This window comes from Leiobunum rupestre, chromosome 1 (genome assembly GCF_980474605.1).
Source record: "Leiobunum rupestre chromosome 1, qqLeiRupe1.1.hap1, whole genome shotgun sequence".
In the NCBI taxonomy this organism is placed as follows: domain Eukaryota; kingdom Metazoa; phylum Arthropoda; class Arachnida; order Opiliones; family Sclerosomatidae; genus Leiobunum; species Leiobunum rupestre.
Window position 1 is genome coordinate 79319563 of NC_143384.1, and position 72089 is coordinate 79391651.

The window sequence follows — 72089 nt, forward strand, 5'->3', positions numbered from 1 at the left end:
TTCTGAGAATTTATTTCAACGCTCCAGTTTAAACGGCATATTAACAATTCATCCCGTCAATAGCTTTCAGCATTATGAAGTTGAACGTACACCTGAGCGTCTAAGGATAATATACTATTTCATTATTATTGTCCATTGTAATGTTTTCAACAGCTTCATTAATGAAAGGTGATATATAACTCGATTGTCATGACACTTTATTGTAAGTTCGTTTGTTAGGCTATCATTAATTATATAGGAAGTCCGTGGCTTATAAGTAGAGGGCAGAATATCATACGTGTCCAGTTGCGGTTGAAAGCGGTGTATATTTATCAGGAACCAAATAGGCCATTTTTACGCGGATAGCCGTTTGCTACGTTATTCCCTGGACGTCTTTTATCTTGAGTAGTAAATATTTATACATTTACAATAACTTCATTTGATTACAATTTTTTAGAATTTTTTTTAAGACATCTGTAGTAAAAGTGTAATATACATTAGCAAATTATATGATATAGTTTTTTAAGTGAAAAGGAACCACGGCTATGAACTGCATTGCAAAGGATGATAAAATTAGCGAATAAATAGATTAGTCCATTATGAAAAGGGATAAAAAAAAGCTAAACCCTAAATTCGCTAATTTTATCATAAATTTGAAATCAATTTGCGAGACTATTTTTAAAAATACCTTTTTTTTGACAGAAAATGATGATAAAAGTTATTTTTGGTCTGTTATTCGTTCAGTTTTTGTTTCTGAATACCCAGGGAAACGAGATCAAATTGGAAGATGGTAAGACAGCGTGTTTTGTCAAAGTCTTGCCACTACTATGAATTATCTCACTCTTATATAAACATCAGTGTGTGTGGACATATTTCAATAAATATATCCTTGAATCGAAAGACAATTCAGTGGCTCACCCGTGACATTCCAAAACCACGCGAGTCACATTTTTTTAATGAAAACTGATTTACAGCAAATGTTGTTCACGTTATTTTCTAATAGCGTCAACTCAGACATGGTCGCCCACAGGGGGGGGGGGGGGGCAAACGGTGTTATAAATGTACTAATAAAGGTATGAAGTTCCTTCCCCCTTTTAACTAGATATGAAGAAAACTTGGAACTCAAAATAAAGAGACTTGTTTTTAAGATGCTGAAGTAATTGAGTGAGCTCGAAAAGCGAGCGACCCTCATTTGGAAGTTTTTGACCTCAAATCCGCGTGCCACGACGACTGACGTAGGTCAATGCTAATCAGTAACCTCGCACGACCTTATAGTTGCGTCGGTTACTTAACTACATCTTAGGTTTATTTTTCACCGGGATATTTAGTAACTTGCTGGGTTAAGAATATTTTCAAGTTACTGAAAGCCCAATATTTCACGTAAAAACTTGTCTAATTCAGCATAAAACCACTTAAAGACTTGAAACACCAATGTTTTGTATATAAAAATAAATGAGATCATGTCAAGTTAATTTAAAAAAAATAGAGTGAGCCCGAAACGACCCACTCTGATCACGGACAGAAATTAAGAAAACGCGACGTGATAAATACGGGCTTTTTAAATGTTCACACAAATCTTTTTTCTTTTGATTTTCCAGAATGTCCAAAAGGAATTAAGCAATGTCAACACTTAAATTGCCCAGAAAATATGGAAATTGGATGCAGAAAAATTACTAATTGTTTTCTTCGTAAAATGAATAAAGCTTGCGCAGAGCGTTGCTTGTGCAAGTATACGGACGATTTCGTAATAAGCTGCGTCGAGCGTGTAGAAGATTGCCCTAAAGAGTGTGGTCATGTCTATCAGGTACTTGACAATGAAGGAAATTGGTATAATTCCTTCCGTGATCTTTGTTAAATTGGGATGTAATCAATTTAAATATGACACCTCAATAAATTAAATGATGTACAGATTTTCTTACCATCTATACTTCCTCCTATCACAAACTTTAATCAGATCCGGGAACTTTTTCTATTTCAGTTTCTATAGCTAAAGAAGGTACTATTCGACCCGGAATTTCTGATATTGCATAAATATCCACGATCCATTATCTTCGCCAGTGAAAAATTTCGATAGTAGTTGGAGAAGACAAATTGTTTTGGTCGGAATCGAAATTTGTCAGTGCGGCTTTCTATGTTCGTCCACTTTTGGAGATTAATAATTATAATCAGCTAGGCTAATACCCAAGGTACCACCTTAGGCCTAAGTCATCGAGCCTTTAATTCAGATGGCCGGTTTGCAATGCGTAGGAGGGTGGTGGAAAGCCCTGCAAGCAACGCGAGCCAAAAGCGCCCTACACTAAGGTCGCTTTGGCGAAATACGTTTCGATATCATACGATTTTATAAAAATTAAAAAATTATAAATAATGTTTATGGTTTCGTAAATTTGTTACAAATAACGCTTCATCTATTTAACAGAAACGTGGTAAGACCTATGTCAATTATACTTTGGAGTTAACATAAAAGAAACGCCACTTTTTCGAGTTGCGGTCACATGTGTACGTTACAACGTTTTATTGAAGCTGCGCCATCGAAAACCCCTTGGCGGGAAACTCATTTTGGGATAAAAAATCATAACGTTCTCTCCGCACTGGTTTAAGGGGTTTTACCCTTCCATAAAAACTTTTTGAGGTTAACGGTAATAGTTAGTGTATCGATCTGTTGGCTCGCGTGGCATGAAGGGCTTGCCACCACCCTCCTACGCATTGTAACCCGGCCACCTGAATTAATGGCTTTAGAAAAGTAGCTTGATGACTTGGGCCTAAGGTGGTGCCAAGGGTATTACCCTAGCTGATTATTTAAAAGAAGTTTACGGAAGTAATTTTTTTAATGAGACCGGAATTTTTTAAACGTTTTACATCCAAAATAATTTTTCTCAATATATTTTGTGCATATGAAAATTAGTTGTGCCTATTAATTAATGTTTGTGCACGTGCGATACCCAGAACACATGTAATATTTAAGAAACTTAAAAAGTGAACGAAAGTAAATTTTCATGGTTTGACTAGGGATTTTGATCTGTAAAATAAGTCTCTCTCGACACAAAAATTTGGTTTCGTGAAAACAATGTCTCATGTCACGCTCCATGATCGGTGAGTCTTCGGAAGTTGGCTAGTCTCACCATGGACGAATTTCTGAAGGACACTACTCGGGCTGACTTCTACCACGCTATCCCCAAAGTTTGACTTCTGTATCAAGGCCGATTTAACTCACTGGGGGGAAGACACGAGTTCGGGGGATAAAACGAACTTTTCAGGTTCAAGAGCAATGATCACTCTCGAAACACTGTTGCCCTCTTTTGGCGAGTTTCGGAACTATTCTAAATAAAATACTGTTTTATTAATACTTTTATTTTATGTTTTTAATTAAAGTATGAAGTGTTTTTTTAATTACTTACCGCTTGTTAAATCGCCAATAGACAGTGGTGTACTCGGGCCAGGGCGTCACCCGGTGCTTTTTTCTAAGGCAGGGCTCCACCCCGCCTTGGTTTTTCCATTTTTTCCCGGGCGCGCCCTGACTCTTCTTTCAACTTGACAGTTCGCGCCTTGTTATATCTCTGGGGATAGCTATTTGATTTTTTTTCAATTTACACTAAAGCTAAGTCCTATATTTTTATTTTTGTTAACTATTTAAATATTAGTTTCCGATCGCGTCTAAGTGCTGAATTATCAAAATTTTCTATCTTACAAGAAAAACACTGTTTACGATTAAGAATAATATCATTTATTGCTTTGAACTTCCAATTTGACCATAAGGGTCTATCCAAGAGAAAGGTTTTTTCAATTCTGCCCTTCTTCGCTCTCCGGGGTATCGAAGAAAACTCCGCATCACAATGAAAAGGAGAGGGGCCGATGACCAATATCCGTTGCAAGGGTGACCACTATAGGAGTTGAAATTTTGTTGACGTACTTGGGCTTTTCTGGGTTTTATCCAGAGAGCGTGGAAGATTTACAAATACAATACAATAAAATAAAATAATACAAGGATTTTGGAAAAATTTGGACTACATTTTAAGGCTTACGATTGTTTAAAATGATTAAGTATTTCATATTTAGATTTATATATTTTTAATTAATGAGTGCGATTTAATATTTCACACGCCTTGCTTCTATTTCGTAAATCATTTTTTTCGAATAAAGGGTAAGTGAATTTACTGTAAATTTTGCCCGCAGGAAAATACCATAACAATTTCAAATCGTTACCTAGGTACGGAAACTGGCGGCCCAACCTTCCAGTGGAGACTGGAGTCCAAAGGTGTTGGCGAGCATACATCGGTGGCTCCGGCCTCCAGTCTCAGTCTCCGAGACCAAAAGTGTTGCCGCCCTATGATTTCGCCTCTCACTATTTTGCTTCCAACTCGAATTACGCATGATCAGAGAGCAAAGGTCCCGGTTTCAAGCGAATAACCTAGGCATCGCTATACTTCTCTCCAGGAGGATTCAATCGAGAGATAACTATGGGAGGTTGTCTCTGTTCCAGCAACGTGCGTTTTAGTAATCGTAAATACTGGTTGCATTTGAAATGTTTATGCTAATTTTAGGTGAAATCGGAGACATATTTACAGTCATGGGCAAAATCGCTTGTGATTTTTAGAGACTCACTCTCACTCAAAAGTGAGAGTTCAACCAAATGAAAATCTTCACTCTTTCCCACCCTCGCTTTTTGTCACTCACTGAGTTCACTTTTGGCCAAAGAGTGACATTAGTCAAGGTCACTGCTTTCACACTTGTTCTTGGCGGGAAATTTCAATTCGGTCCAAAAATATTTATACTTTAAAAGGGAAAAATATTCTGGTCTTTACTTTCCTTGGTGATCAATGGCGTAATAAAAGATGTGGGGGTTAACACGTGTTAACTACCCCCACCCGAAATGATTATTCTATTGGCCAACTAATTTTGGCGTACAGGAACCACTTTCCACACTCGCTTCAAAATGTCTTGACAATTAGGATATGAGATATATAAATACTCCAAGTAGAATTTAAATTGACAAATACTCTGCAATGACGACCTTATCATTGGGCTGTTTTAAATTTTAAGTTCCATTACCGCTAATAGGTGGTACCACGCCCTCCATTAAAGTCATTAAATTTAAATTCAGTTTTCCGATCATCTTCGAATAAGAGTGAAAGAGGACCTTGACTAGCCGTTGCCTACGTTATTATCAAGGCTCTGAAATCGTAAAATAAGCGGTCTTCTCTAAATTTCGAAAATTATATAAATAAGTTATGGTGTTTAAAAATCTGGCTGTACTAAAATTAGGAAATATTTTTAAGAGAAAATATACAGCTGAAACAAACTTAATTACACAAATTTAGTAAATTGACAGCTATTTTAGTGTACTTTTAATTTTTTATATTAAATCAATTTAAAACCAAAAATTTAAGCATTACGATCCTGGAGGAGGAAAGGAGCCGCAGAACCGCCTCTGGGCCTTAAAGGCCAGCCCCATTTTCATGCTCGCTGGTGGCTGGTCAAAATCGTCCACATACGCTTCAGCTACGCAGTTTTTCACTTTCCGCGTCGATCTGTTTCAAAGAGATATTTTAGGTTTATTTGCACGCTTGCGAGTGGACGATTTTTATCCGCTACTGGCGAGCGTGAGAATGGGGCTTAAGATCTCGATGGCGCTTCTTAGTGATTATTTTTAAGGAAATCCAAATTAAATTTAAGGGGTTTTCCATGCAGATATATAAAAACATATCCATTTTTTTGCCCTCTCTTACAGAGCGTATAGGTATTTCGCTTGCAGGCGATATATTCGATGGGTTTTGCCAAGAGTTAAGCCCATAACAAGTTGCGTGCTGAATCGAATTAGAAGGGAATTTCCGTCCGACGAATGCTGTGGTTTTATTAGTTAAATCCAAGATTTGTAGAATTAAATTTACAATTTTAACCAAGGAAAGTAAAGACCAGACTATTTTTCCCTTTTAAAGTATAAATATTTTTGGACCGAATTGAAATTTCCCGCCAAGAACAAGTGTAAAAGCAGTGACCTTGACTAATGTCACTCTTTGGCCAAAAGTGAACTCGGTGAGTGACAAAAAGCGAGAGTGGGAAAGAGTGAAGATTTTCATTTGGTTGAACTCTCACTTTTGAGTGAGAGTGAATCTCGAAAAATAACAAGCGATTTTGCCCATGACTGTAAATATGTCTCCGATTTCACCTAAAATTAGTATAAGCATTTCAAATGAAACCAGTATTTACGATTGCTAAACGCACGTTGCTGGAAAAGAGACAACCTCCTATAGTTATCTCTCGATTGAATCCTCCTAGAGAGAAGTATAGCGATGCCTAGGTTATTCGCTTGAAACCGGGACCTTCGCTTTCTGATCATGCGTAATTCGAGTTGGAAGCAAAATAGTGAGAGGCGAAATCATAGGTCGCCAACACTTTTGGTCTCGGAGACTGAGACTGGGGGCCGGAGCCACCGATGTATGGTCGGCAACACTTTTGGACTCCAGTCTCCACTGGATAGATGGGCCGCCAATTTCCGTATCTCGGTAACGATTGGAAATTGTTATGGTATTTTCCTGCGGGCAAAATTTGTAGTAAACTCACACACCCTTTATTCTAGAAAAATGATTTACGAAATAGCAGCAAGTCGTGTGAAATATTAAATCGCACTCATTAATTAAAAACATAAATTAAAGCTTAAAATTTAAATATAAAAACTAAATCATTTTAAACAATTGTAAACCTTAAAATGTTGTCCAAATCTTTCCAACATTTTTTAAAATCCTTGTATATTTCCAATGTATTATTGTATTTTATTTTATTTTATTTTATTTTATTTTATTGTATTTGTAAATCTTCCACGCTCTCTGGATAAAACCCAGAAAAGCCCAAAGGATATTGGTCATCGGCGGCCCCTCTCCTTTTCATTGTGACGCGGAGTTTTCTTCGATACCCCGGAGACCGAGGAAGGGCAGAACTGCATAAACCTTTCTCTTGGATAGACCCTAATGGTCAAATTGGAAGTTCAAAGCAATAAATGATTTTATTCTTAATCGTAAACAGTGTTTTTCTTGTAAGATAGAAAATTTTGATAATTCAGCACTTAGACGCGATCGGAAACTAATATTTAAATAGTTAATAAAAATAAAAATATAGGACTTAGCTTTAGTGTAAATTTAAAAAAATCAAATAGCTATCCCCAGAGATATAACAAGGCGCGAACTGTCAAGTTGAAAGAAGAGTCAGGGCGCGCCCGGGAAAAAAATGGAAAAACCAAGGCGGGTTGGAGCCCTGCCTTAGAAAAAAGCACCGGGTGACGCCCTGACCCGCCCTGGCCCGAGTACACCACTGTCTATTGGCGATTTAACAAGCGGTAAGTAATTAAAAAAACACTTCATACTTTAATTAAAAACGTAAAATAAAAGTGTTAATAAAACAGTATTTTATTTAGAATAGTTCCGAAACTCGCCAAAAGAGGGCAACAGTGTTTCGAGAGTGATCCCTTCTCTTGAGCCTGAAAAGTTCGTTTTTACCCCCCGAACACGTGTCTTCCCCCCAGTGAGTTAAATCGGCCTTGATACAGAAGTCAAACTTTGGGGATAGCGTGGTAGAAGTCAGCCCGAGTAGTGTCCTTCAGAAATTCGTCCATGGTGAGACTAGCCAACTTTCGAAGACTCACCGATCATGGAGCGTGACATGAAACACCAAATTTTTGTGTCGAGAGAGACTAATTTTACAGATCAAAATCCCTAGTCAAACCATGAAAATTTACTTTCGTTCACTTTTTAAGTTTCTTAAATATTACATGTGTTCTGGGTATCGCACGTGCACAAACATTAATTAATAGGGACAACTAATTTTCATATGCACAAAATATATTGAATGTAAAACGTTTAAAAAATTCCGGTCTCATTAAAAAAATTACTTCCGTAAACTTCTTTTAAATAATCAGCTAGGGTAATACCCTTGGCACCACCTTAGGCCCAAGTCATCAAGCTACTTTTCTAAAGCCATTAATTCAGGTGGCCGGGTTACAATGCGTAGGAGGGTGGTGGCAAGCCCTTCATGCCACGCGAGCCAACAGATCGATACACTAACTATTACCGTTAACCTCAAAAAGTTTTTATGGAAGGGTAAAACCCCTTAAACCAGTGCGGAGAGAACGTTATGATTTTTTATCCCAAAATGAGTTTCCCGCAAAGGAGTTTTCGATGGCGCAGCTTCAATAAAACGTTGTAACGTACACATGTTACCGCAACTCGAAAAAGTGGCGTTTCTTTTATGTTGACTCCAAAGTATAAGTGACATGTGTCTAACCAAGTTTCTGTTAAATAGATGAAACATTATTTGTAACAAATTTACGAAACCATAAACATTATTTATAATTTTTTAATTTTCATAAAATCGTATGATATCGAAACGTATTTCGCCAAAGCGACCTTAGTGTAGGGCGCTTTTGGCTCGCGTTGCTTGCAGGGCTTTCCACCACCCTCCTACGCATTGCAAACCGGCCATCTGAATTAAAGGCTCGATGACTTAGGCCTAAGGTGGTGCCTTGGGTATTAGCCTAGCTGATTATAATTATTAATCTCAAAAAGTGGACGAACATAGAAAGCCGCACTGACAAATTTCGATTCCGACCAAAACAATTTGTCTTCTCCAACTACTATCTTAAATAATGAGTCGGTTTTTAAACCGAGAAATATTTTAATTATATGCAATATCAGAAATTCCGGGTCGAATAGTACCTTCTTTAGCTATAGAAACTGAAATAGAAAAAGTTCCCGGATCTGATTAAAGTTTGTGATAGGAGTAAGAAAAACTGTACATCATTTAATTTATTGAAGTGTCATATTTAAATTCATAACACCCTCATTTATTGCTATGATAACAATGATTAAATGAGGCATTATAGCTAGGCATTTGCTTTACACGCAAATGATAGAAAGGAAGACACTCTTGTGGGCATTTTTTTATACGAACAAGGCAGCGTATTACGAAATCGCCATTATAATTGCACAAGCAACGCTTTGAGCAAGCATGATTAATTTTACGACGAAAACAATCCAGAAATTTTCTGCATCCAATTTCCATATTTTCTGGGCAATTTAAGTGTTGACATTGCTTAATTCCTTTGGGACATTCTGTAAAATCAAAAGAAAAAAGATTTGTGTGAACATTTAAAAAGCCCGTATTTATCACGTCGCGTTTTCTGAATTTCTGTCCGTGATCAGAGTGGGTCGTTTCGGGCTCACTCTATTTTTTTTACAATTATCTTGACATGATCTCATTTATTTTTATATACAAAACATTGGTGTTTTAAGTCTTTAAGTGGTTTTATGCTGAATTAGACAAGTTTTTACGTGAAATATTGCGCCGTCAGTAACTTTAATATATTCTTAACCCAGAAAGTTACTAAATATCCCGGTCAAAAATAAACCTAAGATGTAGTTAAATACGTGATGCAACTATAAGGCCGTGCGAGGTTACTGATTAGCATTGACCTACGAGTGTCGTCGTGGCACGCGGATTTGAGGTCATAATCTTCCAAATGAGGGTCGGTCGCTTTTCGAGCTCAGTCAATTATTTCAGCGTCTTAAAAACAAGTCTCTTTATTTGGAGTTCAAAGTTTTCTTCAAACCTAGTTAAAAGGGGGAAGGAACTTCATACCTTTATTAGTACATTTATAACACCGTTTGCCCCCCCCCCCCCTGTGGGCGACCATGTTTGAGTTGACGCTATTAGAAAATAACGTGAACAACATTTGCTGTAAATCAGTTTTCATAAAAAATGTGGCGTTTTGAATATCACGGGTGAGCCACTGAATTGTCTTTCGATAAATTTATTAAAACATGTCCAATACTGATGTTTATATAAGAGTGAGATAATTCATAGTAGTGGTACGACTTTGACAAAACACGCTGTCTTACCATCTTCCAATTTGATCTCGTTTCCCTGGGTATTCAGAAACAAAAACTGGACGAATAAAAGACCAAAAAACACTTTTAACATCATTTTCTGCCTAAAGAAAAAAGGTATTTTTAAAATTGTCTCGCAAATTAATTTAAAAATTATGATAAAATTAGCGAATTTAGGGTTTAGCTTTTTTATCCCTTTTCATAATGGACTAATCTATTTATTCGCTAATTTTATCATCCTTTGCAATGCAGTTCATAGCCGTGGTTCCTTTTAACTTAAAAAAACTATATCATATAATTTGCTAATGTAAATTACACTTTTACTATTAATAATATCAATAAATTGTAATCAAATGAAGTTATTTGAAATGTTTTCATATTTACAACTTAAAATAAAAGACGTCCAGGGAATAACGCAGCAAATGCTATCCGCGTAAAAATGACCTATTTGGTTCTTGATAAATATACACCGCTTTCAACCGCAACTGGACACGTATGATATTCTGCCCTCTACTTCCTATATAATTAATGGTAGCCTAACAAACGAACTTACAATAAAGTGTCATGACAATCGAGTTATATATCACCTTTCATTAATGAAGCTGTTGAAAACATTACAATGGACAATAATAATGAAATAGTATATTATCCTTAGACGCTCAGGTGTACGTTAAACTTAATGATTCTGAAAGCTATTGACGGGATGAATTGTTAATACGCCGTTTAAACAGGAGCATTGAAATAAATTCTCGGAAAATCTCGATGTTCAATAACGCGAACTTGAAAAATTAAATTAACGATCGACCTAAATAATATTATTTATTAGTTGGTTTGAGCGCGATAGTGCACTTAAAAGCACTTTTTATGTTATAGCGAAATTGCAAACGATGCAGACCACGTGCAAGGAATTTTATTTCATTACCCAATTTTTAACGAAAATTATTGCGTTTACCCAATTTTTGTCACTTTACTTAATTTTTATATTTTTACCCAATTTTGTTTTTTAGACAATTTTTGTCGATTTCAAACAATTTTATTTACCTTTACCCAATTTAACTTAAAATTATCTCCATATTATTTTATTAATGTAATTTATGGAAATTTAACCAAAACGTAACCAATCTTTTTAAAAATTTACCCTTATTTGAGAAATTTTACCCAAAATAGGTTAAATTTATAATTTTGGGTAAGTTTCGAAAATTTTAATTTTTTAGAACATTCACAGGTGGAGATTTTTTATTATGAAAGGTCAAAAACATTTTTGGTTGGGAATTTTCATACTACTATAAGGTCTACCCACAGACCTACAGACCAGGTCTACCTAACCTCCCTAGTTTCAACAAAATCGGTGATAACAACCACGGGTGCTCTCCTTGTAAATAGGTGGTATTCACGAGAAGATGGCGGTCATTGCACTAAGGTAAATAGTCATGGGCGAAAGGGGGATGACACTAGCCTTCCACTACAGCGATGATGACGTCACGAGAATACACCCTATATAATTGAAGCATGTTTTATTAAAAAATCGAGACCTTGGACCCGAAGTAGACTACATAAATAACTGGAATAAATTATTTCTTTTTAAAACACTGTTAATAACATTGATCTAAAAAACTAAGAACGTAGGTTATATATAGATCTGTGAATTTTATAAACGGGTTATACCGCTGATGACGGAGCAATAAAGACTCCGAAACTATACACTCTTTTCGCACTCTTTACGACCACTCTTTTTGGCCGCCTGCTAGTCGGCCATTACCTGGAACCACCGGTGGGGGGTCTAGGCTCCGGTCTTTGGTCCCAGGATATGGAGAATGGGGGTTAAGGGGGTAAACTCAACATGAACGCGCCCAATAAAATTCCCAAAAAAAGAGTGTATAAGTAGGATTTCTTATTATGGTTAAACAAAATCTCTTTTTTATTGCAAATAGTTTCGTGCCAGTAATCTAATTTTTCATGTTCATTTTTAGAAATCACAATATTGGTACTAATCTTTATGCATGTTAAGTAATTGAACGCGTAATTTTGGGAACAGCTTTTTTAACTGTCATAGAAACGATTAAAATATTTATTAATTAAAAAATTAATTATTTTCCAATGTTAGGTAGCTCTTTCTTGCAGTCAGTCGTGAAAGTTGTCTTATTATAATAATTATAAATGGTTCACTGACGACGTTATTAGAGAGGTTAAGCTAGCACCAGAAAATGTCCAGAAAACGTGGCTCAATTTGTCTATTGTTTCGCTATTTTGAATTTTAGCTTTCTGAGCCATATATAGATGGTACCACTACTAAGGTCATTTTTTTTTCTCTTCCATAAACTGCAACCTTGTACCTCTTCGTGGTGGAAGGGAGTAACAGGTGGAGGGGAAACCCTTCATGCTGGCCAACTAAGGCTCTGCTTCGTCCTTAAGGTAAGGTGTGAGGTATCGTGATGAGGGCTGGGTGGTACCGGGGAAGCGTAAATACGGTATCGTGAACGATCCCCTCGGGGCACCAGGCGACACCCCGTTGTATTTTAGCCTTCCGCCCGGACAGAGGATTCAGGGCGGTGACCTTCTACTTTCCTCTTTTCTCGTGGGACCAAAATGGAAACACAAAAAAACAAACAAAAAAACCAAAAACCGGGCAAGGGTTCGAAAGAACCCGGCCTTAAGCAAGGGGAGGGTTCGAAAGGACCCAACCCAAAGCAAGGGGAGGGTTCGAAAGAACCCGACCCTAAGCAAGGGGCGGGTTCATCTTCGGATGTTACCCCCCCGGTTTCTAACCTGGAGGGGGGACTTTCCCCTACAAGAACCCGGCCTAGCCTTCAAGGGTCTGCCTCTGGCAAGACCCAGTCGGTGAAGCAAGGGTTCAAGGGGGAGAAACCCCTCAGTAAAACTCAAAAGCGGAATCGACGCCGCAGGGAAAGATTGATGCAGGAGGAGGTCTCTGGTAAGGACGACCCCCCGCCATCACTTTCAAAACGTTCCAGGGAAAATGACTCCCTCGATTCCCAGTCTCAGGTTTCCAAAAAGGTGAAGTCTCACGACCAAACCTATAGCGAAACCTTAAGCTCCACAAAGATGGCCATCGTTAAAGAAGGCTATCCTATGAAAACCATCTCCGCAGAGGAAATGGGCACCATCCAGCGTGAGGTCCTGAAGCGGATAGATGGGTCACCTTCGGGAGACCCTCTACCTCGTTTTGGGAACTTTCAGCTGGTTGGGGGCGCCATTCACTACCTCTGTAAGGATGCGTTTACAGCGTATTGGTTGGTGGGAGGATTTAATCAGAAGGAATTGGTCTCCGGGGGGTCACGGCTTTCAGTAATGAAGGCCGTCGACCTACCGAAACCTTTCAAGGTAGCCTTCCGCACCAAGGACGTCTACACCAAGGATGGAAATGTCCTCCTTCGTAGACTCAGGACCTACAACAACGCGCTAAATACGCAATGTTGGAAGGTCGTAAATAAAGCCGATGAGCCGACTGCCATCCGCTGGATCTTCCAGGTGGATGGAGAGTCGGTTAAGGCTATCAAGGAGGCAGGACACCGAGCCTTAACGGGTCTGGACAGTGGTATCTTTAAGATACTTCATGAACCTGACCCGACAGCTCCGGTGGATCCTGTAAAGGAGGGTGGTTCAGTCGATCCCTCTGCCTTGGAGATCTCAAGGATGGAAGATGAGGCTCTGGCTGGCGGGGACTCCGGAGAGGACATTCCAATGGAAGATAGTATCTTGGAGGAGCTAAAGGCCTTTGCTTTGTCGGACACCGATGAGATCAAGGAGATTGTACCACTGGAGGGTGCAACAGGGGGGCAGGCTAGGGATGTAAGTCAGACCGGTGGGTGTGTTGGCGTTTCCACAAACACAACCACCACTGTGTCTGAATAGACATCTAAGGCCTGCAACCGAGCTCACCTTAAACCAAGATGAGTGTAAAGGTGCTGCAAATTAATTTGCACCACTGCAAGGCAGCCACTGCAGTTCTCTGCAGGAGGTTCGCAAAGGAGAGCTTCGACGTCGCTCTCATACAGGAGCCATGGACTGCCAATGGAAAGATACTTGGTCTCCAAAATGCAGGTAATATATTCTATGATTATAACTCTGCTACACCGAGGGCTTGTACACTGACACGCAAGGGCATCCATGCCCTTCCGGTCTCAGTGCACACCTCCAGGGATATTGCCACGGTAAAGCTCATCACGGAAGGTGGGGAGGTTACTATGGCATCGGCATACCTACCATACGACGATGCTCTCCCCCCTCCCTCGCAGGGGGTGACCAGATTGGTCAGCTACTGTGAGGGTAAGGGGAAGAGGCTAGTCATCGGTTGCGATGCTAATGCGCACCACGAAATCTGGGGCAGCTCAGACTGCAACCAGCGCGGTAACGACTTAATGGAATATCTGGTTAGTACCAGACTTCACATTTTGAATAAGAACAATGTACCAACTTTTGTTACTTCTAACAGAAGTGAGGTCATTGATCTCACACTGTGTACAGTAAATGTCGCAGATAAAATCAAGAACTGGCATGTGTCTAACGAACCGTCTTTGTCGGATCACAGACACATTTGCTTCAATATTCTGGTCAAACCTGTATGGGCTTGTACCACTATTCGTAACCCTAGGGGCACAGATTGGTCCGGTTACAGGGAAGACTTAAATTTCTTCCTAAAGGGTGATAAGCCACGGCTGTCATCGGTGTTGGATTTTGATTTGGCTGTTGAACGCGTTCAACAGTCCATTATCGACTCCTATCACCGCAACTGTCCGGCAAAGCCTGCCAACCGGCCAAGGCTAGTGCCTTGGTGGAACAACGAGATTGGCAGGCTGCGCAAGGAAACTCGTAGGCTCTTTAATAGCGCAAAGAAGGGGGGTGATTGGGATGCCTATAAACGCACCCTCACCACCTACCACAAGTCTATCCGCGATGCCAAGAAGGCTTCATGGAGAGACTTCTGTGAGAACATAGCGGATGTTCCCAGTACGGCCAAATTAATGAAAATTTTGGCACACGATAATACTAAGCATCTTGACACCATTAAGTTGAAAGATGGTAGTTTTTCCACGTCCGGTAAGGACACTCTGACACATATGTTAGATGTACACTTTCCGGACTCTAAGCTCACTAGCAATGGTAACACTGACAATCGCCCTTTGAGGATCAATCGAACCAAAAGGGAAGATTGGGCAGTGGCGAATAAGGTCGCCACGCATTCCAGACTTATATGGGCTGTAAAGTCATTTAAACCCTATAAGTCCCCGGGACCGGATGGGATTTTTCCTATCCTCTTACAGGAGGGCATTGATATTCTATGCCCTATGCTGCTGAGAATCTACAGGGCTTATATTGCTCTAGGGCATTTACCTAGCACCTGGAAGCTTTCTCAAGCGATCTTCATACCTAAGCCTGGTAAATCTGATTACCTGGAAGCTAAGGCATTTAGGCCAATTAGTCTTACCTCTTTTCTCCTAAAAATTCTGGAGAAAATGGTGGACAACTACATTAGGGAGGAGGTTCTTTGCAACTCTCCTCTGTCGACTGCGCAGCATGCTTACCAGAAGGGCAGGTCTACTGAGACCGCCCTGCATGGTATCAGCAGCTACCTGGAAAAAGCAATTGAGCACAAGGAAATTGCGTTAGGAGTTTTTCTTGATATTGAGGGAGCCTTTGATAAGGTCTCCAGCGCAGTTATACTTAAGGCTGCGAAAAGGTTTGGTATCAATGACACATTGTGCCTTTGGATCAAATCTATGTTAACTGACCGAAAAGTGGTTGCCCACAGGGGGGCGTTCTTTCTCCCCTTCTGTGGTGCCTGGTGGTGGATGAACTCGTTCGGAGGTTGAACAGGGGAGGATGCCGCTGTTTCGGTTACGCCGATGATATTGCTATCATCATTACTGGGAAATTCCCGGCAACAGTGAAGGACGTAATGAGGAGGGCCCTAGCATCAGTTGAGAGCTGGTGCAGGGAGGTCAACCTCATGGTTAATCCTAATAAAACTGTCTTGGTTCCTTTTACTCGTAGAAGGATAAAAGGTATGTTTGAGGGTATTTCCTTATTTGGAAAGGACCTAGTGGAGAGCACCGAGGAGAAGTACCTCGGGGTCATCCTGGATAGCAAACTAACATGGAAACCACACCTTGACTACATAGTCAAGAGGGGCAAAAGGTTATTTTGGAGAACTAGAAGTGCAGTTAGCAAGACCTGGGGTTTAAGCCCCAGGACTGTGTACTGGCTGTACACCGTGATCATCAGACCTATCCTGTCTTATGCAGCTGTGGTCTGGTGGCCAAGGGTTACTTTAAGGACTGTGCAGTTTGATCTGCGCACTCTGCAAAGGCTGGCTTGTGTCGGCATTACAGGAGCCATGAGAACAGCCCCAAGCGCTTCTCTGGAAATACTCCTGAATATGCTTCCTCTCCACCTTTTTATTGAGGAAGCTGCCCTTTTAGGTGCCTATAGGCTTAACCAAAATGGCTGGTGGAAGGCTAATAATTGGGAGCATAGCCACACCAAGCTCTTCCGAGATATGTCCAATCAGATGCCGATTTTAACAATGGGCTCTGATCTGATGGTTACTAAACTCCACTTTAGTAAACCTTTTGAGGTCAACTTCCCTAGCCGTGCGGAGTGGAGTCACTTGACCCTCGGTACCAGAGGAGAGATCGTCTGGTTCACTGATGGGTCTAAGACACACTATGGCACTGGTGCGGGGATGTATTGCCTTACTAATAATTTTGGCTTTTATGAAAGTCTAGGGATACACACTAGTGTATTCCAGGCTGAAATTTTTGCCATTTGCTCCTGTGTTGCTCACTGTTTACATCAGGGGTATCATGGGAAGGTTATCCAGATTTATTCAGATAGCCAGGCTGCTCTTAGAGCTCTCAGCCAGTATAGTATTCTTTCTAAACTGGTTTTTAGCTGCTTAGATCTCCTCTGCACTCTTGGGTTGCACAATAAAGTTCAACTTTGTTGGGTACCTGGGCATAAGGGGCATCTTGGGAATGAAAGGGCCGACGCCTTGGCCAAGGAAGGTGCGAGGGCTGGGTTCATTGGTCCAGAACCTGCTCTCCCCATCTCCCGAGGACTTGTACGCGGCTTAATCTCCAAGTTTATGTCGGATCGTCAACTCAGACAATGGTCTGAAATTGAGGGTCAAAGGCAGGCCAAAGAGTTCACTCTTGGCCCATCTAGGGAGAGAGCTAGAGAATTACTCTCGCTCTCTAGGTCCAGTATTAGGATTGTTACTGGCCTACTAACAGGTCACTGCCATCTTAACAGACATTTAACGCTTATCGGGGTCAGTGATGACCCGATTTGCAGATCTTGTCTAGCTGAGGAGGAAACTGCCTCACATGTACTCTGTAGCTGCGATTACTATGCAGCCCAGAGGTTTGAGCATTTGGGTATGCATCGGTTGGAGACGTATGACGTCTCTAATATCACGGCCGGGCAGATTTTAAGCTTTATGTCGGCAATAGGACTTATTTAAGTCAACCAGTTTGGGGATGCACAATGGACCTTAGGTCGAAGTGTTTGGCTTGCCACCCCACTCAATAATAATAAGGTCATTTTTTCGAAGAATCGGATAGATTCACTGCCATCTCTAATAACAAGAGCCTTATCATAATACAGGTGGGTCATTCCACGTGTAATCATCTAGTGATGCCACCAAGGGTCAAACGATTTTAATGCAATTTTACACAGGTGTTAACGGTCCCATTTTAACAACTTTCACAAATTTTAAGCCAATTATATTGAGTAGTTATGTTTTTACGGTACTGTGAAAAAACCTCTGATTTTTAGGATTTGTCTTGACCCTTTTTGGTAGTGTTTAGGAAAAATATGTTACTGAACGTTTGGCTTTATCTACGCTTTTGACATTTCGCGGGGTATTAGAAATATATCGTTCGCATAAAATGGCGGTGTTCCCACGAGTCTACAATAAGTACCTGTCTCCCAATTAGCCCCGAAACACGAAATTTAATATTTTGGGGGGTGTCACACTGAGACCCCTAGGGAAAAAGGTCCAACTTCGATTGTTTTTAAAGAAGTATTTTCTTAAAGATTTCAGCGAGGGCTTTCAGAAAATACTTATTGTGATATGTATATGTTTTTCCTAAGGTACGATCTCAAGTTATATATAAATTGCGAATTTTGACAAAAAGTCTAAGTTCAATTTTAGGTGGGGTGTCATTCATTAACCCATAGTAAATCAAATACAAAACCAATTTCTTAATACCAAGTATTTCTGGAAAGCTTACGTTTAGGAGCCGTTCAGAAAATATATATATTATATTTTTATCCTAAAGTAAGTTTTTGAGAAAGGTATATTTTGCGAAATTGGCGCAATTTCAGAAATTCAGTTGGGGGAGGGGGTGTACTATGTTGAACCCTAGAGAAAACGGTGCAATTCGAAATTTTTAAATATTAACATTTTTGGATAGCTTACGTCGAGGGCTTTCAGAAAATATACATTTCCATTTTTATATTTGAATTTAAACGAAATATTTGTTAAACGAAATCTGTTAAGATCTTTTAAAAATATTTATGATTTTGTTATTACGAAAAACACATTAATTTCTGATAAAAAAAAAGATAAATTATAGCTTCGAGTAAAGGTAATTAATTTTCTTTACATCGTTTGAGTGGATTTTAAAATATTTCTGCCTTTTGCCATCTTTTAACAAAGGCTCTGCTACTTTGCATAAAATGCAGCTTAAAGGCACATAGCACTGATCTATCTTTCTTGGCCAATTCAATCTAGTGTTTTGGTCTTTCTTCATGAAATTGATTTGACAATCCATTTGTTCTTGACATTTTTCGCTTATTACGCCGATGAACCAGTCTTTGTCATAGACTGCAGCAACATATTGTCCTAAGGATTGTCAAATCAACTTCATGAAGAAAGACCAAAACACTAGATTGAATTGGCCAAGAAAATAGATGGCAAAAGACAGAAATATTTTGACATCGCCCTAAGTGGCATTGTACCTAATCTGGTACTGAAATATGGTGTGTATTGAGAGGGGAGTTTTGCTTTTCAGCCTATATATAACGGCCTTTACATACTAAGTAGGCAAACTTTACCCGTATTTCAAAATTAAATTTTAGTTAGTACACTCCTATTTTGAATTAGGATTGAAAATAATTTATAATATAATAAAAACGTTGATTCGTGGGCCAGTGCGCGCTGGATGACGTAAGGAGTAAATTTCAAAAGCCTTACCATTTTCCAATTAAGGTATGGCACGTCGGCACTCTAGAGTTCCCAAGATAATCTTACGGTGACGTTACCATTTTACTCTACCACTGAGAAATAATTTTTCATAAAAATTTTATGCACTAATAAAGCTATTGTGATGACGCCAGGCAATGTTGAAAATGTCACTACTAGTGGGACTATATATTTTTAACGTTATAATATAGAATTCTCGATTTATTTTATGGGGATATATTTTGTATTTAAATGAAACATGTAAATAGTAATAACACTACCATAACTAAAATTTAATTTTGAAAACTGGTAAAGTTTGCCTACTTAGTATGTAAAGGCCGTTGTATATAGGCTGAAAAGCAAAACTCCCCTCTCAATACACACCAGATTTCAGTACCAGATTAGGTACAATGCCACTTAGGGCGATGTCACTAGGTACTATACCATTTAGGGCGATGCCACTAGGTACGATTCTACTTAGGACAATGTCCCTTGGTACGATGCCACTTAATTAGATGTCATTAGGTGGGATGCCAGTTAGGGCGTTTTCAATTGATACTATCTTCTCTAATACCTGTCCCTTCTTAGCCGCAGTAAAATGCCCAGGGTTACCTATATATCTCCTTTTTCCTCAGCGTAGCTGAGCTTTTTCTTATAATATTTGTCCCTTCTTCTAAACTGAGAAATAAAATGAAAAAAGTTTCAGGACCATTGTACTAGATTATAATGTAAAAAATAATGAACAGGGTTTCCATCTACATTATAAAACTCTAAGCCCCTTTCGTCGCGTTATTTTCTGACTTGCATTCGCGACGCTAACGTGGCATCGGCGCGGGTCCACGGAGGTACACACAGAAGGTATGCCTAGCGCTTCGCCTTAATACTAGGTCAACGTCGCATTTTTTTCTGACTATCATTCGCGACTCTAACGTGGCATCGCCGCAGGTACCCGGAGGTACAGATCGAAGTTATGCCTAGCGCTTCGCCCTAATACTAGGTCAAGTATATTTTGGTCATTAAGTTTGTTTGTGGAATTTCGGATCGGATTTCGCGCTGGCTCGAATTTCGCACTGTAAATCGTATTTTTATTTGTTCGTCATGAGAGTAAATCAGCCATTCGGTACAGGGGGTTTCAAGCAGTTCAGAGGGGTTTGGGACGCTTGCGAGTTCTTGAGTTATTTTTGCCGGGAAAAGGATACCACGGAAATTCTCGCTTGGGAAAAGGGAAGGGGAGTACCACGGTAATTATCACATGGGAAAAGGGGGGAGGGGATACCACGGTAATTATCGCATGGGACAAAGAGGGAGGGGATACCGCGGTTATTATCACATGGGCAAAGGGGCAAGGGTTATTACGGTAGTTATCACATGGGAAAAGGGGGGAGGGAGTACCAAGGTAATTATCACATGGGAAAAGGGGGGAGGGAGTACCAAGGTAATTATCACATGGGAAAAGGGGGAGGGGTACCACGGTAGTTATCACATGGGAAAAGGGGGGCGAGCGTACCACGGTAATTATCACATGGGGAAAAGGGGGGCGAGCGTACCACGGTAATTATCACATGGGGAAAAGGGCGGAAGGGCCTTACTGGGGTGGTTCTACTATGGGGAAAAGAGTAAAACGGAAATTATCGCGTGGAAAAAAGGGTCGGGGTCCTTACTGCGGTGGTTCGACTATGGGGTAAAGGGTGGCACGGTAATTCTCGCATGGGAAAAAGGGAGGGAGTACCACGGTAACTATCACATGGGACAAAGAGTGAGGGGGTACCGTGGTTAGTATCACATGGGTAAAGGGGGAGGGAGTACCAAGGTAATTATCACATGGGAAAAGGGGGGAGGGAGTACCAAGGTAACTTTCACATGGGAAAAGGGGGGAGGGGTTACCACGGTAATTATCGCATGGGACAAAGAGGGAGGGGATACCGCGGTTATTATCACATGGGAAAAGGGGCAAGGGTTATTACGGTAGTTATCACATGGGAAAAGGGGGGAGGGAGTACCAAGGTAATTATCACATGGGAAAAGGGGGGAGGGAGTACCAAGGTAATTATCACATGGGAAAAGGGGGAGGGGTACCACGGTAACTTTCACATGGGAAAAGGGGGGATGGGGTACCACGGTAATTATCGCATGGGTCAAAGAGGGAGGGGGTACCGCGGTTATTATCACTTGGGAAAAGGGGAGGGGGTACCACGGTAGTTATCACATGGGAAAAAGGGGGCGGGGGTACCAAGGTAATTATCACATGGGAAAAGGGGGGAGGGAGTACCAAGGTAATTATCACATGGGAAAAGGGGGAGGGGTACCACGGTAGTTATCACATGGGAAAAGGGCGGAAGGGCCTTACTGGGGTGGTTCTACTATGGGGAAAAGAGTAAAACGGAAATTATCGCGTGGAAAAAAGGGTCGGGGGCCTTACTGCGGTGGTTCGACTATGGGGTAAAGGGTGGCACGGTAATTCTCGCATTGGAAAAAGGGACGGGAGTACCACGGTAACTATCACATGGGACAAAGAGGTAGGGGATACCGTGGTTAGTATCACATGGGTAAAGGGGGGAGGGAGTACCAAGGTAATTATCACATGGGAAAAGGGGGAGGGGTACCAAGGTAACTTTCAAATGGGAAAAGGGGGGAGGGGGTACCACGGTAATTATCGCATGGGACCAAGAGGGAGGGGGTACCGCGGTTATTATCACATGGGAAAAGGGGGAGGGGGTACCACGGTAGTTATCACATGGGGAAAAGGGGGCGGGGGTACCATGGTAATTATCACATGGGGAAAAGGGGCGGAAGGGCCTTACTGGGGTGGATCTACTATGGGGAAAAAGTACCATGGAATTTATCCCCTGGGAAAAAGGGGGAGGTGGCCTTACTGCGGTGGTTGGTATATGGGGAAAAGGGTGCTTCGAAACACACCACTAGCTGAGTTTTAAGATAAACAAGTTGGCAAGCCAAAATTTACCTCTCCTCGGAAGAATGGTCCCTAGTGGTTTTAATTTCTCGACACGACCCCCAAAGATATCTCCGCAATTCAGAGTTATTTACGAAAAACGTATTCTCGGTTCAAACCCTGCCCGGTATAAAATTTTAATTTTAATTTAAATAATTGAGACGTAACAATCGAGTTTAATTTATTCAGAATATTATAAATTAAGTAGTTACAACAGGGAGTTAGACTTACTAAAACAATGCACAATTGAATTTAACCCTTCTTACAGTACATGTTTATCAGTTGAATATAATAGTAAGCAAATTTTAATGAAAGAAATATCTACAGATGGTATTTGTATTTTTCTCGCTAACGAAATACTTGCCGCATCTTTAACGCTCATTTCATTTCAACTTCCAGTTGACGTTGTGACACATACCGCATGAAAAAGACCAATGCCGTCCAATTTCCAATATCATATAATGACTCGCACACCCAGGAAATCATTGACTGCGTTAGAAATCGTATATATCCAAATATCCACACCAAATATATTTACAAGAAGCAAAAACCTTACCATCAACAAAGCACAGAGAGCCACTTGACTAACCGCCAGCTCTTACAGCAATTAACGTTAAATTATCTCCTTTGAATTAACACAACTATATATAGGTCGTTAAGAATACCCGTAAATAAATAACAAAAAAACTAACAAAGTGGACCACCCACAGGGTCTACCCTTTAACCCTCTTATCTCGGCTGACTGCGCTAAAACAAGATTTAACCTTTAAAATTTCATTCGTAAAAAAACCAGATTAGGCCTTCATAAATTCATTAATAAAAAAAAGACTTTATTACCTATTATGCTTACGATGCGTGTCTTAATTTCAGTGAAACTAAGCAGCTATCGGTGGTTCTGTGGTAGAGCGCTCGACTGCCAAGCCGAATGGTCTGGGTTCGAAACCTGGGTGGCGCATTTGTTTTTAATCAATAGAGAAACGCTAAATTAGAATTTCGATGCAATAATTTCAATTTCAATTCTATTTCAATTAAACCAAAATTTCGTACTCTATTAAATACGCTTCCGATAAAGCTGAAGGTCTAATTTTCAATAAGGCGTAACAAGTGTCGGTGGTTCTGTGGTAGAACGTCCGCCTGTCAATCAGGAGGTCTCGGGTTTAAATCCCGCCCGATGCGATCGCAAATTGATACTAAGACGAATACCGTGTACAACTGGTGGAAACCCTGCCATTGGACGTTGAGAGGTAGCATTACACTCAGCACTCGGTCCGTCCCAAAGTCATTAAGAAGAAGTTGGAGAGAAAACGCCCATATCAACACAACAGACTCAACATGCACAACCATCAGAACACAAACACAACAAATTCAACACTCACAACCTACGCATAAACATTACAAAAACGTAATACACCAAACCGTCACGACGGTGAGCGAGAAAACACCATCCAAACCAAACCGCAAATGAATCCGTTAACGCTCACCGTCACACGGTGGTTTTGCCAACCCTTCGAGAAACTGCGAACGCAGAGATCTCGAGAAACTGCGTACGCACTGATTACACTTTGCACCGAAAATGCGAACGCGTTCGCAGGCCTGACAGACAGACCCACAGACACACAGACCCACAGACAGACACGGTGGTTGTATAACCCCTCCTAGGGGACTTTGTCCCCTTGGAGAGGTAAAAATATCTCCTCATAAAAGGTTATATTTTGTTACGAGTTATTTATTTTGTGTCCAAGTAACATCAAATAGCTCATGTACTGTTATATAAACTGTAGTAAATTGAATTTCAAATACGTACATTAAGATAATAATGTCATTGTTTATAAAATTATAACATAAACAGATGACAAAAGTTCTATTAAGTAAAAATCCTCAAACTATGAAATATAAAACATTTAAAATAATCTCTTTCAGAGATAACTTTTTTCATGTTTATACTTACAAATCAAAACAGTTCCTGATTCAATATTGAAATATATATATTTTTTTTGATAAATTTTGTCATTCCAAAAATAAAATAAGTTTTCAAAATTAGTACAATCGCACTTTCCATATCAAACCATAAATACATTTTGGGTGAAATTATGAAGTTATTTAGCAACTTGCATATAGTAACTTATTTCTCCATTTTATTAAATTCTATTCTATCTATAAATTAAAATGATTTTAAACGTAATTAACATTGTACCATATTTAATAAATATTTTGGTGCCACCTCGTTATTCAACAAACCCACTGACTTTCAGCCAGCATTAAAAGAAAATCCTGCATTTATACACTAAGACCAGGCACTTGGCTTTATAATTCGCTAGTTGACATAAAGCATTAGTTAAGCTTATTTTTATTTTTATTACTTTACTTAAAATATTGTCTTGAACTGGATTTTTTCATTAGAACATTTTTTAGAAATGAAACGAAAGGCACCTTGGAATTATTAATATAACCAAAGGAAGGCGTGTAACATTTTAAACGAATACTAAAATACCGTATTTTCACGCATATAGCCCGCCTAATAAGTGGGGTGGCGGAATGGTTAGCACTTTCGCCACGCAGCAAGAGGAGCTGGGTTCGATCCCAACTTGTGGCGTTGAGTTTGCAAGTTCTCTCCCCACTGGTTTAAGGGGTTTTCCACCGAGATGCTCGGTTTCCCCTTCCATAAAAACTTGTTGAGGTTAACGGTAATAGTTAGTGTAGGGAGCTGTTGGCTCACGTGGCTTGCAGGGCTTGCCACTACCCTCCTACGCATTGTAACCCGGCCACCTGAATTAAAAGGCTTTAAAAGTCGCTCGATGACTTAGGCCTACGGTGGTGCCTTGGGTATTAGCCTAGCTGATTAATATTATTTATTATTATTATAGCCCGCATACGAATGTAACCCGCTGCTTCCCCGTTTCCTGTAAAAAAGAACTTAAATAAACCGCTTACGCATATAGCCCGCCTACTCAGATAACCCGCATACGAATATAACCCGCTGCTTCCCCGTTTCCTGTAAAAAAGAACTTAAAGAAATCGCTTACGCATATAGCCCGCCTACTCAGATAGCCCGCATACGAATATAACCCGCTGCTTCCCCGTTTCATGTAAAAGAGAACTTAAATAAACCGCTTACGCATATAGCCCGCCTACTCAGATAGCCCGCATACGAATATAACCCGCTGCTTCCCCGTTTCCTGTAAAAAAGATCTTAAATAAACCGCTTACGCATATAGCCCGCCTACTCAGATAACCCGCATACGAATATAACCCGCTGCTTCCCCGTTTCATGTAAAAGAGAACTTAAATAAACCGCTTACGCATATAGCCCGCCTACTCAGATAGCCCGCATACGAATATAACCCGCTGCTTCCCCGTTTCATGTAAAAGAGAACTTAAATAAACCGCTTACGCATATAGCCCGCCTACTCAGATAACCCGCATACGAATATAACCCGCTGCTTCCCCGTTTCCTGTAAAAAAGAACTTAAAGAAATCGCTTACGCATATAGCCCGCCTACTCAGATAGCCCGCATACGAATATAACCCGCTGCTTCCCCGTTTCATGTAAAAGAGAACTTAAATAAACCGCTTACGCATATAGCCCGCCTACTCAGATAGCCCGCATACGAATATAACCCGCTGCTTCCCCGTTTCCTGTAAAAAAGATCTTAAATAAACCGCTTACGCATATAGCCCGCCTACTCAGATAACCCGCATACGAATATAACCCGCTGCTTCCCCGTTTCCTGTAAAAAAGATCTTAAATAAACCGCTTACGCATATAGCCCGCCTACTCAGATAACCCGCATACGAATATAACCCGCTGCTTCCCCGTTTCATGTAAAAAAGATCTTAAATAAACCGCTTACGTATATAGCCCGCCTACTCAGATAACCCGCATACGAATATAACCCGCTGCTTCCCCGTTTCATGTAAAAGATAACTTAAATAAACCGCTTACGCATATAGCCCGCCTACTCAGATAACCCGCATACGAATATAACCCGCTGCTTCCCCGTTTCCTGTAAAAAAGAACTTAAAGAAATCGCTTACGCATATAGCCCGCCTACTCAGATAGCCCGCATACGAATATAACCCGCTGCTTCCCCGTTTCCTGTAAAAAAGATCTTAAATAAACCGCTTACGCATATAGCCCGCCTACTCAGATAACCCGCATACGAATATAACCCGCTGCTTCCCCGTTTCCTGTAAAAAAGATCTTAAATAAACCGCTTACGCATATAGCCCGCCTACTCAGATAACCCGCATACGAATATAACCCGCTGCTTCCCCGTTTCATGTAAAAGAGAACTTAAATAAACCGCTTACGCATATAGCCCGCCTACTCAGATAGCCCGCATACGAATATAACCCGCTGCTTCCCCGTTTCATGTAAAAGAGAACTTAAATAAACCGCTTACGCATATAGCCCGCCTACTCAGATAACCCGCATACGAATATAACCCGCTGCTTCCCCGTTTCCTGTAAAAAAGAACTTAAAGAAATCGCTTACGCATATAGCCCGCCTACTCAGATAGCCCGCATACGAATATAACCCGCTGCTTCCCCGTTTCCTGTAAAAAAGATCTTAAATAAACCGCTTACGCATATAGCCCGCCTACTCAGATAACCCGCATACGAATATAACCCGCTGCTTCCCCGTTTCCTGTAAAAAAGATCTTAAATAAACCGCTTACGCATATAGCCCGCCTACTCAGATAACCCGCATACGAATATAACCCGCTGCTTCCCCGTTTCATGTAAAAGAGAACTTAAATAAACCGCTTACGCATATAGCCCGCCTACTCAGATAGCCCGCATACGAATATAACCCGCTGCTTCCCCGTTTCATGTAAAAGAGAACTTAAATAAACCGCTTACGCATATAGCCCGCCTACTCAGATAACCCGCATACGAATATAACCCGCTGCTTCCCCGTTTCCTGTAAAAAAGAACTTAAAGAAATCGCTTACGCATATAGCCCGCCTACTCAGATAGCCCGCATACGAATATAACCCGCTGCTTCCCCGTTTCATGTAAAAGAGAACTTAAATAAACCGCTTACGCATATAGCCCGCCTACTCAGATAGCCCGCATACGAATATAACCCGCTGCTTCCCCGTTTCCTGTAAAAAAGATCTTAAATAAACCGCTTACGCATATAGCCCGCCTACTCAGATAACCCGCATACGAATATAACCCGCTGCTTCCCCGTTTCCTGTAAAAAAGATCTTAAATAAACCGCTTACGCATATAGCCCGCCTACTCAGATAACCCGCATACGAATATAACCCGCTGCTTCCCCGTTTCATGTAAAAAAGATCTTAAATAAACCGCTTACGCATATAGCCCGCCTACTCAGATAACCCGCATACGAATATAACCCGCTGCTTCCCCGTTTCATGTAAAAGAGAACTTAAATAAACCGCTTACGCATATAGCCCGCCTACTCAGATAACCCGCATACGAATATAAAACGCTGCTTCCCCGTTTCCTGTAAAAAAGAACTTAAAGAAATCGCTTACGCATATAGCCCGCCTACTCAGATAGCCCGCATACGAATATAACCCGCTGCTTCCCCGTTTCATGTAAAAGAGAACTTAAATAAACCGCTTACGCATATAGCCCGCCTACTCAGATAGCCCGCATACGAATATAACCCGCTGCTTCCCCGTTTGCTGTAAAAAAGATCTTAAATAAACCGCTTACGCATATAGCCCGCCTACTCAGATAACCCGCATACGAATATAACCCGCTGCTTCCCCGTTTCCTGTAAAAAAGATCTTAAATAAACCGCTTACGCATATAGCCCGCCTACTCAGATAACCCGCATACGAATATAACCCGCTGCTTCCCCGTTTCATGTAAAAGAGAACTTAAATAAACCGCTTACGCATATAGCCCGCCTACTCAGATAACCCGCATACGAATATAACCCGCTGCTTCCCCGTTTCCTGTAAAAAAGAACTTAAAGAAATCGCTTACGCATATAGCCCGACTACTCAGATAGCCCGCATACGAATATAACCCGCTGCTTCCCCGTTTCATGTAAAAGAGAACTTAAATAAACCGCTTACGCATATAGCCCGCCTACTCAGATAGCCCGCATACGAATATAACCCGCTGCTTCCCCGTTTCCTGTAAAAAAGATCTTAAATAAACCGCTTACGCATATAGCCCGCCTACTCAGATAACCCGCATACGAATATAACCCGCTGCTTCCCCGTTTCATGTAAAAGAGAACTTAAATAAACCGCTTACGCATATAGTCCGCCTACTCAGATAGCCCGCATACGAATATAACCCGCTGCTTCCCCGTTTCCTGTAAAAAAGATCTTAAATAAACCGCTTACGCATATAGCCCGCCTACTCAGATAACCCGCATACGAATATAACCCGCTGCTTCCCCGTTTCATGTAAAAGAGAACTTAAATAAACCGCTTACGCATATAGCCCGCCTACTCAGATAGCCCGCATACGAATATAACCCGCTGCTTCCCCGTTTCCTGTAAAAAAGATCTTAAATAAACCGCTTACGCATATAGCCCGCCTACTCAGATAACCCGCATACGAATATAACCCGCTGCTTCCCCGTTTCCTGTAAAAAAGAACTTAAAGAAATCGCTTACGCATATAGCCCGCCTACTCAGATAGCCCGCATACGAATATAACCCGCTGCTTCCCCGTTTCATGTAAAAGAGAACTTAAATAAACCGCTTACGCATATAGCCCGCCTACTCAGATAACCCGCATACGAATATAACCCGCTGCTTCCCCGTTTCCTGTAAAAAAGATCTTAAATAAACCGCTTACGCATATAGCCCGCCTACTCAGATAACCCGCATACGAATATAACCCGCTGCTTCCCCGTTTCATGTAAAAGAGAACTTAAATAAACCGCTTACGCATATAGCCCGCCTACTCAGATAACCCGCATACGAATATAACCCGCTGCTTCCCCGTTTCCTGTAAAAAAGATCTTAAATAAACCGCTTACGCATATAGCCCGCCTACTCAGATAACCCGCATACGAATATAACCCGCTGCTTCCCCGTTTCATGTAAAAGAGAACTTAAATAAACCGCTTACGCATATAGCCCGCCTACTCAGATAGCCCGCATACGAATATAACCCGCTGCTTCCCCTTTTCCTGTAAAAAAGATCTTAAATAAACCGCTTACGCATATAGCCCGCCTACTCAGATAACCCGCATACGAATATAACCCGCTGCTTCCCCGTTTCCTGTAAAAAAGAACTTAAAGAAATCGCTTACGCATATAGCCCGCCTACTCAGATAACCCGCATACGAATATAACCCGCTGCTTCCCCGTTTCCTGTAAAAAAGATCTTAAATAAACCGCTTACGCATATAGCCCGCCTACTCAGATAACCCGCATACGAATATAACCCGCTGCTTCCCCGTTTCATGTAAAAGAGAACTTAAATAAACCGCTTACGCATATAGCCCGCCTACTCAGATAACCCGCATACGAATATAACCCGCTGCTTCCCCGTTTCCTGTAAAAAAGATCTTAAATAAACCGCTTACGCATATAGCCCGCCTACTCAGATAACCCGCATACGAATATAACCCGCTGCTTCCCCGTTTCATGTAAAAGAGAACTTAAATAAACCGCTTACGCATATAGCCCGCCTACTCAGATAGCCCGCATACGAATATAACCCGCTGCTTCCCCTTTTCCTGTAAAAAAGATCTTAAATAAACCGCTTACGCATATAGCCCGCCTACTCAGATAACCCGCATACGAATATAACCCGCTGCTTCCCCGTTTCCTGTAAAAAAGAACTTAAAGAAATCGCTTACGCATATAGCCCGCCTACTCAGATAACCCGCATACGAATATAACCCGCTGCTTCCCCGTTTCATGTAAAAGAGAACTTAAATAAACCGCTTACGCATATAGCCCGCCTACTCAGATAGCCCGCATACGAATATAACCCGCTGCTTCCCCGTTTCCTGTAAAAAAGATCTTAAATAAACCGCTTACGCATATAGCCCGCCTACTCAGATAACCCGCATACGAATATAACCCGCTGCTTCCCCGTTTCATGTAAAAGAGAACTTAAATAAACCGCTTACGCATATAGCCCGCCTACTCAGATAGCCCGCATACGAATATAACCCGCTGCTTCCCCGTTTCCTGTAAAAAAGATCTTAAATAAACCGCTTACGCATATAGCCCGCCTACTCAGATAACCCGCATACGAATATAACCCGCTGCTTCCCCGTTTCCTGTAAAAAAGAACTTAAAGAAATCGCTTACGCATATAGCCCGCCTACTCAGATAGCCCGCATACGAATATAACCCGCTGCTTCCCCGTTTCATGTAAAAGAGAACTTAAATAAACCGCTTACGCATATAGCCCGCCTACTCAGATAACCCGCATACGAATATAACCCGCTGCTTCCCCGTTTCCTGTAAAAAAGATCTTAAATAAACCGCTTACGCATATAGCCCGCCTACTCAGATAACCCGCATACGAATATAACCCGCTGCTTCCCCGTTTCATGTAAAAGAGAACTTAAATAAACCGCTTACGCATATAGCCCGCCTACTCAGATAACCCGCATACGAATATAACCCGCTGCTTCCCCGTTTCCTGTAAAAAAGATCTTAAATAAACCGCTTACGCATATAGCCCGCCTACTCAGATAACCCGCATACGAATATAACCCGCTGCTTCCCCGTTTCATGTAAAAGAGAACTTAAATAAACCGCTTACGCATATAGCCCGCCTACTCAGATAGCCCGCATACGAATATAACCCGCTGCTTCCCCGTTTCCTGTAAAAAAGATCTTAAATAAACCGCTTACGCATATAGCCCGCCTACTCAGATAACCCGCATACGAATATAACCCGCTGCTTCCCCGTTTCCTGTAAAAAAGAACTTAAAGAAATCGCTTACGCATATAGCCCGCCTACTCAGATAGCCCGCATACGAATATAACCCGCTGCTTCCCCGTTTCATGTAAAAGAGAACTTAAATAAACCGCTTACGCATATAGCCCGCCTACTCAGATAACCCGCATACGAATATAACCCGCTGCTTCCCCGTTTCCTGTAAAAAAGATCTTAAATAAACCGCTTACGCATATAGCCCGCCTACTCAGATAACCCGCATACGAATATAACCCGCTGCTTCCCCGTTTCATGTAAAAGAGAACTTAAATAAACCGCTTACGCATATAGCCCGCCTACTCAGATAACCCGCATACGAATATAACCCGCTGCTTCCCCGTTTCCTGTAAAAAAGATCTTAAATAAACCGCTTACGCATATAGCCCGCCTACTCAGATAACCCGCCTACTCAGATAACCCGCATACGAATATAACCCGCTGCTTCCCCGTTTCATGTAAAAGAGAACTTAAATAAACCGCTTACGCATATAGCCCGCCTACTCAAATAGCCCGCATACGAATATAACCCGCTGCTTCCCCGTTTCCTTTAAAAAAGATCTTAAATAAACCGCTTACGCATATAGCCCGCCTACTCAGATAGCCCGCATAAAAAAGAACTTAAATAAAAAAAATTGTGAGTGAGATACGCTGACCATTTTAGTGCGGTAAGCTACGGTGTTAAGTTCATCCCACTAGTGCCGGTAATTCTAATAGCAATGGTTTAATGTCTAAATTACAGCCTTTAGGCATTTTTTGTTTTTGTATTGAACCAAATAAAATGTTTTATTCAGATGTAGGTTTTTTTTCCTATATAAGCCGCACCCTTATATAAGCCGCCCCCTTATATAACCCGACATAAAAACGGAAAATATTTGAAAAATGGTGCGGGCTATATGCGTGAAAATACATATCTTTTGATTGTTGAAATCGCACATATGTCCCAATAAAAGCCTCTATTAAACTCCAATGCGAGAGTCTGTAAAATAAAAGACAACGCTTTTCATGTTGCGGTGTAATTGATAAATCTCTTTAGTTTGCTTCCCTGATGGTGGGAATTAAAAATTCAGACAGTCAAAAGACAAAACCAAGAATGTATTTATTTATATTTATTTATTAAAAATGATTATGTTGCGACAATCGCCGGGCACGTTGAACCCCTTTCCCCCGTCTCGCGCGGGGGGAAAGACAAAACGTCACCGGCGTTTGATTTCCATCGCGTTAGGTGACGTAAATTTTAAGCAGCCAATGATATACCGGGACTATTCGTTTTATTTTAAGCGGAGGAGCGTACTGGCGGGACCAACGGGTGGATTGAGAGAAAGGCTAAAAACCGTCTCGACATAGACATTCTCCCTAGGTATAAATAAATACATTCTTGACAAAACAAACAGTTGTAATAAGTAATTATCACAAATTTTTCTAGAAAGGTTTTTCTCACAGGAAATAGTGTACCAATTTTGTAAGCTCATAAGAATTCTAATTTCTGCAATCGCTCAATTCTATACACCTTTTTTCTTTTGCATACCCAACTGGTGTATAGTAAACGAATATTTGGCCGTATTTGGACAGTGAATTATCGAGAACTGACCGACTTGAAATAAACTGGTCTCTAGCTACTTGATACCTGTAAAGAAATATTGTCTAAACGTTAGTATATATATATATATATTGTTTTTGTTGAATAGCTCGAGCTCGCGTCTCGTGGGTTATAGGGAAAGAGCGAGCACGAGTCTCGTGTTTTGAAAGAAAAAAGGCTTAGATTGAAGTTTTAACAACGAACGAAACTTTTACAAATTATTTGGCTGTAACGGACATTCTGTATATTTGGATGTAGTCTCCCTGTTGCGCTCATTAAAAGCAATTGTTCTGATTAAATTTAGATTCGTTTCCTAAATCTATCGCGTCTCAATCACAGAGTAAAAGTAGAAGCTATTTCATGGTGCCGAAACCCGGGACCTTCAGATTAGAGTAATTTTAGGGAAAGTCGGATTAAAATTGAGTAAGGTAATCAATCAGGATGGCAAACAGAGGAGGCATCGGGGATGTCCAAAGAGCAAAGAATAAGAGAGAAGTATACAGAGGCTTTATCGGAGAAATATTGTCTGAAATGGAAAGCCCGCTTTAATCCGATCCAATGGATTTGGAAACACTGAGAGTTAACGTAAGGCAATTGGAGCAAAAAGAAAATGCCTTAAGAGACTTGGACTCAGAAATAGAGGAGGCAATTTCATTGGACGACCTAGCTGCAGAGTATAGGGAAGTTGAAACCTTCAGAAACGAAATCATATCATGGAAGACAAGAGCCGAAAGTGCGATAGAAAATGAAAAGGATTCAGCGAGTTTAGCCGGTTCCTATAGAACAGCGAGAAATCACGCGTTAAAGGTAAAACTTCCCACATTGGAATTAAAGAAATTTTACGGTGACGCAACAGAGTGGTCTAAGTTTTGGAACCACTACAAAGCAACTATTCACGACAACGAGGACGTACCCGACAAGGCAAACAAGTTTTACTACCTAGCATCACTCCTTAGAGGAGTCGCGGAAGCCATCATTAAGGGGCTACAAATATCAGATCGGAACTATGATATCGCTATCCAGCTATTAAAAGAGACGTACGGAAAAGTAGAAATTCAGATAGATGCCCACACTGAAAATCTATTAAAATTGAAGTCCATTGAAAGCTCATCAGACGTGGTAAGCCTGAGGAATTTATACAATACATGTCAAGTAGAGCTACGTAGTTTGGAGTCATTAGGTCAAGACCCAGAGGCATGCGCGTCACTTTTGTTTCCAATGCTAATTAAGAGAATTACACCAGACATAGCGCTAGGATTCAATAAGAGCGCGTCAGCGAATGGAAAATGGAAGTTAGCGGAATTAATGGAATATATAAAAAGAGACTTGGAAGGAAGGGAGCGCGTTTTAAGGTTGACAAATAAAGGCGGAAGAAAAGACGGAGCGTTCAATCACGGCAGTAGTGGCAAAGATCAAGGCTATAGTAGAGAGTTATCGAGGAATCAACAGTACAAAAAAGCCACCACGACATCCGCTTTAATGGCAGGTGTAGAAGGCCAAAAGGAAAATTGCATATTTTGCGAGAAAGAACCCCATAAGCCGGAAGAATGTAAAGACGTCTCACTAGAGCAGAAGTTGGAAATCCTAAAGAAGAAAAACCGTTGTTTTCGATGCTTAGTAGGGGAACTTTCCTCTCGATTCTGCAGGCTAAGCAGCGTTGCCAACCTGATCGAATAGAATTATCGTACCAACACCCGAAAATTATCGTATTTCAGTTCTATTTATCGTACGCTTCAAAAAAATCTAGAGGTCTGACTAGCGAGTAGAAAAGGGGGGCGAAATTAAAAGAGGGAACGGTTCTTCTCTCTCTTTAGACATAGATGAATAGAGAATCACCGGCAGCGTTGCCATACGTACTATAATTATGGTTCAAATACCATTTTGCATTTATTATAAATGGTACTATTTTTTTTAGAGCGTACTGTAATTTAGCGTCAAAACTGGTATTTTTCAACAACGTACATAACAAAAACTCATTCCTACTGAATTATCGTACAATTGTCAATATCGTACGTTGTAATATAGTACATCCTACTGAATTATCGTACCACTGCCGATATCGTACGTTGTAATATCGTACATCCTACTGAATTATCGTACAATTGCCGATATCGTACGTTGTGATATCGTACATCGTACGGAAGGTGAAATTATCGTACAAAACGATAATTATCGTACAGGTTGGCAACGCTGAGGCTAAGATTTAAGGGGAGCATTTTAGACTGTTAGTACCAATGAAGATCAACAGATGGCGCTGACCGTTACACATTTCGCGGGCGTTCCAATCTTACTACGCCATCTACTAAACCGATATATTTAAATTGATAAAATGACGAAAAAATACACAGAATTCTTTAATTCTTAGTTTGATTCGTATTTATAAAATAAATTAACTTAATAATAAAATAATACTTTTGTTTTATTATTATAATATTTTCAACTTTTAGTCGCATTTAATATAACCAGATAGAATGATTGTGAAAAACCTTTTCCTCCTATAGAAACTATATGGGATGAGGTCTGGCCGTGGGTCACCTGGTAAGGGGTGAAAAGGCACGAGGAAGGTTATATGACATAGCCGTATATTGCTTAGACCTACAATATCGCTCCGGGGTGATCCGTTGCTCTTCTTTAAATTATTTTAGGCCTAAAGTTCCCCCTCTCTTGGACAAAAAACCAGATTCAAACATTATTTTTACTTCCCCCTCGTAGCCCCTCTATTGTAGCGACTGTCGACCCTTTTCTCGTACTTCGCGGTTGTAAAGGATTATGTTCAGCGTTTTGTTTAGTGCCTACGGCAGAAGAGATAATGCTTACTTTTACGCCAACCTATCTTTGAAATTTTAATGTGTTGGAAGACATTATAAATTTAAATAATAAATAAAAGTTTACAAATTTCACTGAAGTTAATTAATGTTTAATAAACAGAATTTAAAACTTAGAGATTAAATTAAAAAACGTTTACGTAGGAAAAAGTTTTAATAAGTGTTACTCATAAGTCATAATTAAAACTTATTTAAAATAAATTTGTAAGCATAAAATATTTTACATCTCAAGTTGGTTCTATTTGTAATTAATATTGTTTCCCATAACCTTTTTTTGCATAATAAATCCGATTTCCCGCAGTTTTTTTTTTCATACATCGCCCAATATAGGCGATTTCTCATCGGCGACCTTTTAAACTTAGTTCCGGGTCAAGGTTGGTAAAAATACTGTGTATTATAAGGTTAGCGTATAACGCGGGGTCGGGAATAGAGATATCTGCTAAGAAAAAAACGGGGGGGAACGGTGTTTTCCCGGTGTGTGACGTAGCTGGATCCCAGCGAACGATCTACAACGAAAATAAACAGGCGTCGCGTACCTCAGAAACTCCGCGGTGGGAAGACCATTGAGTTGGGAATATTAATCTAGAGGTCCAATCAAAACGTCGGATTTCAGTATTTCGCGAAACAAGTTTTTAAAAATAAGAATACTGTCGTCTGCTCCCATCGGCGTCCCAAATCATGCCCAAATAACGAGAAAACGTTATCATTCCACCCGTGGCGCCGTCTATCTCTCAATGGTTCCTTCAAATAAGACGCGTTTTCAAGCAAAAAGATTTTTTTTCTTCAAAATAATGGATGGCGCCACGGGTCATATGGTAACGTTTGATCGTCATTTTAGAGCAGACGGCACATTCAATGGGGAAGACAGCCGAGCGGGAGAGCTGACTGTAAACATTCCTCTTCGGCTGGCAGGCCGCGTCTGCCTTTTAATAAAATTCATTTGTGGATTAAAATTCAGGTAAGCATTAATCGTTTACCCATAAATTAGATCCATTATAGTATTACATTTTTACTAGTGTTAAATGGTATAGTTATATAATAATAGTATTTTTGACTATTTTAAACCATTAATTTTATAGCCGAGGTTTAACTTTTAATTTTTTTAAGGCGGTTATTTTGAATTTTGTTAATAAAGGCTTGTCAAGTTGTCATGAACTCAACACAATACAGTAATGCACGGATTAAAATGCTCGGTTCTCGGGTGCAATAATTCCTTAATTGGCACCCGAAAGAAGAATTTGTCATACCATCGATTCCCATCTCAAATAATTAATAGAAGGCAAAAATGGATAACCGCTTGTGGACGTTCCCAAGACAAAATAAATGTGAAATATGCAAGGATTTGCTCAGAACATTTCTATGAAGAAGATTATCCAAGAGATCTGAGAGTAGAATTGATGAACCCAATACAAAGAGGCTCTGAATACCCACTGCCATTCCTTCAAAAAAGAACAAGAAATGAAATATAGTATAAAGAAAGTGATAAAGTATTAGTAGCGTGTTATTTAAAGTTTAAATATGTACAAATTTAAAATTGACTAAAGTAACAGGAATGTATAGATTTCTGCTAATGTTAAAATTTTAAATTTAAGGTGTTATATTATAAAATTGGTAATTAAAGTTCTAGTTGATTGTTAATGTAAATTTTGAATATGTATAATTAATATACTTTAAAATACTTAAAAGTAAAAATCTATAATTTGATTAATTACTGCTATTGTTAACAACTGTATCTAAAGGCATCACATTACGTTATATAGTTACTGAATGTATAAAATATTAAAAGCGTTAATATATTGAAAGGTGTCACTTAACTAGTATTAATAATTTAATTGAAATGTGTTTTATCATTTTACATGCCTGTGTGATAAATATTTCTGTACTTGAGAACTATTTTTGGATTTAGTCTATATTAAAGTGTTTTATGAAAATATAACTTTGGATTATTTAGATGTAAATAAATAAGAGTTCCTATGGCACGCTGTTCAGGACAAAACTCAATAAAAAAATAGATTTTTTGTAAATATGGGGGTATTTTTTTAAATATAAAGCTGTTTTTAAAATATAAAGGTGTTTTTAAAATATAGGGTCTCTGGTTTTGTCCTTTTTCCATTGGTATGCTTAGGAGAAATGATTTAGGGTGTACTCCATTTTTCCTGCATTGTAGGAGAAAGTTTTGGTTTATTTGCTGTCTCCTAATACATAGTTGCAGGAAATAAACATAAAAACTCTCCTTGTAGGCTGTAAGCAGTGGCATAGTCAGAAATTCGTCAAAGGGGTTCGAGAGGGGTGACAATTTAGTACAGTCAAACGTAGGACTAATGGGGGCGGTCACACGGAAATCCCCCTTGTCTACGCCACTGCCTGTGAGGTATGTGTTACTATAGTGCGTTTGTACCTTCCAGGTAGGTAGTACATTTCTTAAACTGGCCTCGAATGTCTTAGACGAATTCGCCTTATATTTTGAAAAGTAATTTGTATTTCAAAAATGCCTTTATATTTTAAAAACCCCTTTATATTTACAAAAAATATATAAATATTTTTGGTTGAATTTAGTCCTGAACGGTGTGCCATAAGTTCCCTTATAGTCCTAAATTCTTATAAAAACGATTGAAGTTTTTAAAATGACAGACATAGTTTATACATGGTTTTGAGATTGTAAGCCGCCTCATTATTGTGTCTAGATCGTAGGCGCTTCGAAGAAGGGATCCAACTACGTCACACGCGACTGCGACTAGAGGAGCTCTCGATTTTCTGACGGAGAGACAAACCGAAACAAGGAATAATCACCCCTTGGTTCCGGGTGCCATGTTTTCCCCGAATTAGTTCTTGTCCCTTTGCTAATATTTCTATCCCTTGCGCGAAACTCAGTTCGAATAGACCCATAACAAAAGAGGGGCCGCAGACGAGGCTTAAGTGAGACCTCTGGACGGAACATCCTGTTTGTGACGTTTTGACACGTGACCGCCATTGAAATATACAGGTGGAAGTAAAGAAACGGATGTTCCGTCCAAATGCTGAGTTGCCAGGTAAAAATGTTAATTTTCAGCCCCCCAACTTTCATCATGGGTCTATTTACTAGTTTATACATATTACCAGGAAACTATATAGGTATACACTTGGAATGTCTAAGGAAGATTTTGGCAGCCGTGATGATGCTCGTAGAAACGGGCGTGGCTTAAAGCGCGAAAACTCACGAGATACACTGTCGCGCCTCACTACCCTAATTCGACGAAAACTTCGACTCATTAAGCCTAGTCCCGGTTATTATATATTAGCTTACCTTATTTTCTCTTTTTTTTAACCATATAAATACCTAAAATTAGGTATAACTTTACTTGTTTTTTGCGAATAACATTATAAATCTTCAGTACGATAACAAATTGAGGTTTGGCCGTAGCTTTGGCCATGGCCGCCATTGTGGTGATATTTTTCTCCCTACGATAAAAACTATTGAAAAAAAAACAGTGACGTAGCACTGCCAAAACTTTTCATTGAGTCTTGTCCCAGTTATTATATATTAGCTTACCTAATTTTCTCTTTTTGAACCATATATAAAATCTCGACTATCAGTACTGAAATATCTAAAGGTTTGTGGAACCGAAAAGAATTCGACTATCAGCAGGACAAAAAAACCAACAACCATCCGGTTTAAAACGAAAAAGACAACAACTTTATTTCAAAAAACGTCTAACAGACTTTTTTACCGTTAGACCCAGCGCGCGTCTCGAAAATCACACAGAAAAAATCCAACGTCAAATCGCGCGCTTAATAAACAAAAAAACCCGAATATTTTTTATACACGTACTTACAAAAATTTAAAGGCTCGAAACATGTGTTTGCAAATGAATTAAAAGGGTTATATACATAAATATACACTGATCAACAATATAGAATACATGAGAAATGTGTTTTAACATATTCCCCCCAGTTGAACTTGACAGTTCAATAGCAAGGTTAATTAAAGTTCTAATTTATGCAGTAGTTGGATTGGTCTACGGAGTCGTGTCCTATTCGCCAATCTCACCATACATGAACGACTGTGTCCATCTCTTCCCGCAAAGGTTTCGTCAACAACTCCCATTCTCCAACATAGCCTTGGTGTCTTGTCTTCGGCAATGATGACGACGTCCCCTTCCTTCAGTGGTTGCGTTGGTTTGTTCGGTGTGCGATGGTGCGCTGATCTCAGCTGAAGTAGATACTCCTTGCTCCATCTGCGCCAGAATCCGTCAATTATGGTCTGGCGATACTTCAATCTACGAGTTAAATCAGATCTGGTAACTGACGCCGCGATATCTCCAGAGAAGCTTCTCGATGGTAAACTCGTTGCTCGATCTCCAATAAAAAATGCGCGGGGGTGAGTGGCCGTGGCTCACTGGGATCCTCTGATAGCGTTGTGATCGGCCTACTGTTGATAGCCGCTTCGGCTTCCGTGAGAATGGTTTCCAGTTCTTCGTGCGCCAGTTTCGCGCGTCCAAGCACTTTGCGTAGGGCTTTCTTCACCGATGATACGAGCTTTTCCCAAAAACCACCCCACCAGGCGGCTCTGTCTGCGATAAATACCCAACGTATTTGATGATTTGCAAAAAATTGTTCAACTTCGGGACTCGCGATGTTCTTAAATAATTCGCTTAATTCGTCTTTCGCGCGTTTGTATGTTTTCGCGTTATCAGACATAATGCGTTTCGGTAGTCCTCTACGCGCTACAAAACGTCTGAAGGCAAGTAGAAAGTTCTCGGTAGTTTGGTTTGAAACCAGTTCCAAATGTACTGCTCGAGTTACTGCGCAAGTAAATAAAGCGATGTAAACTTTCTGGCCGTCGCGGCAGTATAACGGTCCAGCGAAATCCATTCCGCTAACCTCGAATGGCGGAGCTTGTGTAGTGCGTAGTTCCGGTAGGGGTCCCATGATAGCTTGCGACGGCTTTGCGCGAAAGAATTGGCAAATGGTACATGATTTCAGAACATACTGCACGAATCTCCGGTTTTTAATTATCCAAAATCTTTCCCGTATGGCGACTGTCGTACTGGTCATCCCGGCGTGCATTACTTTTTCGTGCGAGTGTTTCACTAAAAGCGTGGTGTAAGGGTGATTCGGTGCGAGAATCCACGGGTTCGTTTCTTCATAGGATAGACCACTTCCATAAATTCTGCTATTTACGCGGATTAGCCCATTTCTGTCCAGTTTAGGATTCAGCGTTCTAATTTTCGAATCTTTGTTGATTGGCAATTGTTTCGTTAGGCGATCCACTTCTTCGGGAAATTGTTCCTTTTGGGTATTTTTAATCCAGTAAGTTTCCGCTTGCTGAATTTCTTCGGCTGTTAGTTCTCCAGTTCGTTTAGCATTGTTTTTGTAGCGGCAGTTATGATTAAAGCGAAATATCCAGGCGGTTACGCGGTGTAAAGTTTTTAGTGTGCGATACATTTTAATATCGATAGGTAAATTGCGTTCTGGTTGATTTAAAACTGCGAGAACCTGAAAAGCGCCGCGTAACTCTTCTCGCGGTTCTTCGGTTACGTCATCATTGGTAGCGATAATTTCTCGGGACACAGGTTCTTCGTGAATAAATTTGGGACCATTCCACCAAAATTCATCTTCTGCTAGATCCTTCAACTTCCGACCTCTTGTTGGGAGATCAGCGGGGTTTTCCGCACTTCTACAATAACGCCAATTCATTGGATCCGACAGTGTTTGGATAGTGCGAACTCTATTTTCAACAAACGGTTTCCATCTTGAAGCCGTTCCTTTTATCCATCCAAGAACAATTTGCGAGTCTGTCCACATAAATATTTTAGTTGGTTTCCTTTCAAATATATTGGTGAGGTTGTTAGTTAGTTCCGCGAATAATGCTGCTCCCATCAACTCGAGTCTTGGTAGGGAAAGTTTCTTCAACGGGGCTACTCTAGATTTCGACGTGATCAAAGTTGATTTATTTTCTCCATCTACGCTCTTATACCGAAGGTAAACTACGGTCGCGTAGGCTTTCTGGCTTGCGTCCGTAAAACAGTGTAGTTCGACGTTTGCGGTATCCAATTCTTCAACTCCATTGAAATAATACCTTTCGATTTTAATTTCTCTCAAATCTTTTAATTCGGAGCACCATGAATCAAATGTGTCCTTTAAGTCCTCAGGAAGGGTATCGTCCCAACCTATTCCTTTCTCCCAAAGCTGTTGAAAGAGAATTTTCGCTCGAACTACAAACGGTGACAAGAATCCGAGTGGGTCGAAGATCTTCGCGACTGATTTAACTACCCATCGCTTAGTACTAGACCGATTCTTTACAAAATCCAAGAGTTCTTTAATGTCGTAAATAAGTTTGTCTTTCGTACTGTCCCATGAAAGTCCAAGGACCTTTAATTGCGTAAAAATGGCTGGCTCTTCAATTTGCTTTTTTCGCCGTTGGTTTCGTTTAAAAGTTGTTTTAATTCGGAAGAATTAGATTGCCACTTCCTGAGACACATTCCAGCTTCGCTCATTACTTCCCGCGATTCGACTATCAGCTGATGGGCTTTTTCAACGGTGTCTGCGCCAGACAGAAGGTCATCCACGTATAAGGAATCGTCTAAAATCTTACTGATTTCCAATTTTGTTTCCTTGTATTTTTTCGCGTGCATTCTTATCGTTGCCGCTAGCAAATACGGACTAGATGTTACGCCAAATGGTACTCGCATAAATCTGTAGGTTCTTAGGCTCATAGTCGTTAGAGGGTTCTCGACATCAACCCACAAAAATCTCAACGCGTCGCGATCTTCCTCTCTCACTTCAATTTGAAGGAACGCTTTGGCAATGTCCCCGGTAAAGGCGACCCTCCGTTCACGAAATCGTATGAGAATGTCATATAAATTAGGGTTCAAATTCGTTCCAACTTCGAGACAGTCGTTCAACGATGCAACTTCGGACGCGTGAGATGAAGCGTCGTAAACAATGCGGGTTTTAGTGGTTGTACTAGTCTCTCTGATTACAGCCCGATGTGGCATGTAATAAATGCGCTTTCCTTTTTTCATCGTAGGTTTCACTTCTTCAATAATTCCATTTTCAAGTTGCTCCTTCATGATGGCGTTGTATTCTTTTAAAATGCGAGGTTCCTCGCGAAGTTTGTACAATAAATTCGACGTGCGTTTTGTGGCGACTGCGTGATTACTCGCGAGACGCGACGTATCTGGTATCCACGGTAATGCGACGGTATAGCGACCGTTTGCGTAGGTCGTAGTGTTTTCAAACGTTTCTAAAATATCCTTTTGAGAATAGGATTCGGCGTCAGTTTTCGAAAGTCCGAATGACTCCAACTCCCAGAATTTGCGAAGCTGAGTCGAAAGCTCTTCGTTTTGTTTATTTTCAGCGGTAACGGTCATAATTGCGACGGTATTAATCCCAATTGCGCGAGAGGCAACTTCTACCGGACCTTGTAACGTCCAACCAAATGTAGTTTCCATTGCGATTAAGAAACTTCCGAAGCGTTCGGATCGACCACTCGCCACTGCCCATAGAAAATCGCCTCCGATTAATACATCAATAGCGTGCGAATTACTAGCTTCGACATTCCCTGATATTTCGTCTGCCAGTAAAAATCCTCGACTTCTAAATTCTTCAGCTAGCTCAGTTCCTGGTACCGAGAAGACCGAACCACAGATTTCGGGGGCTTCGTAAGCTTCGATTTTCACGTTTTGTCTCGGATCGTGACGGTTTTTCAATTGCAAACGTACTCTCCTTCTCTTCACTGTCTCTGGTTTTGCGCTACCGAAACTGTTCAAATTCAAATATTCTTCTCTAACGACCTCAAGTCCAAGCTGTCTCGAAACACTCTCCTTTACAAAGGTAACGTGGCTTCCATTGTCGAGAAGGCAACGCACTACCACTTCCTTTTTATCTCCTGGTTTCTGCGCTAGGGCTAGAGCTGTCTGTAGTAAAACGACTTCGTTTCGACTACCCGTTATTCCAGCTGACATTTGGGCCACTTCTTTAGGTTTAGTTATATCTTGTTGCGACGGTGGTTTGGAATCACTTTGCGTCCGTGATTGTTCCGCGTTATACTCAGCTTGATCACAGAGGCTCGTGTGGTGACGACGGTTGCATTTCCCGCAACCTCTACTGTTTACTCTGCAATCTCTAGCTTGGTGGTTTTCTCTCAAGCATATAAAACAACGTTTCTTGCGAATTAGTACGTTCTTTTTTTCTCGAAGTGATATCTTCTCGCAGTCAGTTGTGGTGTGGTTCGTTTGTTCGCAATAGAGACAGGGTCTAGTTCTAATTCCCATAGTTAAGGCTGCAGCACTAGAAGGGTTGCAATTGTATTTGTTTTCTCGGCGAAAACTGCGATAATGCGAAGGTTGCGAATGTGAAGGTTGCGAATGCGTAGGTTGCGAATGCGTAGGTTGCGAATACATTAGTTTATCTGTTTCAGATGATTTTCCTAAAACTAGGGCTCGTTCTCTGCTTGCGATTTCCTTTTGAAGAAACTTCAGTAAATCTTCAATTTTCAACTGGTCATCCGAATGCTGTCGACTGAAGGCCAACGTAATGTCTTCAGGTAGTCGTTGTGTAATTATGGGGCATAAGAGATTTCCGTAAGACTGATCCATTACTCCAAGAGACTCGAGACTCCGTACTTGCACGCGGCAAGTATCGTACAGTTTTCTAAGGCCAGAAATGTCGTTAGCTCTTCTCACAACTGGGAGATTTAGAAGAGTGTTCATGTGTTCGCTAATAATAATGTCTTTCCGTCCAAATCTCTCTCGTAGTACCGCGATTGCGTTGTCGTAGTTGGCATCAGATAGTGATAAACCTTCGATTGCTCGTAGTGCGGGTCCCTCCAAATACGATAGTAAGTAACTATACTTGTCTGTCTTCGTTATAGCCTCGGAGTTGTGAATGATGTTCTCAAAGTGGGTCCAGAATGATTGCCATTGGCAGATTGTTCCGTTGAAATGACGAATTTCTAACTTGGGTAGTTTGACCGTTGGTGCGATTGGTGCGTTGTTTCTATTCCTACGTGCTCTGTTCCCGAGGATATCATCGTCCGATTCGCTACTATTGGGATCTTCCAAGCGACGTGCTGTACGGGCCTCCCTCCTACGTCTGTCTAGTAAACTTCTCGCTCGTATAGTCATGACTTCCAGTTCATCGATGTATTCTTGGGACGTGGCGAGATCTGCCTCTAACTCGTCTTGGGTTTCAAATAATTGCATTAGATCGGCTTCGTACCCTTTTAGCATTGCTGACTTTTGATCCAACACCCTGACGTATCCTTCGATTTTGTGAACATCGGGCTCGTCTTTATCCAGTTCCGGTTCCAGGAAGTTCTTGATCTTTGTTGCGGCTCTCTTCGTAGCTGTCCTTCTGCTCTTAATGATTGCAAAATCATCCATTTCGTAACCGTTGCGTAGTTTCAGTGAAATGCGGTGTCTTCTCTACAATGCTACCGATATTTAACCTTCTGTATGTACCAGAATTCAGGGGCTTTCCCGGGTTTCGGCACCAAAATAATATAAAATCTCGACTATCAGTACTGAAATATCTAAAGGTTTGTGGAACCGAAAAGAATTCGACTATCAGCAGGACAAAAAAACCAACAACCATCCGGTTTAAAACGAAAAAGACAACAACTTTATTTCAAAAAACGTCTAACAGACTTTTTTACCGTTAGACCCAGCGCGCGTCTCGAAAATCACACAGAAAAAATCCAACGTCAAATCGCGCGCTTAATAAACAAAAAAACCCGAATATTTTTTATACACGTACTTACAAAAATTTAAAGGCTCGAAACATGTGTTTGCAAATGAATTAAAAGGGTTATATACATAAATATACACTGATCAACAATATAGAATACATGAGAAATGTGTTTTAACACCATATAAATACTTGAAATTAGGTATCACTACATTTGTTTAACGAATAACTTTATAAATACTCATAAAACTTCAGTACGATAACAAATTGAGGTTTTTAAATCAATTTTCTGGTAAGCCGTTTTTTGCGCGGGAAGATCACCTATTTGTTACCATGGCGACGCATTCTTTTCGAACTAAACCTCGAGCCATGAATTAAAAATGTCGTGTTACGTCTTACACTCGACGTTGTTAAGCCCCGCCCTTTTCTCGACGCGCTTTCGTCACACCGTACCAATGGAACCTTAGACATTCAAGTGTATACCTCTATAGTTTCCTGATATTACGTACATGCGTGTGCTCTGATATAGCTATGTTCTTTTTTTTGTCGAAGTCTTCCTACCCAGGGTTTCGTGGCGCTGCCTGCGTTTCTGTAATTCACAACTTTAATCACTGTAATACGATTTCGCGGCGCTTTTTCAACATTACCGTGTCGATATTGGTTTTTTAGAACTTACTAGGATTTATTACCTTTGATCATATTACAATTTGTGAATTAAATAGTTGATTTTATAAAGGGGGGGGGGATCTAGCTTGAAAATGTTGCCACCTACGTCACTGCCTATCTTTATCAAGTCTACGGGCGCGAGCTAGAATCGTGAGACGTCGATTTTATTATTTCGCCCGTGTGAAGAATATTATATCTCGTGATGTAGAGAGCAACATTTTAACAAGTTGGCTAAGACCACGAGTTATTTATAAAATTAACTACTCAAATTAGGCATTTGAAAAAGTATTGATTTTGTATTTTATAAATAAATTAAAAACACCATTCGTATCGAGATAATATATATATACACCAACTTTATTCTGACAAGGCTCAATCGAACATTTGGTTTGGAAAGCAAATGGTTTGGTCACGTATTTTAACTATCAGCGCTTTAATCTTTATCCTAATATCCTCGTCCCTTTCGTAAAATACCCCAAAAACCTTGACACCTTCCATCAGAATGTTGGCGCCAATAATACACGCATAAATGGCGTCGCCACTGACGAGTTTAAAAATAATGGGTTACCACTTTTTGGCCACCCCAATCTGTCCGAACACTATAAAAGCTGATGGCCAATACCAAATATTGCCATTCCTGCCCGTAAAAGCTTAGGAAGGCATAACAATAGGTTAAAAGCAAGCTATTGTCCCACACCGTTCGTTTTCACAACTCGTTGACAAAAATACAATAAAAAAAACGTTTTTAAAGATATCATAAACTTCAGTTTACAATTTAAAAATATAAAATTAGTAATTATTAATTATATACAACGGAATTAAGATTAAAAGGAAATTAAAATAAACATTAAAAATTGTTTTTCGTTTAATAATCTACACCAGAATGCGCTTCTCGGCAAAGCTTTGCTAGTTCTCAGAATACACTAAACTAAATTAAATTTTTCAATTTTGACTTCGAAGTCAAATCGCGTAATTTGATCAAAGGTGAATGATAGAATATAACCACTAGTCTATAGGTGGTATTCACGAGAAGATGGCGGCCATTGCTCTAAGGTAGATAGTTATGGGGGAAAGGGGGATGACACTAGCCTTTCATTACAGCGATGATGACGTCACGAGAATACACCCTATATAAATAAATATACAATCAAATAAATTATCAAAAAAAATAATAATTATAATGAAATTTTGACTTCGAAATTCAAAGCGCGTAATTTTTCATCCTTTTATCAAAAGTTGATGATTTATGATGGATAGCTATATAGTATGTACTACTGTACATACGTCTCGTACTAATTATTGTAAAATAAAATTTAAATAGAATTTGAAATATCCATTTGATTCAGAAGAAAAATAAGCTTATATTATACATCATAGAAAATTTACCACAAAGACTTTCGAATTGAAATTCTAATAATTTTAGAAAAGTAATATAATCGAACCGGCGGCCCCAAAATTAGTCGGACCACTCGACATTATCATTCCAAATATTCTTCAGTAATAAAAATTATGTATCAAATTCGCAACCAATAGTGTCTAGAAATATGTGTGTATAAGGATACTAGGATAAATTTAACAATTTATTTTAGTTTTATAGGGTTAAATTATTGAAATACACCAGTTTTCGATTACACATTGAAGGGGTCATAGTATAATGATCAAACAGATAAAAAAAGCACTTTTATCCCTTTTAGATTAGTTTATGAAAAGTAGCATCTTTCAACAATGGAACGCTGGAACACTGGCTGAAATAAAAATGTTTTGCGAGAGTAGTACGAATGCCTTATAGCTCACTGAAAATATGGGCTGAAACGGATAGCTATTCCCTATATGAAATACCGCAAACGAGAGTCAGTGACGATAAGCTAAGCGGAGAGGAGAGTAGTTTTGACGGACAAGCGCGGCTAATCGGGTCGGACGAAAAAGGGGTCCGAGTTTTAGGGGGAGGAAAAAAGATTTTTCCTGCCTACTAACTTTACTACCAAAACCTCCGTGGGGATTCTATAGTAGTACTATTCACCACGTGAAAAAAAATCCCCCTTCGGAAACCTTCAACCTGCCATCTACATATATTTTTTTCTTTATTAATCTTTAGTTTGGGAAACTACCACAATGTAGCGACCGCGTGCAGATGGCAGTAAAGGAAAACGTACCAAATTCGAATAATTTAAAATTATAATAATAATTATAATAATTAGTTTAGTTACCAAAATATAATATATTTTTTAAATTTTTGTTTTGCATTCGATTAAATAAGGTTAAACTTACGAAGCGTATGAATCTAAAAGATTTTCGTTGTACCGAAGTATATTAAAAATGATGACGAGTTATGTTAAATATTGCCGAATTTTGTAACCATATAAAAAAATAAATAAGCCCTCGATTACAATTCGCTTCGCACAAATTTTAAAACGAAACCTCCAGAGCAACTTAAAACCTTTCACAAAGCCATACAGTGAACGGTTTTCTAGAATAACAGGCGCAAAGTTGATATGTATCAGCCTTATTATTGAAGTTGAATGCTCATTATTTTAATGTATATTTAAGATAGCTAATTATTTCTTTTTACATTTGAGAGAAAACATGTTTGTCAAACTGTACCATAAATTTGAGAATGATATCTAGTTTTAAAGTATTCAAATAGTTTACCTAAATACTTATCATTTTAGGTACTTTTTCAAGGTGAATTAAAAATTAACTAAACGATGAAATACAATTTCCTTCGCACACTTTATAGTTTTAACTTTGCTAAAAACAAAACAAGAAACCGCGTGAAGTACGATTTAACCATTTACGAGATAAACGGTGTTTTGTGTGAGCGTGTATGGGAATTTCAGCCATATTTAAGTACCATTATCTTAATAACTATTAACTATATAAAAATTTTGTTCGCAGGTTTTTTAGAACAAAACCTCGTTATTACAAAACCGAAGAGTGCTTAACAATTAGAGCTATATAACTCTAGATAAACAGGCGCAAACAAGTCGTGTTTTTTAAAATTTCACAATGTTCCCCTTAAGATCAAATGTAACCACTGTCAAAAGCGCCACCATACAGCCATGTGTGAAGAGAAAGAGAAGGGGCGAACGGAGAAGATCGAGTTCGAGAAAAAAAACACCGCCACTACAATTAAAGAAGTATCCGTAGGGACAGTAAGTTCGTACCCTACTCCAAACCGCTACAGTTCTGGCAAGAGGACCGAACGGGAATGAACTAATCAGATGTTTGATGGATAATGGCAGCCAGCGAACCTTTATAAAGAAAGATACAGCGCGGAAGCTCGGTTTAAAACCTACAGGCGTAGAGAGTCTCCAAATTAAAACCTTCGGAAGTAGAAAACCGACACTGCTAAAAACAAACAAAAGAGAGTTAAAGTTAAGAAGCCTAGTAGACGAGACCAAAATCATTATCGAAGCCTTGTAATCTGATGAAATCAGCTCGGCTACAATTCAAGTTCCTGAAGAAGCTATTAAACGGAACCTAGAATCAAAGAACTTACAACTGGCAGATATAAGCCAAAGCGACAACAATAATGGAGAAATACAGTTACTAATTGGTTCAGACTTGCGTTTGTAGATTTACACGGGAAAGTTCGAAATAATAAACGACGTTCTCTACGCTATGAGCACCCTAATTGGATGGGTCGTGCAGGGACCGACAACAATAAGAAACATGCAAGTTTGCGCGGAGAAAGTCAATATAGACCCCGTTTCCATTATGATGATCCACAAAGAAGAAGAACTAACGGGAAATAGTCTTAAGCGCTTTTGGGAATTAGAATCGCTAGGAATAAGAGACACCGAAGAAAGAGGCCATGATCCGATGAACGAGAACGCCGTGGAATTCTTCGAAAAGACGGTTCAATTCAACAAAGGAAGGTGGGAGGTCAGCCTTCCGTGGAAAGAAGAAATGCCAGAATTGGCGGACAATTTCGATATGGCGAAGTGGAGATTAGCCGGACTATTTCGAAGATTCAAACGTGATCCCAACTTATTTGAAGCGTACAAAAAGGTCTTAAAAGAATACGAAGAGGGCGGAATTATCGAAAGGGTCGCGAGAGAGACAAATGAGATTGACCCCCTCATCAACCGTTTATAAGAGAAGAAAGAGCGACCACAAAAGTACGTCTTGTGTTTGACGCGTTGAGCCATAAGAAGAACGATAATTCGCTTAACGACTGTTTGATGTCCGGTCCAAACCTCAATCCTGACATCTTTGAAATCCTCGTGAAATTTCGAACAAAGAAAGTAGCAATTGTCGCCGATATTAAGCAAGCCTTCCTTCATATCGACTTACACGAAAGAGATAGAAACGCTGTAAGATTTATGTGGATTGAAAACACCGAAGACCCAAATCAAAAATACATAATATTTAGATTCACCAAAGTTTTATTTGGAGTTAACAGCAGTCCATACCACCTAGCGGCCGTTCTGAATAAACATCTAGAACAATTTAGAAATTAATTTCCGGAAACGTGTAAGATACTAAAGGAAGATCGATACGTCGATGATTTTGTCTCGGGAGCTGTCCGCTCGAATATTTGATCCCTTGGGGTTAATAACGCCATTCTCAATCGGAGCAAATACGCTTTTCCAAAGGCTGTGGCTGGATAAACAGAGATCTTGGGATGACGAATTACCTCAGGATCTTTCCAAATTTGGAACTCATGGTGCTCAGAGCTACCCAATTTACGACTTATATCAACACCCCGACTCTGTTTTTTCAATGAGGAAGACATATCTGTGGTAGAGATGCAACTACACTGTTTTTCAGATGCTAGTGAGGCCGCTTTTGGAGCGGTCGTTTATTTAAGAGCCACATTAAGTAACGGAAAGGTATCAAGTCGTCTTGTAACTTCAAAATCCTGCGTTGCACCGCTGAAGAGGATAAATTTACCTAGGCTGGAGCTACAATGGGAGCTCTAGTAGGAGCTCGACTGACAAACAGAGTTAGTAAGTGTATGAATATCAACAACGAAAAAATCCATTTTTCGTCAGATTCGAAAATCGTCATTCACTGGATAAGAGGTTCACCCAGAAAATGGAAACCTTTCGTGGGAAACAGAGTAGAAGAAATACAAGAGATAGCCGAACCAGGCTCATGGAATCAATGTCCAGGTTCTCAGAATCCTGCGGACTTGTTAACGAGAGGAAAAACCTTAAAAGATCTACAAGGCAGCGAGATTTGGTGGAATGGACCTGCTTGGCTTGTAGCCAAAGAAAAGAATTGGGGTAACAAGAACTACGAACCAAAGAAATTAGGCGAAGATGAGATTTCAAAGGTTGAAGAAGAAACCAGAAGGAAGTATGAAGAGGTTGCTCTCACGGTGGGCGAGGCAAAGTAAGTTACCGAACCACTATTGGATATTAAGCAACGCAGTAGATTGTCAAGAGTCCTAAGAGTAAGAGGATGGGTACTGAGGTTTTTCCAAAACTTGCGCAAACACCAAAAAAGAGATTCGTTAGTAAAAGTGGACGAGATAATCCCTCTGAACGCCGACGTAATAAGGAACGCTGAAGAATTCTGGATTCGCCGAGTTCAAACTGAAAGTTTTCATTAAGAACAAAAGGACTTGAAGGCCGCAACTGAGCTAAATAGAAATTCGCCAATTCGTAATCTCAAACCATTCTTGGATGAAGCTGGTTTAATTAGGGTTGGCGGTAGACTTCAATTTTCAGAGTTTGATTACACTGAGAAACATCCTGTAATTCTACCGTGTGATCATTACTTCTCCAGTTTAATAGTCGACCGCGAGCATGAGATTTTCCATCACTCTGGAACGGCTAATACCTTAGCGCAAGTTAGAGAAAAGTATTGGATTGTACGTAACAGGCAATTAGTAAAGGAAAGAATTACGGCGTGCTTGAAATGTAGAAAATGGAGAGCAAAATCAGCTAAGGAAGTTACTGCGCCCCTGCCTCGAGACAGAATTACGGAGTCTAGCGCGTTCGAAACATCAGGGTTGGACTTTGCGGGCCCATTATATATCCGAAGCAAAGATAACGCGAGAGAGAAAGCGTATATTTGTCTCCTGACTTGCGCAGTTACTAGAGCCGTACATCTGGGGCTGGTGAGCGAAATGAGTACGGAAAAATTACTTTTAGCACTCCGGAGATTTATAGCTAGAAGAGGTCTGTGCAAGACTATCTACTCTGACAACGCGAAAAGTTTCAAGAGAGCGGACAAAGAGTTAACTTCCATTTGGAACAGCGTAGAAGAAAAGGACGTTAGCGATTTTTTTGGTAAGATTGGCGTCCAATGGAAGTTCATCGTCGAGTGGGCTCCTTGGTGGGGCGGGTTTTATGAACTAATGGTGAGAGGCGTCAAATCAGCGCTTAAGAACGTTTTACACGGCGCTCTACTCAGATTCAAAGAAGTAATTACCGTCTTAGCAGAGGTGGAAGCCGTGATTAATTCACGTCCACTAACATACCAAGGAAGCGACCATGAGGAACCTACAGCATTAACCCCAGCTCATTTTTTGGTCGGTAAACGATTAACTTCACTACCCCCAAATTCCGAGCCAGTAACGGCCGGCACTTTAACCCGAGACCAAACATTATTGAGATGGAGATATCACCAACAAGTGTTGAACCATTTCTGGAAAAGATGCAAGTCCGAATATCTTTTACAGTTAAACTCCGTTCACCACCTGGACGAAACAAGTCCGAATGCCGTTATAGACGTGGGAGACGTAGCTTTACTGAAAGGAGACAATGAACCTAGACAGATATGGAAATTAGTGAAAGTGGAAGAAGTGTTTGAAGGTTGCGACAAGAAGATCCGCTCCTGCAAAATTCGATTGCCAAATGGAACTCTCGTGAAAAGATTCATAAATTAATGTACCCCTTAGAGATTAAGAATTAATGAACTCTATAAAATCGTTCATGGGGGGGGGGGGAGTGGAAGAAGTGTTTGAAGGTTGCGACAAGAAGATCCGCTCCTGCAAAATTCGATTGCCAAATGGAACTCTCGTGAAAAGATTCATAAATTCATGTACCCCTTAGAGATTAAGAATTAATGAACTCTATAAAATCGTTCATGGGGGGGGGGGGAGTGGAAGAAGTGTTTGAAGGTTGCGACAAGAAGATCCGCTCCTGCAAAATTCGATTGCCAAATGGAACTCTCGTGAAAAGATTCATAAATGCATGTACCCCTTAGAGATTAAGAATTAATGAACTCTATAAAATCGTTCATGGGGGGGAGTGTAAAGAAATATTGTCTAAACGTTAGTATATATATATATTGTTTTTGGTTGAATAGCTCGAGCTCGCGTCTCGTGGGTTATAGGGAAAGAGCGAGCACGAATCTCGTGTTTTGAAAGAAAACAAATTGGCAAGCCAAAATATACCTCTCCTCGGAAGAGTTTTTAATTTTCAGTTCAAGAGCTCGGGTTCGAATCCCGGCCGAATAAAAAATTATACTACACCCAATGAAAAAAAGAGGGCGCTTTTGGAAAAACCTTTTCCCTGATTCTAAGAAACTGCGTACGCAGGGATTACCCTTTGCCTCGAAAATGCGAACGCGTTCGCAGGCCTGACCGACAGACAGACCCACCCACCCACAGACAGACAGACAGACACGGTGGTTGTATAACCCCTCCTAGGGTACAAAATCCCTTCGGACAGGTAAAAAGGCTTAGATTTAAGTTTTAACAACGAACGAAACTTTTACAAAATATTTGGCTGTAACGGACATTCTGTATATCTATCGCGTCTCAATCACAGAGTAAAAGTAGAAGCTTTTTTCTTTTGCATACCCAACTGGTGTATAGTAAACGAATATTTGGCCGTATTTGGACAGTGAATTATCAAGAACTGACTGACTTGAAATAAACTGGTCTCCAGCCACCTGATATCAAAGAAGTACGCCACTACTCCGACCAAGATAATGTTTTTACAAGGGTTCTTATATTCTTATTACTTTGCTACTTTAACTTTCTGAATTTGCATTTTGTCAATAAAAATTATTTCGCTAATTTCATCAGGCACAAGGTGTACTTGTAAGCCATTTAGGAAACACTGAGGTTGAACTTTTCCCAAGTTAATGTACTGCACACACACTACCGTTGCCTGGTTATATAAAAGTCGAGGTACCTACCGTCACCCGGTTATATAAAAGTCGAGGTACCTACCGTCGCCCGGTTATAATAAGAACGTTGAACCAAGGATCATATACAGGGTCTTTTTTTTTGCTCGGAAAAGTGTTTTTTTTTCAAAAACTATTTATAGTACCGATTTCAAATTTGGAAGGTCAATTCTCTATACCGGGGGACATCAGTTTTCGGTAATGTTTTTCACCAATTTTGAAAAATTATTTTTCTACCACTAGGTGCGAGATAAAAAATTTCTATTATAAAGTTGTAGGCCGTCATCGAAAACCCTTAAAAATTGTTCACTCGACGAAAAACAATTTATTTATCAGTGAAAATTCGAGCTTGAAAAATTTACAAGTTGGTGAAGCCAAATTACGATTGTTTGAAACGATAATTTAAACCGAATTACCTAATCCAGTTGAAACTTTGGTTAAAAAAACGACCGGATTTAAAAAACACGAGGCTATAGGTCAATCCTAAACATGCATTGGGTATTTAAAGGAAAACTTTGGGAGATTATTATCAGTGTTTGATAATATTTCGAACAATGCCGCGTTATTCAGTAGCTGAGCGTACTGAGATAGTTGCCATTTACTATGGAGAAGCAGCGCAAAACCTTAGAAGAGTGACTGAAATCTTCGCAGAAAGACATCCAAATGGAGCACCATCTGTAAATACAGTAAGACGAGCAATTCACGATTTCAATCAATTTGGTCACTTGCAACCTAGGTTTCGCGGATTGGGTCAACCGGATTTAGACTTCGAGAACAATGTACTCGCGTACTTTGTGGCATATCCTCGTCACAGTTGCGCTAACGCCGCTGCTGATTTGGGTTGTTCTGCAAATCGTGTGTGGAAAATTCTTCGTAAGAATCGCTATCACCCATACAGAGCTACGCTCCACCAAGGACTAATTGACGGAGACCATCAAAGACGTTATGAATTTAGCAACTGGTTACTAAATGCTGTCCAAGAAGATAGACAATTTTTGCGCCATGTTTTGTTCTCCGACGAAGCGTCATTTTCTAGAGATGGGCCCTTTAATCATCAAAACAGCCATCTTTGGTCTGACATCAACCCACATTGGGGTTTTGAATATCATCACCAGGTTCAATTTGAACGGGTCAATGTTTGGGTTGGACTTGTTGGAAACCGTTTGATTGGTCCCTTTTTCCTGCCGACGAACCTCAACGGCCAAAGGTATTTACATTTTCTACAGAACGAACTGAGTGACGCAATCGACGACCTTCCATTGGCTGAAAGACGTCAGTTGTGGTTTCAGCAAGATGGCGCCCCTCCGCATTTTTCCCGGCAAGTAACTGAGCACCTCAACAACGAGTTTCCTGAAAGGTGGATAGGGAGAAATGGTCCAGTGCATTGGCCAGCAAGGTCACCTGACCTAACACCGCTGGATTATTTTCTCTGGGGATTCGTTAAAGCAAAGGTATACGCCACGCCCATTGAAACTAGGGAGGAACTCATTAGACGAATAATCAGTGCTTGCCGAGACGTCACACCAGAAATGGTAGAGAAAGCGTTTGAGAACTTAATTGTCCGCGCACAAACCTGTGTTGCAGCCAATGGTGATATTGTTGAAAATGTTTTGTAAAAATTTATGTGAATAAAATATCTGCATTTAAAAACCAAACGTGTACATTTTTTCAAGTGTGAAAACTCTACTACGTTTGTATTAGACTTGTTCCCTTTTCAATTATCGTTTCAAACAATCGTAATTTGGCTTCACCAACTTGTAAATTTTTCAAGCTCGAATTTTCACTGATAAATAAGTTGTTTTTCGTCGAGTGAACAATTTTTAAGGGATTTCGATGACGGCCTACAACTTTATAATAGAAATTTTTTATCTCGCACCTAGTGGTCGAAAAATAATTTTTCAAAATTGGTGAAAAACATTACCGAAAACGCTCAAATTTCTCAAACTGATGTCCCCCGGTATAGAGAATTGACCTTCCAAATTTGAAATCGGTACTATAAATAGTTTTTGAAAAAAAACACTTTTCCGAGCAAAAAAAAAGACCCTGTATATAACATATAGGATCCTTGGTTGAACGATCAAATTGGCGCCTGGTGCCATGATTTAATTGGTAACAGAATAACTCCACCCAAAAAAACCACGCGGGGAGCGCGGTTAAAACCATTTCTAGTTCAAGCGCGCGCTGCACACGGATTTTAGGGTGGAGTAATTTTGAAACTGATTAAATCATGGCCCAAGCGATGCCTTTTGTTCAACGTTCTTATACATATATACGTTCTTGGTTATGGTAATGTCGTGTAACACGACTCGTGTTACAGCAACCAGATCGATATTGCGTAATTCATCAACTGGAATTTCGAAAGAATTTTCTTTCAACGGGTAAAAAGATCGCAAATGGTCATGAAGTTCCAACCAGTCGTACTCTGCTGGGTTCAACGTAGCAAACCATACTGAAAACATAAACTTTTAGATTCGCCAAAACGTTTATACCCAATTCCTGGGTTACTTGGTACCTCGCATACTTTGCATGTAAGCAAACAAACTAGCTTCTAGTTCTTTGTTATTACCATCCATTTGATTCACAGAAAAATTAACAGGAATAGACTTACTGATTTACTCGCAGTCATACGTAACATAACATTTATGCTATTCGACAAATCTTTGATTTCACTATCACAAAGAAGACGAAAAAGGTATTGTTAGTTTTTAGATAACCTTCTATCCGGTGTATTTTCCGAAATCACCTGTGGGGTTTAGATCAAGGTTATTCTCCGGGGAAATATTTAGTAAATCCAAAATCTTTTACATATTAACACTTAATTTAAATTTAAAGTAAAAACAGTGAGTAAATTAAGGTTCAATTACAACAATTACGTTATCGAAATGAAACCAATCCGAACTAGACTCGAACCCACCTCGTTAGAACGAAATGGCTATAGAATTCTAACGCCTATAACCACTACACCACGCTTCACCACGCTAACACTTATTATTATTCGGCACATTCATTTTCTAGAATACCAAGGCCATTTTATTTCATTTTTCATGGACCAAAGTCATTTCAAAAGAGGCTAGCGAAACAACGTCAATTTATTCTGAGCCTAGACGCTATCGCTACCTGGTGTAAATTGAAATCAGAAAAATTCTTGAAAAATTATTTATAACCTTTCTTTTCAAATTAAGTAGAAATAATATGGCTAGGAAATTAATATACACTAAAAACGAAAATCCCTTTAAAAAAGTTTCATCACAAACCAAGCCGTTTTACCTGTACAGGTGTCTAAAAGTTACTTAAACTTATGGGTACCTCAGCACCAAAATATCTACTTTTTAAGTGAACTTTCCCATAGCGTGAAGGCATCGAGTTTTATCGATTTTAATGTTAAAACGCTCGTTACCTATATATACCTTGGGGACGACTCGGCGGCTAAGCCGGCTCGTCCCCAAGGTATAATATATTTTCTGAACGCCCCCTAAACGTAAGCTTTCCAGAAATACTTGGTATTAAGAAATTGGTTTTGTATCAAAAGGGACGGTAGTCCCTATGCAAGGTCCGGGTAAAGAACACCTACCCGAGCACTTGCTATATTATCTCGAGTCAGAATGAAGCCGATTTTACCCCCTCGTATCTCAAAAACTATAGGTCGTATCAAAACAAGTGATGTATCGTTTGAAAGGTTACAGGAACGCGACAAACATATACGAATTCCATGGAACAGGGTTGAGGCGACGTTTCGTAGTAATGGGGCAAAGTAAGGCTTAATTTTTCTTCTTCTTCTTCTCCTTCTTCCATATTCTCCTCGCAGACCACTCTACAGCAAAACCTACTGAACCGATTTAAATGACATTTGGTATACAGTTTCATATTAAGCTCCCATTGCGTCCTGCCAAAGGAGAAGTTCATATCTGGTATAGTTCTTGAGCTATGGCGACAAATGTACAGTTCAGCGAGTCGGTAACGAAACCATGGAGTAATAAACACATAAGAAGTACTAAACCGGAGCGACCAGCGATTTAAAAAAACATTATGCAGAAGGTTTGATGGTTGATTCTAGGTGAAAAAGTGGTGCTGTGTTCGAAAAAATGGTCTTAAAGGTTAAAATGCCCGCTATGACGGATGTACTTGGAAACTATGTATGGAACATTTTTGAATATTTTAAAATTTATTAAAATTTATTATTTATTTATTTTTTCAATAGAAAACAGGGTATTTAAATACGAAATAACTACAAAAGGAACATAATTTTTTATTTCAATGAAAAACAGGAATGTGCATTCGGAGAAGCTACAAAGGGCCAAAGATGGCTGGTTTCGATGGAAAACAAGGTAATTAATAACGAATCAGCTACAAAAGAACCAGAAATTGCTAACCTAACCTAACCCTAACCAAACCTAACCTAACCTAACCTTAACCTAACAAGCCTTGAAACGAGCCATTTCTCACTCTTTTGTAGCTGCTCCGTATTTAATCAATATGAACATCAATATTCTAGTCTACAACTCTACGTCACCCAAAACTAGTATTGGGCAGATGTAAACTAGTCACAAGATCTGTTATTATATTCCCACAAACGTCATAAACTGGACTTATTTATCGACAAGCACTATGGCGGACAACCCCCACCCTGACACTCGCAAAACTATTGTTGTCGAACTCAGCGCCCCTTTTTACCGAGGGGCGAACCACTCTTAGAAAATCTGTACACCGGATTACGCTTAGATTAGCACTGCCAAAGGCAGGGACTTCAAAGATTACGCGAAATCCCATTAGTACAGTCAAAGGTACGGCTCTGTACACCGATTACGCGGAGTGATCAGCCCCTCACTTTTTACCTACAATCCACCTATAAATATGTTCCATACATACTGAGGAAATAAGATTTAAACCACTTAGTGTACAATAAAAGTTTTATTGTACACTAAATGGTTTAAATCTTATTTCCTCAGTATTTAAATGTACAAGTGCCGTTTAATTTTTTAATTTTTTAATTCATTTTAATAAATTTTAAAATATTCAAAAATGTTCCATACATAGTTTCCAAGTACATCCGTCATAGCGGGCATTTTAACCTTTAAGACCATTTTTTCGAACACAGCACCACTTTTTCACCTAGAATCAACCATCAAACCTTCTGCATAATTTTTTTTTAAATCGCTGGTCGCTCCGGTTAAGTACTTCTTATGTGTTTATTACTCCATGGTTTCGTTACCGACTCGCTGAACTGTACATTTGTCGCCATAGCTCAAGAACTATACCAGATATGAACTTCTCCTTTGGCAGGACGCAATGGGAGCTTAATATGAAACTGTATACCAAATGTCATTTAAATCGGTTCAGTAGGTTTTGCTGTAGAGTGGTCTGCGAGGAGAATATGGAAGAAGGAGAAGAAGAAGAAGAAAAATTAAGCCTTACTTTGCCCCATTACTACGAAACGTCGCCTCAACCCTGTTCCATGGAATTCGTATATGTTTGTCGCGTTCCTGTAACCTTTCAAACGATACATCACTTGTTTTGATACGACCTATAGTTTTTGAGATACGAGGGGGTAAAATCGGCTTCATTCTGACTCGAGATAATATAGCAAGTGCTCGGGTAGGTGTTCTTTACCCGGACCTTGCATAGGGACTACCGTCCCTTTTGATACAAAACCAATTTCTTAATACCAAGTATTTCTGGAAAGCTTACGTTTAGGGGGCGTTCAGAAAATATATTATACCTTGGGGACGAGCCGGCTTAGCCGCCGAGTCGTCCCCAAGGTATATATAGGTATCGAGCGTTTTAACATTAAAATCGATAAAACTTGATGCTTTCACGCTATGGGAAAGTTAACTTAAAAAGTAGATATTTTGGTGCTGAGGTACCCATAAGTTTAAGTAACTTTTAGACACCTGTACAGGTAAAACGGCTTGGTTTGTGATGAAACTTTTTTAAAGGGATTTTCGTTTTTAGTGTAAATTAATTTCCTAGCCATATTATTTCTACTTAATTTGAAAAGAAAGGTTATAAATAATTTTTCAAGAATTTTTCAAATTTCAATTTACACCAGGTAGCGATAGCGTCTAGGCTCAGAATAAATTGATGTTGTTGCGCTAGCCTCTTTTGAAATGACTTTGGTCCATGAAAAATGAAATAAAATGGCGTCCATGCGATGCGTTAGCTCGAGTTTCTTAAGCCTTGGTATTCTAGAAAATTAATGTGCCGAATAATAATAGGTGTTAGCGTGGTGAAGCGTGGTGTAGTGGTTATAGGCGTTAGTATTCTATAGCCATTTCATTTTAACGAGGTGGGTTCGAGTCTAGTTCGGATGGGTTTCATTTCCATAACATAATTGTTGTAATTGAACCTTAATTTACTTACTTTATTACTTTAAATTTAAATTCAGTGTTAATATGTAAAAGATTTTGGATTTATTAAATATTTCCCCGGAGAATAACCTTGATCTAAACCCCACAGGTGATTTCGGAAAATACACCGGATAGAAGGTTATCTAAAAACTAACAATACCTTTTTCGTCTTCTTTGTGATAGTGAAATCAAAGATTTGTCGAATAGCATAAATGTTATGTTACGTATGACTGCGAGTAAATCAGTAAGTCTATTCCTGTTAATTTTTCTGTGAATCAAATGGATGGTAATAACAAAGAACTAGAAGCTAGTTTGTTTGCTTACATGCAAAGTATGCGAGGTACCTAGTAACCCAGGAATTGGGTATAAACGTTTTGGCGAATCTAAAAGTTCATGTTTTCAGTATGGTTTGCTACGTTGAACCCAGCAGAGTACGACTGGTTGGAACTTCATGACCATTTGCGATCTTTTTACCCGTTGAAAGAAAATTCTTTCGAAATTCCAGTTGATGAATTACGCAATATCGATCTTGTTGCTGTAACACGAGTCGTGTTACACGACATTACCATAACCAAGAACGTATATATGTATAAGAACGTTGAACAAAAGGCATCGCTTGGGCCATGATTTAATCAGTTTCAAAATTACTCCACCCTAAAATCCGTGTGCAGCGCGCGCTTGAACTAGAAATGGTTTTAACCGCGCTCCCCGCGTGGTTTTTTTGGGTGGAGTTATTCTGTTACCAATTAAATCATGGCACCAGGCGCCAATTTGATCGTTCAACCAAGGATCCTATATGTTATATATATGATCCTTGGTTCAACGTTCTTATTATAACCGGGCGACGGTACGTACCTCGACTTTTATATAACCGGGCGACGGTAGGTACCTCGACTTTTATATAACCAGGCAACGGTAGTGTGTGTGCAGTACATTAACTTGGGAAAAGTTCAACCTCAGTGTTTCCTAAATGGCTTACAAGTACACCTTGTGCCTGATGAAATTAGCGAAATAATTTTTATTGACAAAATGCAAATTCAGAAAGTTAAAGTAGCAAAGTAATAAGAATATAAGAGCCCTTGTAAAAACATTCTCTTGGTCGGAGTAGTGGCGTACTTCTTTGATATCAAGTGGCTGGAGACCAGCTTATTTCAAGTCGGTCAGTTCTCGATAATTCAATGTCCAAATAGGGCCAAATATTCGTCTACTATATACTTTGGTCAAAATCAAGACAGAAAATGTTTCTTACTGCGATATTAATGGGTTTACATTGAAAAGCAGTTGTCATTGGACTAGTGCCATATATTGGTCTAACCCATGTGACTGTGGGTGTTGGACCGGAGAATATAAGAACCCTTGTAAAAACATTCACTTGGTTGTAATCCTTTTGTTTTTAATGCGAAACATAATTTTTCGGGAATTAATACTTAAGGAGATATATTTAATGGGGTTACATATGCACCCATGATGATTATAAGAACGGGGCTGGGGGTACCGGTCCGGCCCCCCAGCGCTCGAGCGAATCGCGTGCACTGGTATGTATAGTCTTTGGGCAATATTTAATTAATTTTTTAAATAATGCCTTGCAGGGAATAATTTTTGCACAATTAATTTTAATTCTAAGTAAGGTTTTTTGGGCAGCGTATACGGACCCCCGCAATTTCCAACATTGTAAATCTGCGTTTATACAGGTCTACGCGCCCGTTTCCCTCTGGCGTTCTTATAATCATCATGGGTGCATATGTAAACCCCATTAAATATATCTCCTTAAGTATTAATTCCCAAAAAATTATGTTTCGCATTAAAAACAAAAGGATTACAATAACACAAAAAGTTTTAACCGCAATTTTATTATTTAGAAAGATATTATAAATGTAACATTGTTACTTGCCATCAATTTTTACCACGGAAAATACGAAATTTTTTGTAAGTGTAAACAAAAAGTAAAACTGGACTCGTAATCAAAGTATTGGCGTCTCACTTCGCTCGAGCGCTGGGGGCGCACGGCGCCACCCCAGCCCCATTCTTGCTAATCAAGCTGTGCCATCTATATCGCGACCTAGATGACAGTACCTAGTATAGTCTCTTGTGGTGTGAATTAAACAATGGAGAGCGACTGAGAGATGAATCGATCCCACACGAAGGAGTTTTCCCTCCTACTGGATGCATATATTAACCCCACCTACGGACATCGTTTCCAGTGATGTCGTACCTAGTATCTAGAAAATTGAATTCGCCGTAAAAAAAAACATTTTTGGTTTTGACACTTTTTAAAAGTTTAGTAATATCTTGCCGTTAAATGTAATTCGTCATCAGTCCTACCTTATCCAACACGTACAAAAATCTCGTATTTCCCGAGAAAATCTCAAAATATGTCGTATTTTAAGAGGTAAAAATTGCTGGCAAGTAACAATTTTATATTTTCATATGTTTCTAAATAATAAATAGCGGTTAAAACGTTTTGGATTACTGTAATCCTTGACAAATAATACACCTTAAAAAATAATCAAAAACCATCCTTGACAAATAATGCACCTTAAAAAATAAACAAAAACCAAAAGTACTACTACTTCTCCCTTCCCGCGTAACGTTATGTCACGATATGGAAAGTAGTCAGTAACAAGTAAAAAAAAAGGAAAAGTTGATGAATTCGGACAGTAATTAGGATACTCAATGAAACTTTGATTAGAATGCCTTTATTGATATAAAATAACACTACTTAACAATATTTATATGAAAATTTGGGAAATCTTACAAAAATCCGGGGTGTCCTCTGGAAATCTGGCGGCCATGATTTAACAAGAAAATAAACTTTAATAGGGGGCGTACAAAATATAGACGCTTAAATTTAAGAGAAATGTAAAAAAAGAACGGGTAGTAACGGAGATTTTATAATAAACTGGCGTGGCACAAGTGAGAATCGTTTAAGATACGGTGAGGAGTTAGGGGCTCGGTATTTATACTAGTCGATACAAAGGGATAGTTTTCGCGAAGTGCTCCTGGACAGGAAATTGGTTGAGCACTTTAACTTGGTAGTGGGGAGATCACAGAGGGGTATCGATTTAACATGGATTTTAGGGGTCCTAGACTCAATTTTTAGCTTGTCGGGGTTTGGTGTGTATGCTTAGACGTATTTCTCCATCTCAGGGATTAGTGAGGTGGGGTTTTTAAGAAGATTTTCAACGTTACGGTTTTCTCCGTCAAGGGAAGTTGTCTACTTTCAGCTGGTACTTTTCTTGATGTCTCGAATATCGGGTTACTGCAAAGCGACGTGGACGACTTTATTTCTTTGTGGCTGCTCTTCGCTTACAGGATTTCCGGATGAGGGTATCTGCCGGATTACGGGGTGCCGGATTACGCAAGACACACGCACACTTGCTTCTAAAGAAGGGGAATGGAACCCAGGAATGTCCTTTGCCAGTGGGATGATACTTCGACGACGGAGGATTGGAGGGGTGCCTTTAGTTGACTCGATCTGCTGACGGTTTTTTCCGTAACGGGGAAAATGTTCCTGGATTTAGGGATGACTTTGAAAATTATTCGCGATGGGCATTTCGCCTCTTTTTGTTAGATCTTTATTTTGTGCTTTATGCATCTTTTGATTTACTGGGTTCTTGGGACATCGCGGCCTAAGCCCGGACTGGTTTGGGGATCTCTTCTAGTTCCGATTCTGTTCCGGACTCTTCCTGTTAGAATCTTGCCGTTTCCTTTTGCGTTCTCTGGTTTTGTTGTTCTTCCGTCTAGGGGGAGGGGGGGGGGGGTGGAGAAGTCGGGTGTCGGAAGTGTAGGCTTGGTAGTGGATTTTTCTGGTGGTCATAATTTCTCGGGGTTTGGAAGGCGTGGTTATTATACTGGAGGGGTCTCTTCTTCTACCCCTTTTTGATGACTTCCTATTTTTCGTCTTTGGAAACTAAATTTCGGGGATTTTTCTAGAGCCAAATATGACCTTTCACACTGTAAGGCAGGGGTTAGGTCGGCCGCTACATAGTTTGCACGGAAAAAGGGGGGGGGGGAATTCGGACGCTCTTTCCTGTTGGAATTGTCGACTCATGGTGCAATCTGACCATCTAGGTTTCTTGTCTATTTTTCTGGGCGCCGGATTGTCTATCGGAGGAAAGTAGCACTAAGGTGGGACAATGAATAGAATAGATTCGCTAAATTCTGGTTTTAAATAAACTTTTCAGTTTTATGGGGTTTTTTAAATTTAATTTTAATATTTAGGATTTTAAATTATATCTATTTTCTGGGATTTTTCTGGGGCTTTCTAACCATACCACGCATGACATACCAAGTATAGTAGTGGTTAATTTAACTGTATTGAAGGCTTTTAATTAATTGGGGATTGTTGATTAAACTTAAGTTATATCATGGGGTATTGTTCAAATATAGGTTTATGGGATACACACATAATGAAAACAGTCTTATTTCTATTAACATTCATAAATGAGATACACAACACAAAAAAAAAACACAAACTTAACATTAATAAATGAACAAACAATATTTATGACAATGATCTTATAGATTTAATTTATTATGGGTTTTAATTTGTTTATTTTATTTATTAGATTTACTTGTTTTACTTTTTAATTTTAATTATAGGCTTACTTATTCTTGTTTACTTATGTGGTTAGATAAATTTTTATTTTTTCTCTCGCCATATGGCGCCAAAGGGGTAACAGTACCTATTGTTGAAAATAGCCTTAGAATCTTCCGAACTTGCGGAACTACGCGAAGACCCAGTATCGGGCATGGTTACTTGGTTAGCGGCAAATGAAACCGTTTTGTGAAATGTTTCTTTCCTATCTGTACGCCATTTTAATCCTTTAATAAAAGCTTTGTTTCGGTCACCGTCATTTTAATCCTTAGACCGCACGTCTACTACAGCAGCATATTTCGAAATTATTGTGGTCCTACTGGCGCCATCAGCATATTTCGCGAATATTGCAGTTCTACCACTCCCAACAAATAAAGAAAGGCCGATTTTCGAAAGGGCAAAAACGGCGCGACGGCGAGATCTCTTCGCCGCGGAGTGAATTCTACGCCCCGAACCGTTCGGTTCTTAAATCTTTAAAATTAGTATAACTTTAAAATTAATTATTTGCGGCTAATAATTTTTGCACCATTAGGTACGTTGGTAAGGTGCAACTAAAAAGTGGAAAACATGTGGCGGGGCTATTGTTCCAAATAGCTTCAACATATAACACTTAAATCAACATATAACACTTGAATCAACATATAACACTCGAATCAACATATAACACTTGAATCAACATATAACACTTGAATCAACATATAACACTTAAATCAACATATAACACTTAAATACCTTAACTCAAAATACTCTTCAACAACTTAAACCCTAACGTTACCGCCCTCACTTCATCACACTTCGGTATTTCAACTACAGACAAAAGCAATACTTATGTGTTCAGTTCTCAGCATCCCTTGGGTCGAGTTCACAACAGCCGAAAACGCGGTACTCCATGTAATTTCTCACGCGTACCCGCACATATCCGAACCCCAAATCTCGGGACTCTTAGCACACTTAAGGAACGGCAGCTTAGGGGTTCATGTAATTCTCCGAATGCGTCCTTAACCCTTTTAACTGTCTTATAGCAGACGGGTAACTTATTTTACATAATAATTGTTTGCTTCAAGTCGCTTTTTGCTCAAAACCAATATCTGCGCCAGAACCTAACATCAAGGACAGTAGATACTGAGACGAGAATCGTCTTCATATTCACGGGGAGTTAGATGTAAACAAACCGCGGCCATTGTTAAGACGTGGTTCACCATGGGCAGTATTATTGTAGTTAGTTTTTACCATTTTGATGTTATATTCAAAATAAAACTACGAGCGTAAATAAAAAAATGCCCATTTGTTTTGAAAACTTAAGCCTCGTCAAGAACCGCTAAAATTTGGTGACCGCCATTTTTTTGTTTACATATAACTCTCCTTGCGTTTAGGTCGTTTTAGGTGATATATTCCAACAGAGGCCGCCAGTACACTTTCTCGTCCCTGTATCTATTGTCCTTGCTAAGATTCAGGTCGTCATCCGGCGCAGAAGTTCAGCAGACCCCGTTTTTCTCTCAAAACTTCTTTAAGACCCCCAGATCGTGGTTTTACCGCGAGGCATTCGCATCACCAAGGGGCTGAACTGATTTCGCCCAATCGATGAAAGGGGTCACCCCCTTCCACCGGGCTCGCGTTATTTCCATTTGGGACTAATTGGGGAGTGAGGGTCAAAGGTCGAAAGTTGTTTTTCGGCCTTGGATAAATATTTAACAAGGCTTTACAAAAATGCATCACACTGGCAATCCTTATTTTCTTAAGAAAAGGCGGTTAAGATAAAAGACACTGTTAGGAGCGGCGGTACATATGGTTTCATATATTAAAAAAGGGGATACTATTAACTTCAAATGGGACACTAGCGCGAGAGGCAGAAAGACAGCGGCTGACGCTTTCGAGGGGCCGCGGTAATAGTCGGTACTCGGAATAGCTGGTAATAGCAGGAGACATGACTCCTGGTAATAGGAATAACGGAGAAAATGTTTCATTTTGGAATAGTCGGTAACCGGAATAGTGGGGAATCGGAAAAGCGAGGAACACGCATAGTGAGGAACTGGAATAGCGGGGAACGGGAATAGACGGTAACCGGAATAGTGGGGAATCGGAAAAGCGAGGAACAGGCATAGTGAGGAACTGGAATAGCGGGGAACGGGAATAGACGGTAACTGGAATAGCCGGTTACTTGATTAAATCAGAATTTCTAATATAAAAATGTTCGAGCAAAATAATATCGCCGAATAAAAATTTAAATTAACAAATATATATCCGAACAGAGCCGAATGTTTGGCATATCGACGAAATGGAATAGAGAGGAATGGGAATAGCGGGGAATGGGAAAAGCGGGGAACAGGAATAACATTGTATACTTGAGAGTTTGGGGACCAGTCTATACGTAATCTGGTGATAATCCTCCCAGTAACACCCTATCGGAACATTAAGCTTTGGAGCCCCTCTGCCGACGGATCATTTAATACACTTTCCATAAAAAAGGAGATAAGGACGAATTGAATCGCAAACCTAATATTGTGGCGAGTAGAACAAGTTCACCCAGAAGGCGAACATATTATTTCGTCGCGGAGTGTATTTTAGGGCTAGAGCAACATCTTAATTTTATTATGAAGTGCTAACTCAAGGAACACTTGAACTTGAACTTTAAAAAGTTCATAACGGGGAATGTAATCACAATTGTGTAACTTAATTTCCCGGAATTACTGGAAGCCGAAGATGTATGCTTCACACTTTGAATTGACACCAGCCCTACATCCAAATCTCTTTATCTCTTATATAGGCTTTACCACGAGTTGGCTTCATTTAAAGGTTCATTATCACCAAATTTTTGACCAAAAACAGTTTCAATATTTTTATACACCGCAAAGTTTTATTGTTAAGTTCAGGCTGAGTTTACTGCGAGGAGAAAGCTAAAGCGGATGATTTCGTATGTACTACTTTTCCCTTAGAAAAAAAATCGCCGATGAAATTCCGAGGTGCTAGGGACAATAGGCAGGGTGAACCCCTTTTCCCATCCGCCCTTCGCGAAGTTGTCCCGATTCGTCCGTTCGTCTCGGAAAAAAGCTTATCTTAGCTCTACCACACGCATTTTAGCCGCGGGGTCAAGTGACCTTCAACACTCCCAAATTCTCGAAATTAACAGGAGAGATGAAACTCGTAGTAACAACTTAACCTGTCGCGGAACAAACGCTGTTTCTTGGAACCCTTTTTGTCGTGAGGCTTTTTTTATCGCGTTCCGAGAACGGGATAGAAGCGAGCTACGTGTGGAAACGGCTTTAAGATTTTACGGCTTTACAGTGATTTCAGTATCACGTGACACGACGTCACCTATGCTTTTTCCCATAGAGAAAAAATGGCGACCATAGCCAAAGCTACGAACTGAAACTACTCTTTAGAAAGTCGGATAGGAGGGACGTATTAGGAAAATTTTGCCAACATTCCATGTTCGTTGTTACATTACTTTTGAACTACAATTAGTAGCAATAGTGGTTTCCGAACCCGTTTCCATCGCGAACAATACCAATGAACATTGAAATAAATTAAATTCAGTAACAATTCATAAATGTTTTTTTTTTCGAAAAGGTGATTGTTTTTCAAAAACTATGTTTTCTAGAAAGTTGAAATTTGTACTGTACAAAACACGTGCCGGGGGACACTTTCTACCAAAATTGCATCTAAATCGCAAAATATTTTTACGTTTTTTGAAAATTTAAATTTTAACCGCTAGGTGCTATAAGAAAATTGTCAATGAGAAAATTGTAGAGCGTCACTGAAAACGTACAAATAGCTTTGGCGCGAAAAAATAGACGTCTTTTTCACTGACAAAATACGCCTTGAAAAAGTGCCAAGTTGGGCAAGCTAAAATAAAATATTTTGAATTCCATTGGGAGAGTAGTGTAACTTTATGAAAGTCAGAAGTGACTCATTTAAATATTATTTTAGCGCTGGTTTCAGGCCGAATGAACACTTTGTTTCGTGATATGATTTTAGCTGTTCACTCACTGTTTTTTTCCCGAGAGTGAGTGAAAAGTCCCCACTTACGATCAAGCATGTGAATTCGACTCGACAATATTTTCTAAAATTTTTATTTTTATGAATTTATTTTTCTAGGAAAATATTAGACTATGTAAATTATCAGTCTACTCTGTCGTTTCCTGGTAGTTGACTGACTGCATAGCACAAGTCAACCAACTTTTTTATATTATTATTATAAATTTTATTATTTTCAATTAAAAGTATATAAGGTCAATGGAGGCCAGAGTGATCAGGAGGCCAGAGTGATCAGGAGGTAAGTGTGATCAGGAGGTAAGTGTGATCAGGAGGTAAGTGTGATCAGGAGGTAAGTGTGATCCGGAGGTAAGTGTGATCAGGAGGTAAGTGTGATCAGGAGGTAAGTGTGATCAGGAGGTAAGTGTGATCACCCCTATTATTTCCCCAAAATTTATTATAATAAAATATTTGATGAATGGATATTGAAATATACTTAATTGTACACATTTTGTTTATTTTCAAAATTAATTTCAATTAAATTTAGTATTTAAAACTTTTAGTTGAAAAAACGTTATATTCTTCTTGTGTTTAGAGATTTTATGCCCAAAAGAAAAGTCCTGTAACTGTTTTCCAAACTGGAAAACTGGTTTCATTTTTTGGTATTTGGTAGTCTGCTTATCGTTTTACCTGCTGGGAAAATTTTGAATTTTTGCTAATAACTTGAGGTTATCAAAATTTTTTATGGAAAAATTTGCTGTGTGGGGTAAGTGTGATCAGTTAAATTTGGTAAAATAATTTATTTTTTATAATACAACTTTTTATAATTTTCTTCATGCAAACTTTCTAAAAAAGGAAAGGTTAAGCTTTAGCTATATAAGCATCTGAGTACTTTAGTTTAAAAACATCGTAACTTGAAAAATTAAGATTCGAAAAAATCAACTTTAAAACCGATTTCGTTATGGTCACATGTATGTATACGCGCTGTTTTCAAATATAAGTTAACTTATATATATATATATTATAGCTCTGGTTCATAATGACATGTATTACAAGTTTATTTTTAAGAAGCGCAATTAAATAGTTTTTTTTTGGTTTTCTAAACACTATCACACTTACTGTAGAAAATATAGATTAATTATAAGATTTAAGTATATGATTTAAGATAAGTCAAAATTAGAATTAAGTGTAACCAAACAAATTATATAAAAAGATAAAATGTAAACCAAATTTCGGACGGAATTCCCACTGTATTGTATATATTTCTTGGTATTTTGGTGTAAAAACCCCACTCGGGATTATGGGTCACCTGACCACTAATTCCCTCCCGTTCAAATTTTTGCGTATCATTTCAATTTCAGCCTTTTTAAACTTGCGTAGCGTTTCAATGTAAGTCTTTTTAAACTTGCGTACCTTTTCAATGAAGGCCTTTTTAAACTTGCGTATCATTTCAATTTAAGCCTTTTTAAACTTGCATACCGTTTCAATGTAGGCCTTTTTAAACTTGCATATCATTTCAATTTCAGCCTTTTTAAACTTGCGTAGCGTTTCAATGTAAGTCTTTTTAAACTTGCGTACCTTTTCAAAGAAGGCCTTTTTAAACTTGCGTATCATTTCAATTTAAGCCTTTTTAAACTTGCGTACCTTTTCAATGTAGGCCTTTTTGAACTTGCGTATCATTTCAATTTAAGCCTTTTTAAACTTGCATACCGTTTCAATGTAGGCCTTTTTTAACTTGCATATCATTTCAATTTCAGCCTTTTTAAACTTGCGTACCTTTTCAATGTAGGCCTTTTTAAACTTGTGTATCATTTCAATTTAAGCCTGTTTAAACTTGCGTATCTTTTCAATTTAAGCCTTTTTAAACTTGCATGCCGTTTCAATGTAGGCCTTTTTAAATTTGCGTATCATTTCAATTTAAGCCTTTTTAAACTTGCGTTGCGTTTCAATGTAAGCCTTTTTAAACTTGCATATCATTTCAATTTAAGCCTTTTTAAACTTGCGTACCTTTTCAATGTAGGCCTTTTTAAACTTGCGTGTCATTTCAATGTAGGCCTTTTTAAACTTGCGTAGCGTTTCAATGTAAGCCTTTTTAAACTGGCATACCGTTTCAATGTAAGCCTTTTTAAACTTGCATACCGTTTCAATGTAATCCTTTTTAAACTTGCGTACCTTTTCAATCTAGGCCTTTTTGAACTTGCGTATTGTAACATATTGTTTTTTATTAGCCTTATCTAAATATTGATATCGAACGGGTAAATAAACAACTAGCGGTATAAGCGCATATATAAACACTTGTATACTAATATTGAACACAGAATGACTTAATAAAGACTATGAGTTAAACCTGCTCCATGCGTCTCAATGAACCTCACAACAAGGTGTCAGAAGTGATATAGCCTAGCCTTCAGATGTCCTCATCCAGTTACCGAGCACCATAACATTTCACACCGGGAACGGCTAACCCGGCAGCTTCATGGGCTGAATACAAGAAGGTCTTCAATATCTTCGAAGCTGCATCCAAGCTCTCTACGGAAACTCCGTCGACCCAAGTAGCCAGTTTCTTATATACATTATGCCCGAGAACCTGACCATACCACTAGAAGAAAACCAACAGCACCCTACTCTCGATCAAATATATGCTGCATTCGACAACTACTACGCGCGTTTCAACAATCCAGACTCACATCGATATGTGTTTTTCCATACGAAGCAAAGTCAACACCAGCCGTTTGATGACTTCCTAAATGATTTGCACACTAAAGCCTGAAGCTGTGATTTCGGGGAAATCAACGACTCTTTACTCCGGTACCAGATCCTGGCAGGCATTTTCGACCTAGACCTGCGCAAACGACTCTTCTCCAGACCGGCTCTATCACTTAATGAAGCTATTTCAGTCTGTCAGACTGAGGAAACGTCTGCAGTGCCCGCTAACCTACTGCATGGACCTACGCCGTCCTCCTCTTCCTCTGCTGCCCTTGATACTCTGCGACACCGACCGTTCCGACAGGGAGGTCGCCCGGCTTCTGATCATCTATGTTCCAGACATCCATGGCCCTTTAGGGCTCCGACCCGGCCATTCTCGCGAAGCTTCTCGTCATCACAGCGAAGTTCCACGGACTCTCGTCTGCCTCGCCACTTTCAGCGACAAATGACCTGCTCCAACTGTGGTCTACGTCACAACCATCCTAATTACTGCCCGGCGTCTGACTCCAAGTGCCATAACTGTTCACGGGTGGGCCATTGGGCAGTTTGCTGTCGCTCAACAGCCCGTGTGTACGACTGAACTCAACCAGCAGCAGATCCGATGACCTCACAGCGATACTTTATGAGCGATAGTTCTTGTTTCGACGAATACGGCCACTACTCCGAGGTTTAAACCCGCCGCTCAGACGTACCCAACTATGCGCATCACGAATCATATTTCCTGGATCATCCT

The 72089-nt window shown here is 39.7% G+C and overlaps 2 protein-coding genes and 1 long non-coding RNA gene across 3 annotated transcripts; 1 reads left to right on the forward strand and 2 right to left on the reverse strand.

Annotated features, from left to right (window-relative positions):
• Positions 1 to 8765: 8765 nt before the first annotated feature.
• LOC149966747 (uncharacterized) lies at positions 8766 to 10353 on the reverse strand. The gene is made up of 3 exons (XR_016480420.1): positions 10236 to 10353; positions 9864 to 9955; positions 8766 to 9077 (listed from the first exon to the last, which is right to left on the reverse strand). It is a non-coding gene; the product is annotated as an uncharacterized LOC149966747 (long non-coding RNA).
• Positions 10354 to 39577: 29224 nt separating this feature from the next.
• Positions 39578 to 44679, reverse strand: LOC149966748 (uncharacterized). Its single transcript, XM_090167604.1, has 2 exons — positions 41703 to 44679; positions 39578 to 41610 (listed from the first exon to the last, which is right to left on the reverse strand). The coding sequence occupies exons 1-2, from the start codon at positions 44677 to 44679 to the stop codon at positions 39578 to 39580; spliced, it is 5010 nt and encodes a 1669-aa protein (XP_090023730.1).
• A 5882-nt stretch (positions 44680 to 50561) lies between these two features.
• On the forward strand, positions 50562 to 52490 carry LOC149966749 (uncharacterized). Its single transcript, XM_090167605.1, has 3 exons — positions 50562 to 50601; positions 50647 to 50989; positions 51302 to 52490. The coding sequence occupies exons 1-3, from the start codon at positions 50562 to 50564 to the stop codon at positions 52488 to 52490; spliced, it is 1572 nt and encodes a 523-aa protein (XP_090023731.1).
• Positions 52491 to 72089: the final 19599 nt, after the last annotated feature.

What these genes read in the sequence shown, in the direction of transcription:
- LOC149966748 (XM_090167604.1), bottom strand. Translation starts at nt 44,679, where the DNA reads ATGGATGATTTTGCAATCATTAAGAGCAGAAGGACAGCTACGAAGAGA. An exon ending in CGAAACCAACGGCGAAAAAA is followed by an intron (nt 41,611 to 41,702) that starts GCAAATTGAAGA and finishes ACGACATTAAAG; the next exon opens with AACTCTTGGATTTTGTAAAG.
- LOC149966749 (XM_090167605.1), top strand. Translation starts at nt 50,562, where the DNA reads ATGGGAGCTCTAGTAGGAGCTCGACTGACAAACAGAGTTA. An exon ending in TCGACTGACAAACAGAGTTA is followed by an intron (nt 50,602 to 50,646) that starts GTAAGTGTATGA and finishes ATTTTTCGTCAG; the next exon opens with ATTCGAAAATCGTCATTCAC. An exon ending in CTCACGGTGGGCGAGGCAAA is followed by an intron (nt 50,990 to 51,301) that starts GTAAGTTACCGA and finishes TGGTTTAATTAG; the next exon opens with GGTTGGCGGTAGACTTCAAT.